Source organism: Rattus norvegicus, chromosome 5 (genome assembly GCF_036323735.1).
Source record: "Rattus norvegicus strain BN/NHsdMcwi chromosome 5, GRCr8, whole genome shotgun sequence".
Classification (NCBI taxonomy): Eukaryota; Metazoa; Chordata; class Mammalia; order Rodentia; family Muridae; genus Rattus; species Rattus norvegicus.
The window spans coordinates 90,252,298-90,324,386 of record NC_086023.1 but is presented as its reverse complement, the minus strand read 5'-3'; the positions used below and the strand labels follow the sequence as shown (position 1 = coordinate 90,324,386).

The following is a 72,089-nucleotide window of genomic DNA, read 5'->3' as shown; positions in this document are numbered from 1 at the left end:
TTCAAATAATGGTAAAGGGACTGGACAGGCTGTGTTTATATATCTACACATTTGTACATACATATAAAAAGTAACGACGAAAAACAAGGGGCCAAGAATTTAATAGGATGTGAATGAAGTACCCAAAAGGTATGGGAGAAAAGAAAGAAAGGGAGAAATAATACAATTGCATTTTAATTAAAAATGTAAAAATAATAATGAAATTTAGTTTGCCACATTTTATTATATATACATATATGTGTGTGCATATATACACATACTTATGGCCATAGCAAACTTCCTGTAAAATATTTAATAAATCAAAATATTAATTGCAACTAATTTTGAATAATGTGGTAAGAAATAACTTTAACTTCCTTTATGTAAAGAACTCCTAAAATTTCATAGCAATCCACTAAAAATATTCTAAACATTTAGGCAAACATCTTATAGTTGGCCAATATGCACATAAATTGATGTTGAATGTCATTAGTAAGATGATACACAGCTTAACAGTTCTAAAAACGTCCTAATGTATCAACAACTAAACAACAACAACAAAATAAATATCTGCAGACCTACAAGGCTGTCTCTACTCTTGAGAGACATTTCTGCAGGTCTCCTAGAGCATTCTTTACTCACAACAGACATCTCTTTGGCCTCCTAGGGTGTTCACAACCTGAACTATTGGCTATGTCAAGTGACAGTTGGGGAATGAATCTTCCTATGGATTGTTGGTGGGATGTAGGTATCAGCTGCTGTGAAGTTAAATCCACCAGGCAATGCTTCTTTTAGGAATTTTACCTAAGAGAAACAAAACCATATATTCTCTGAAAAACTCGTATGAAAATAGTCATAGACTATTTCTTTATGATAGTTTTAAACTGGGGACAAATCAAGTTTTCATCAATAGAAATTATTGATGCACAAATTTGATAAAGCCACAATAGATATTACTCATAACTAAAAGGAATTAACTAACGTAGCAACATGGACGGAGAACAAAAGCCTTTTTTGAGTAGAAGCCTGCTAGGAAGGAAATTATATGTATGGTTCCATATACAAATACTTTTTTGAAACAGCTAAACTACAGTGCTATAAATCAGATGAGCAGTTACTGAGGACAAATTCTGAAGGAAAGATGTATGACGAAGGATGAGAGATGAACAGGACAAGAGGAAGGTTTGCCTGTGGCATGACATTGTTCCACCTCTTTGGGAAAACTCATTTGGTTATACACTTTAATTAGCAATTTTTGCTGCTTTCAAGTTATACCTAATAAAACCTGCAAAAATACTTCTCTCAGTCATTTTGGGAAGCAAAATGAAAACTTGTTAGAGGATTTTGTCTTTAGTTTCAGTGGTAGTGGTTTTGTTGAAATCTGTTATTCACCAAAAGCTAAGAGGAATGCACTAATAAACAGAGTACCTACTTTAAGGATAGTGTGTGCTTCTATCTGTTGAATGAATTGACAGTAAAAGTAAATACTCATCGGTCATAGTCTAATTAATTGCTAAGTGGCAGGATGTAATATACAGGACTCTGTAGATGAGGAGACATCCTTAGGCTTAAAGTGCTTTGCTTAATGCCTCTTGATTGCCAGGTGTGGAAAGAAAGAATAACAAAATCCATCAGCAAAGCTGTCAGACACTTTCAGGTCTTTGGTGCTCTGAAGGAAAGGTCACTCTGCTGCTGAATCCAAAGATTAATGGACATCTTTCTTAGATGGTGGCAGAGGTTCTGTTATCAGCTAAGCAGGTCGCATACTGAGGGAGCAACACGATTTCCACCCTCAGATTCCTTTTTTCACAACAGTGCTTAACAGCTCAGGCTTTGCAGTCTTTCATGAGTGAGAAGAATTCAATAGAATTTGAAGCACAGAAACTTTCATGTGGTATGCATTCCTTATCTCTGCGCTTTCATGTGCAATGGGATACTCTGCTCAGCAAAGCAGGTTGGTAAAGGAAGGGGAAGCTGGGAACAAGGACTGTGCTCTGCATTGCTCCAACACCTCTCAATTCCTTCTTGTGGCAACTTTCCAAAATACAGTGAGTGGATAGTAACATTGCTTCCCAAAGTGAATATGAGATGAGTTAGAAGCCTGATTTAACAGAAATAATGGGAACTGGAAACCATCTAACCATTGCTAATGTGATGATTCAGAGAACATCTCCTGGAAGCCATGAGGTCATATGGTGCACAGCTTGTGACAATTCAAAGTCTAGACCCACAGACGCTGGTCCCAGAAGAGCCTGTGCTTCCTTGGTTTATTGTTTTTTTTTTCATAATTATTTTGGACTGGAAAAACTTTTTTAAAATTTATTTTTGTTGTTTGTTGTCTTGAGACAGGTTCTCACTATGTAATTGTGGCTGGCTTGAAATAACTTTTAGGGACCAGACTGCCCCAAACTCATAGAGATCTTACTCTCTCTCCTTTCCAAGTGCTGGGATTAAAGGTATGAGCCACAACACTGGATCTAGTCTTAGAGTGACAATTTTGGAATTTTGGTTTCTTTAAAAATATAAATATTATAAGGATATGTTTTCATTTTAATCCCAGGTATGAGATATGGGGCTGCTTTAGATTGTCTACAGCAGCTTGCTATGGTTTGCCTTGTGTTCTAGCAGGGACATGATTTTACCAGCTGTAAAATAGTCCCTGTAATTGTATGATGTTTAAAATTCTGTAGATAGTTCCTGTAATTGTGTGGTGTTTAGAATTCTGGGGACTTTTCAAAGAGTGTATAAATGCTGAGGCCCTGAGAGGTGTGGTGCACTGTGGGGTCTTGTGGTTGATTGTTGGTTATTGTTGATTGTTATTGGTTGAAGTTTGTTAAGTAGTCATGCATGAAGAAGAAACAATAAGAAGAAATTAGATATCCTGACAGCAAAGATCAACTCGCCCCCAGGAACTTGACCTCCCTAATCACCAGGAAGTACTCTAACATTAGCACTGCTCACTTTCATACTGGCGAGTTTATTCAGAGATCTCTTTCCTTCCCCTGCATTTTTCTTTCTCTATTACCTAATGTTAAGGGAGTTGGAAGGGAGAAAGAAAGTGGGTGGAGAAGGGTAAAAGAAAGAAGAGCCCACAAAGTAATAAAAAGTCAGCTATACAGCTCGATCTTTGAACTTCTTTTTCAGTAGTGAGGCCTCATGGGAGAATGGATTGTGTGCATAAGCAGAGATATTCATGCAGTAGGCATATCTACTGTTCCTTGTTGCCCATACCTACGGATAACAAACACTACTGACTTATTTGTACAGCATTCCAGTAGATACTTGAAGCAAGCAATTCAGTTGGACTGAACAAGTGTGTGCCAGTCTCAAGATGCCATACTTTCCACTTGGACTAGAAGCAACTTCCACAGTAGAAATTAGGTAATGGTAATTGAAAGAATAATCAGAGATCATACTGTGTTCCCCAGACTCGAGATGCTTTTTGCCATTAGCTGATTACTACTGCTGAAAATAACAGGGAAGAGAAAAGAAAGACAGGGTAACAGTTATTTTAATTTTCCTTTCAGTATCTCTATAAGTTGAGCATAGTAGGTTAGTAGAATCTGTTTACATAAAAAAGAAATAAAATGGTTGAGTTAACTTGTTCATTGGTTCTACTGTCTGATAAGAATGAAAACAAATGCATGCAGAGTTACAAAATGAAAATTTGAAGTGCTTGTATTTTTATCTAAAATGTGATGTATAATGTAGAGTGGTAAAACTCCATGTCAATAATTTGTGAAAGGCGTTTAATAGAAAAATACTGATGATAATGGGGAGAAGCTAATGAAGAATGGAATAAAGTATTGCATTTTAATAGCCTTGCTTAAATACCTGACAAAAAGCAATTTAAGTGAGAAAAATATATGCTGACTCTAGTTGAGGGAACACAGTCCATCTTGGCAGTGAGTTGGGCCCGTTCCTGCGTGCAGATCATGAAGCAGTTAGCCATGGCACCACAAGAGAAAGCAATCTGAGAGTCTAGACCTGGAAGCAGACAGGTATCTAAGTCACTGAGGCTTACTCACAATACATACTTGTTCCAGGCATCCCTCCTGCTTTCTAGGGTGCCAAAGTCTGCAAAATATCATTGCCAGTTGTGAACTAAGCTACTACATCGTGTAGTGAGGGCCTTCAAATACACTGGGGTCTCTAAAAATAAAATGGATTATATTGTTTTGCTTGGTAAATATCGGGCAAGAAGAATAGTTAAATTTTTATTAAATTATTGACAAATCTGGGATGAACAGTCAGATTTTAAATGTATTTTATGTGAGTATTAATGCCTGCAGTAGTCAGAGCAGGTAATCAGATTGTCTAGAACTGAAGTTACAAATGGTTGTGAACCACTATGTGAGTCCTGGGAATTGAACTAAGGTCCTTTGGAAAAGGATGCAGTGTTCTTAACTGCTGATCTATCTGCAGCTACAAGCAGTCACTTTTTAAAATGAGGCTATGTTAATTCATTTAAACAATCATGTAACCAAGAAATAGTTATGCAGCACCTACAAGACCCCCTTCCCTCACTTGTAACTCACATGCAGGAATGTACAGACTCCACCAAAGAAGAGGGCACACTGGAGACACTGATGACTTGGTTCTCGCAGGCAGTAGGAATCAACAGGCTTGACTTGTTGAACTCACGTTGCTGCAGCAGAGTCTGAGAGCCAGCCTAGAGACTGATAAGAGGACATTTTAGGCCTAGGAGTATTTTATTTACATAGCCAAACTATTTGCAATGGTTATGCTTTAAGTTGAATTTAGTATTCAATGTTGGTACTCATTTTATTTGCTATTGCTTCCGATTATGTACACCCTGGCACCATTTCAGCAGTATCCTGCATGATGTTGTTTAGTTTTGTGTTTGGGCTACAATAAATGAACATTCTTTTTTGCTCTCATTTCATCTTTCTGATTTGTTTTTAGTTCTATTATCCCTATATGGAAATAAGGATTCATGTTTTAATCAAATGGTTTTATAGTATTATCCTATTAATCATATTTTTGATATTTGTTCTGAATTGCCACATATTACTGTCATCAATGAGAAAAGATGTATGAGGTAGCCATCTTGGGAGTGGGGGACAAGAAAAATCACTGTCAAGGACATGGCCCTATGAGTAACACCTCCAACGCAGTGAGAGATGAGGACTTACGATTCAAGACCCACTTAACAGCTGGGATGACTTGACATGTGATGTTATGATGACAGACTGATATGCTATGTTGCCTAGGAGCTTTGTCCTGTGAGGACCAACAAACAAATTGAGATTTCTTTAAATCTGTCATCAGACGTTCTGTGGAAACTGCAAGGCTCTCTTAACCCTCTGGGATTGTGATATCACAAAGATTGTTGCTTCATACAGAGCAACAAAAGTTTTATTTGTTTCATTGTCCCCATTGCTTACTATGATACTAATGTAAGAGTTGTGTAAGGCAGACGAACCAATCACAACTGCATGGCTAAGGGAAAATAGTCCTGGAACAATGTCCTTGATGCTTTCTCCAGAAAAAACATACCTTGAATAGTCATATAACAAATGAAAAGATACTCATATAAATTTTTATTTAATGGATATTTGAATAAGTAAGATATGATTTAAAGAATCTGTACCAGGGTATCTAATTGAAGTAAAAATTAAGGATTCTAAAGACACTTAAAAGGCAATGCTTACTCTTTATGACCAATGTGGGCTTTTAATAACGAGAAAATCAAGAAGTCAAAATTAAATATCACATTGAAAAGCATCTTGCTTTAACTAATGCACGGTGATGCATGCAGAACATTCTAAGTGAGTACAGAAAGCAGATATCATCTGGTTGAGATCAGAAATATTTGTAAAGAGAAAGAATGACAAAGATGTTTAGAAACTATCATAAATCAAAACTATTGGTGATAAGTGTATACGTGGAGTAAATGCACTCCATGGAGGATTATCAGAAATATTAAAAACACAAAAAGTTGAATATGAGTCAGCAGGCAAACCCAGGGAACAAAATAGTAAGTAGGGCAGGAAAAGGGAGAAGTGTAATCAAAGCTGAAAAGAGAGGGAACAAGGACATGGAAAGTGAATCTGAAGAATACATTCAGACAGCAGAAAATTCATGACTATCAGTGGGCTATCAGCAGAGGAATAGGGAAAGGGACAAGGAAGTATCCTCTAGGAAGATAGGAGACTGAGGGAATGTTTAGCCTTTTTGCCACAGTCCTCTCCATTTTTTCCCTCACATTCCTATCCATTGATTACATAGCTTGAGTCCAGTCCTCTTTCCCCTCCTGGCCACTGAAATGGGAACCACATCAGTGGGCAGGATGGGAAGGTTGGTGTTAAACCATGTTTACTTATAAGCCTTTCTGTGTTGAAGGCCAAGATATAAACTTTGAGAGACTCTTTTACTGTAAAGATAAGTGTTTTCTTGACATCCTTTCCCATCCTGTTATTCTCTAAAGAGGTTTTCTAAATGATGTTCTCTCATTCTCTTTCTTGGACTTTTAGCAGCAGGAAAGTAAGACTCAAGTGTGGCTTTGAAAGCCCTAGGGAAGAGTCACAAAATAAGACCAAGTGTGAAGGGCTGTTCAGTGACCCCTAGTGTGCAGAAGGCCATGAAGAAATTATGAGATTATAGGATTCAGAGACGGCAGCAGCTGCTTTCAGCTGTTCCTTACTGATGAGACTTGTGAGTGAAATTCAGCTCTAACAGTAAAGAAATGATTGCTGTCTACCCTGAGGTGAGAAGAGAAGTAAAGTGAGTGAGCAAATCATATCATACATTAGAACATTTTTGTCTCCATTTTCACAATAGATCTGTGGTAATTTTCAGAAAACAATAGTAAATCTAGGAAAGTTTGCAAACCATTCCAAGGACTTCAAAGCTTTAAGGTAAAATAAACCAAGATTAAAAACTGTCTTGGAAAGAATTACAGGAATATCCAGTTAAAAGTTGCTTCTTGTGAGATTTCACAGTTTGTGCCTGAAAAGAGAGGGCAATTCACTCTTCTCTAGAAATAAGCCTCATGACTGATTATTCAATATCAAGAGGTCAGCAATGAATGCACATACATGCGGTTGAGTTGTGGCAAAAATGGGAAAAGATAGAGGGAGGAGAGAGAAAATAATGCAAATATAGTACCTGTAAAAAATACAAGAAAAAAAAAAAACAGATGCACCCCATTCATAAATGAATAGATTCAAGCTTTTGTCATTTCTGAATCAAGAACAATCTAAAACATCCCTGAATGAAGGAAGTAGAATCTTTGATTTGTTTTCTTTAATACAAATCTATTTACCTCTCTCCTTTGTGGTTCTCTCTGCCAAGATGACTCTACAGTTTCCCTGTCACTTAGTGCCTGTCTCCTCCAGTCTTGTAATTATGAATCAAAGTTCATCTTCTCTCACTTCCCCTTTTCTCCTCTTTCCTAATTCATTATGCATTGATATTATGTGCACACCGAAGGTACTCACACCTTCAGCTCTACCTTTCCACAACACTTCTGTCAAAATATCATTTATCATTTACTCATGTCATGTAGTTCATATAATCCCATTTTCAAGGCCACTCATTTTCCTTTTCTTCAGAGAATAATGCTTATCCCCCTTTGTTTAAAACTAGAGTGTTGAGAGAGGGTTGCTGTATCTTTCTCATCAATCTAATTCTCTATTCACTCCAAGTACATTTTAGCCTTTTAAGGACAATATTCTGTGTTTCCAAACAATTTTAACCATATTCAAAGACAATCATAAATCTGGTACACCATGAAGCCAAAATTCATGTAATTGTTTTTTTTATCATGTCTTTAACTCTACTTTCCCAGAATACAGAAACAGTTGTCTTTTAGGCTTAATTTCTTGACTTTGCTCTGAACATGCTTATCTATGTGTGTTCTTCTCTATCAGTTTCCAATCTGACTTTCATTCTGTTTATGCTTAATACTATTGTTTTTGTCTATTAATTTACTGTTTCATAAGCATTTTTGAATTTGAATGCTATTCTTACTATCTGAATACAATAACTCTTCATTGGCCCCTTTACCTGCTACCAGCAAGAGTGAGGGTGGATTAGTGTACCTCTGTAACTGCCTACCTTCCATTCTCACTGAACTGAATTATACAATGAAAAACTACATCTGACTAATAGTCCCTCTCACAGCTTCTTTACCTTACTGCTAAACCGCCAAGGAAAATGCACAGATAGACAAAACTTAGTAGTTCTGAAAAAACTGGAAATTTCAAGTCTTGATAATTACAATTATAGGAATTATATTCCACAGAGAATTTTGTGACTTTCTCCAGAGCCTAACTCTCTGAGAGTAGATGGATTCACTAATTAATGACTGGTTATGTCAGAAATACCAAGTTGTTACCAAACAAAACAAGGAAAAGACCCAGGTACTCTATATTTATATAAATTCTTTCTTTGAGGTTACTGGAATCTTATTATCTTTTCTCTTCATTTTCTGTCAAGAGGCTTTCTATTACATAAATTTACAAATCACATCTTTGTTTACAAAAATTGAATCAAAACAAAACAAAGAAACACAATCACCCCAAAACATCCAAACTGACAGAAAGAAGCAAATTAATAGTCATATAGTTACTGATTTGTATCATAAAAGAAGGGGTCAGTGGATGCCATGGAAGGGAGGATATTGGTCACATTCATTTAGTTATATCACAGAAAAGACAGTCTTAGGCTAGAGCTGAACTGTTTAGACTTGACCTGTATCATTTCATACTTTAAATTTGATATCAACCTTTTGTTTTGACTCTGAAAACATTAAAAAGTGTTCACAGTAGAAGTAAGAAATTTATCTCTTAGACGTTCTAAGCCCACCTCTTCATTGGTTTCTCTCTCCTTTGGGGCTACTTTTGGATAAAGATTTGTTTACCTTTTTGAGAAGAAAATCTCATGCGCCTGTGATTTCTATACATGATTATCACACTATCTGATGACACATTATCTTTTTCATATTGTTTTACTTAACACTATATCTAGGAAACTATTTCACATCAACTAAGACAGACATGTGTTCAAAAAGTATAATGAATTTTAATACTATACTTGCAATATAAAACAAAGCAAGAGTAATATATAATGGTAGGTCTGTTTTTAATTTTATAAAATTTATTCTTAGAAAACCTTGAAAGTAAAAATCTTAATCAAAATTAATCAGATACAATAGCCACTTGAAATGAAAGCTGTGTGAATTTTATACTTTCACTATTGAATATAACTTAATACACGTATCTACCACCAAAAATGAAAAAGCCCATGATAGAATTATAACAATATATGTATATTTAAGTAAATTTGTATATTGGTACCATATAACATATAGAAAGGAGAAGAAAAATGGATGAGTATTAGGGATGAAGAAGGACTGGTTGCAGGTGATCGACACAAGTTATAAAAACACATAGAAAGCTGAATGTTCTAGTTGATGTAGTTTATATAGCTACAACCTCCCATCATCAAATGAAGAGAAATATAGACATATCCTACAGATCAAACAGGTTTTAAAAGGAATCACACAAAGCTCATAATTTTCAGGGAGAGAAAGAATCTCACAATTATCCAGGCAGTTGAGAAGAAGTGTTCCTGAGAGCAGAGTGAGATTGCTCGGCTTTCTCCTTTATTCAAAGCCACAGTCAGTGGCACGAGATCAGTAGACTTTGAAAAACATTGTGGGGCCAATCCAAGTTGGAATGATAGCACAGTGAGCACTTATTACCTAGCAGGAGATGCTTTGGGTTCTATCCTTATATGGTAAAATTCTTGCTAGTCCCAGCAGAGTACCACCTTCATCTTAACTTGTCTGCAAATGGACTCCCTCTCCAAACATTATCACACCAGGGAGTCCAGGACTCAGCAACAGAAATTTAAGGAAACACATTTTTCAGTGCATAGTAAATGGCTAGGAGGGAAGACCCATAAAGGTAAACATTATTAGATACCATAGGATCTTGAGACAAAGACAAAGCTTTTATACATGCTGACATATGAGGGGCAGTGACTAGATCATGACATAAATATTAACTCAGAGTGTACAGGTTTGGCTTCCTGGGTATCTATACTCCTCTTACTCTATAAAGTTGTTTCTTCTGTAAACAGAAATAGAAATGGGACTAATTGCTGGTGAGGTAACACAAGCCTTATTTTCTCATGCCTGTGAAATTTTGGCCTTCTCAGGCCTTGTGGTGTTTTCTTACCATTAAAATTTGAAATTCCTAAAAGCATACACATTGATCACCATATTGACAAGCCAATCCCTTTTCCATCCTTTTCTGTACCAAAGACCTAACTCTCATATGCCATTGCCATTTATCCCACCATAATCATGGCACTTTTAAATGTACACAGAACAGAGTTTTTCTGCCACAGTAAACATAGGTTGGCCATCTGACAGGTACAAATTGTAAATGAGTGAGACTCTTGGTAATAGATGTATGTGTCTTTTCTTTTGCAGTTATAATTTCTAAACATAGACAGGCCACATTATTGACACAAAACATGAGTTTATTGAATTGATCACAGAGTAATAGTATTAGATTACTGAGGTCTTGATAGAGTTATTGACTGAGAATTGTGATTCTCAGAACAATTCATCTTCATAAGGGACATATGATAGTATCCAAAGACACTCCTTATTACTGATAGGGAATGGTTTCTATTAGCACCCATTGAGAAGACAGAGATATAGTGCTAAACGCACAGTTTGAAGGGCTACAATTGTGATATATTAAACCTGGGTTGAGTTAGAGCATGCACTGTATTTTTGATGACAGGTCCAGCCTTGCAGAGTCTGGACTCCAACTAGTGCTCCACCAGTATTTGAACATGTTGTTATAGGTAGAATCTTCTGGATGGTAAAACATCCTACATTCATACATTGGCTGTATAAGGCATTAATGACCCAACAACATTACCCAGAGTTCTGTGCTGATGGATCACAATATCACAAGTCCATTGTGATGATGTTGCCTGGGGTCTTATGGGGCTAAAATCAAATTCACCAAGTTTGCGTTAAATCTTGTCAAATATGGACCATTACATACCTTAGGTCTAAAAGGTTTAGGGTAACTTCAATTTGCTTTGTAAATGGCTTACAGGAATCATTGATATCTACTTTTTAAGTGGAGAGAGGATTATGAGTAAACATAAGATTCCGTGCATGCTTGAAAAGTACTCAACTACTGAACTGTATCTTCAAATCCTAATCCCTCCACTTGATTTTGTGTGGGGAAGATTGGGTTTTAAATAATACAGGAAATAGATCAGCCTTCTAGAAATGCATAGGGAAGAAAATGTCTTTGACAAACTGAGGTCAATTATCTACCTACTTCAATCCCATTTGTTATTTAATGTCATCTTTAGTAATTTGTGGAATTAATTTTCTCTACTACAAGACTATTTGCATTTCATGTATGTCTATGTGCTTCTTTCACCTCCTTATGACCCATCCAAAAATTGTCTCCTTGATCACCCAACCAAAATATTTGCCATTGTCTATGTCTTCAAATATATAATTTAACCAGGCAATCCTCCTTTCCCACAAAGTATGTCACTGATTATATTGCTGAATCTGCCAGTGGAATGCTCAGCCCAGCAGACTGGGTTTCACACTCATCCTGAATAGACATATAGTAAAGTAATCCAGTTGTAGCTCTTATTTATCTGTTAAAGTAATCTGTGTCCTGTGCGTCTACTTTAAACTTCAGTTTTAACTGAGTGGAAACAAGCTCCAGAACTGATGCTACCCATAGCTGAAAAGACTGGTCCTACTTGTTCTGATAGTCATATCATCTGATCCTGCTCATATCCAAATCTAGAGAGACAAATTTATTCTTTAAAAAAAACACAAAAAACAAAACGTGTTATTGATTCTTTCTGAGCATCAAATCATGTACCCCAAATCCATTCATCTCCCTGTCTCTTTAGATCTACCCTCTGCCCTCACAGCCTCCCTTCCAAAGAAAATAAACAAAATTAAGAAAATAAATAAATACATAAATACATAAAACAATGCATAGCAACGATCCTGTCAGGGAACCTGTAGTGTGTCTCTATACTTACTTGTACATGTTCATTTCAGCAAATCATTGGTCTGGTTCAAGTTCTCTGGCTTCCACTACACATTCTGTACAGGATACTCACCAGGACTCTTTGGTAATCATGTTGCCCTGTGTCATTGAAATCCTGAAGCTTTGGATCTTCAGAACCAGCCCTTTTACATGTTCTAGCAGTTCATAGATGAGATAGACTTTGAGATGGGCCAACTCAATAGTCTTGATCTGGGCCTGGGTAGTAGCTGAGTTTGTCAGCTTGCCAGCTCTCCTGCACTCTGTCATCAGAATGAGCTCCCCAACCCTGCCCAGCTAGCCCCCACCCCCAATGCTGAAACTGGCAATGGGTAGCGTCTCCTCTCCTGTTCTCATGTCCTCAGGTCTGGTTCACCCATACTCATCCTTACCAGAGCCAGCCCTACTGCCCAGTGTGGACCCACATTCTCAAGTACTGCAGCTAACAATGGGCTAGGCTAACCCTCCCACTCCATGACCTTGGGGCCAGCTCCCTCAAAGGTGGCAAAAAATGAGGCAGGGACGACACCATTCAGAGATTATGACATCTCAAAGCATACTCGTGGTGGGACCAGTTCTCTCATGTTTATGGCCTCTCAGTCTGCTCATTGGCTATTCCCTGCCACTAAGGCCAGCAGGTTGATAGCCTGCCCTCCCTAATATTGTAAATAGAGATAGGTGGAGTCAGCTCTCCAGATTGCCATTACCAAGGAGGGGTGAGGCCAGCTCTGAACAGCATCTTGAACATCAATATTGTCCCATGTGGAAACCCAGACTAGAAACATTGACAAAATCTTTAGTGATGGTATGAGTCATGGACATCAACACAGACAAGATTTGCTTTCTCTGAAGAAATCTTTTGAAGTGTACAGTTTTATCAGTGTGGTTTATTTTCATGTCTTCCATTTACTGTTTTTCTCTTATTTTGTCATAATTTTGTATGTGTGCACCTGCATGTCTGCTTATGGATATGGAGCCTGATTATCAAAAGTGTTATTACTTAGGCATCATTAACCTTCTTTATTTTATTGATCAAATGGTTACTCGTTATTGTGTGTGTGTGTGTGTGTGTGTGTGTGTGTGTGTGTGTGTGTGCGTGCACAGGTGCTCGTGTTCATGTGCATGGTTGTGGGTGGACTATGTAACTGGAGAGTTGCTTGATAACCTCCTCTGCCCAGGCTATGTTATCTGGTGGCATGCAGGAGTCTGCAGGGCAGTACCATGTGGTATGGTTATAAGTAGGGTGATGTGGCTGTACGTAGGGCTTTATATCTATTTTATTCTTAAAAGGGATTGCCATTGGATCTTGAAACTTGATTTGTTAGTCAGAACATTGATTATATTAGGCCAAATATAAGGCAAGTACAAATTACAAAACATGCCAAGACCAATTCTTAACTGTCACATTGGAAAAAAAATCAAGAAGATTGATGTTATTTTGTCAGAGATGCTGTTGGGAAACTGGGGCTGTCAAATCTTCCTACTGAGGATTCAAAAAATGCCACAATCTTCATGGAACAAAAGTTGTTTATATTTAGTGAAATTCTATAGAGCATACACTTCCAATTTTAACACATAGCCTAGTGCTGCACTGAGAAGTTGATACATGCTTGGGGATATTGCTTTGCATTCTCAGCACAAAGCAAATAAGACAAACAAGCAAACCAAAACTCTTAAAGCCTTCTCCTATGTATGTTGTCACCGTTAAATATTCATCCAATCCAATTCAATTTTTGACATATTTACTATTTGCCTGCTTTTTAGTAGATCTTGAGTTGTTCTGTTTGTATAGATACATTGCTAGAATTTTTATAGCATCCATTCAATATTATTGGTATTATTGGCTTATAGATATGACCATGATTTTTAAAATAATGTAAGCAAAATTTAAATGATCATTAGAAAACATTCTCTGCTCACATTCATCTTTTTCTCATTGTACTTTTTTGTTTTTTATAGCTAAATGTTTCAGGGATTAATTCTTTTGATCAATTTTATTATTAGTGCATTAGAAAATCAAGAACAAATCAGTCTCAAAGAAGTTGTGGATAGAAACAAGTAGATTTGGAATCAAATGAATGAAATAGAAATGAAAAAGGAATCAATGAAACAGAGGTGGTTCTTTGAAAATAAACTTTGAAACCTTACTCAAATTAACAAAATAAGAGAAACTCACTTTAATAAAATAAAAGCAGACCAAAATTAATAAAATTAGAAATGAAAATACAAACATTACAACAAATACATGAAATTCAGAGATTGTGAGAATATTTAAATTTTCTCGTTCAACTAAATTAGAAAATTAAAAAAAAAAGGAATTTGTAGATTAACGTGAACTACCAAACTTAACCAAGATGAAATAAGTAAGTTACAGAGATCTATGAAAACTAATTGGATAAAAGAAGCAATTAATACTTCCTCAATAAGCCCAGAGACTGTGTGCCTTCTTGTTTCCACCTGTGCTAGGAGCAGTGCCTTGCCTCTGGATTCATACCCATATAGTCCACAATCCAGTTGCAGCTTAACACCCTAGGTATTCTGCCATATTCAAGATCACAGGTGAGACCCCAAGTCCCCAAATCCTGCTCCAATACCCAGTGAACCGGGACCCCTGCAACACCTGGACATAGATTCCCCACCCAGCAAGAGACCTACCTTCCCGTTTCCAACTGTACCATGGGCAGAGCCTCAGCTCTGGATCCTAACTCACACAGTCAACACTCCAGCTGCAGCTCAACTCCTCAATATTCTAACACATCCAGAGTCACAGGATCACAGGAAGGACAGGCTCCAGTCAGAGACAGATAGACCATATATCACTTGAGATAAACAGATGGCGAGAATAAGAAGATAGGCAACAGAAACCAATTTGACTTGGGAGCATCAGAACCCAGTTCTCCCACCACAGCAAGTCCTGGATACCCCAACACACCAATAAAGCAAGATTAAGATCTAAATTCTCATTTCCTGAAGATGATAGAGGACTTTAAGAAGGACATAAAAAACTCCTTTAAAGAAATACAGGAGAACACATGTAAACAAGTAGAAGCCCTTAAAGAGGAAACACAAAGTCACTTAAAGAAATACAGGAAAACATAACCAAACAGGTAAAGGAATTGAACAAAAATATACACCATCTAAAAAAATGGCAATAAAAACATTAAAGAAAACACTAAGGGAGATAGCCCTGGTGATGAAAAACCTAGGAAAGAGAATAGGCATCACAGATGCAAGCATCTCCAACAGAATACAAGAGATAGAAAAGAGAATCTCAGCAGTAGAAGATAACAGAAGACATCGACACAACAGTCAACGAAAAGACAAAAAGCAAAATCCTCCTATCTCAAAACATTCAAGAAATTCAGGACACATTGAAAAGATCAAACATGAGAATAATAGGTATAGAAGAGAGTGAAGATTTCTAATTTAATTGGCCAACAACAATCCTCAACAAAATTATAGAAGAAAACACTTCCCTAACCTAAAGAAAGAATTGCCCATAACCATTCAAGAAGCCTAAAGAACACCAAACAGATGAGGCCAGAAAAAAATCCTGCCATCACATAATAATAAAAACACCAAATACACAGAGCAAAAATTAAAACATCGAGGCACTAAGAAAAAGATGGTCAAGTAACATATAAAGGCAGACCTATCAGAATTATACCAGACTTCTCAACAGAGATTATAAAAGCAAGAAGATCCTGGACAGATATCAGACAGACCCTAAGACAATACAAATGCCACGTCAGGTTACTATACCCAACAAAACTCGAAATTACCATAGATGGAGAAACCAAGGTTTTCCAAGACAAAACCAAATTTAAACAATACCTTCCTACTAATCTAGTCCTTCAGAGGATAATAAAAGGAAAAGTCCAAGACAAGATGCAAAACTACACCTAGGAAAAAGCAAGAAATCTTTTACAATAAACCTAAAAGAAGAGAAATGCACAAACATAATTCTGCCTCAAACAACAAAAATAACAGGAACCACCAATCATTGTTCCTTAATATCTTTCAACATCAATGGACTCAATTCCCTAATAAAAAGACACAGGATAACAGACTGGATATGTAAACATCCAATATTTTGTTACATTCAGGAAACCCAAATCAGTGGCAGACAGATATGTCAAAGTAAGAGGCTGGGAAAATTTTTTGTTTTAAGCAAATGGGCACAAGAAACAAGCTGGAGTAGCCATTCTAATATCCAACAAAATAGGCTTTGAACCAAAAGTTATCAAAAAAGATGACGAAGGACACTACATACTGATCACAGAAAAATCCACCAAGATGAACTCTCAATTCTTAACATCTATACCTCAAATGCAAGGGCACCCCACGTTTGTAAAACAAACATTACTGAAGCTCAATGCACACATTATAACTCACAGAATAATAGTAGGAGATCTTAACACCCCACTCTTACCAATGGGCAGATCATGGAAAGAGAAACTAAACAGAGAAACGGTGAAACTAAAAGAAGTTATGGACCAAATGGATTTAACAGAACATCTCACACAAAAGCAAAGAATATACCTTCTACTCAGAACCTTATGATACCTTCTCCAAAACTGATAATATAATTTGTCACAAAATAGGCCTTAACAGACACAAGAACATTGAATTAATCCCATGTATTCTATCAGACCACCACAGACTAAGGCTGGCCTTTAATAGCAATGAAAACTACAGAAAGCCCACATGTACATGGAAACTGAACAACTTCTTAAGCAATGATAACTTGATCAGGGTAGGTAGAAAGAAAGAAAGAAATTTAAAACTTCTTAGAATTTAATGAAAGTGAATGAACAACATATCAGAACTTATGGGAGATAATGAAAGCAATGCTAAGAGGAAAACTCTTAGCCTTAAGTGCCTCTGTAAAGAAATTGGAGAAATCATACACTAGCACCTCAATAGCACATCTGAAGGCTCAAGAAAAAATAATCAAATACACTAGAGTAAGTAATTAAGCTCAGGACTGAAATTAACCAAGTAGAAACAAAGAGACCTATACAGAGAAAAAACAAAACCAGGAGCTGGTTCTTTGAGAAGTCAAAAAGATAGATAAACTCTTAGCCAGACTAACCAGAGAGCATGGAGATATTATCCAAATTAATGAAATCAGGAACAAAAAGGGAGTCATAACAAAGGACCAAGGAAATTTAAAAAATATCATTAGATCCTACTACAAAAGACTATAGTCAACAAAACTGGAAAACCTGGATGAAAGGGATGATTTTCTAGACAGATACCAGATAACAAAGTTAAATCAAGATCAAATAAAGCATCTTAACAGACCCATAACTCTTAAGGAAATAGGAGTAGTCATTGGAAGACTCCCAACCAAAACAATGCCCAGGGCCAAATTGTTTTAGTGTAGAATTCTATAAGAACTTCAAAGAAGATCTAATTCCAATACTTATCAAACTCTTCTATAATATAGAAAAAAAGGAACATGCACAATTCTTTCTATGAAGTCACAGTTATAATAATACCTAAACCACAAAAAGACCCAACCAAAAAGAATTATAGACCAATTTCCCTTGCGAATATTGAAGCAAAACCAGGGACAAGACAAGGATGCCCACTCTTTTCCTACCTATTCACATACTACTTAAAGTTCTGGCCAGAGCAATTAGACAACAAAAGGAAATCAAAGTGGCACAAATTAGGAGGGAGGAAGGCAAGATATCAATATTTGCAGATGATATGATAGTATATATAAACAACCCCAAAAATTCTACCAGAGAGCTCTTACAGCTAATAAACAACCTCAGCAAAGTGGCTGGATATAAAATTAACTCAAACAAATAGTAGCCTTCCTCTATTCAAAGGATAAAAGGGCTTAGAAAGAAATTAGGAAAATGACACCCTTCACAATAGTCACAAATAATATAAAATCTCTAGTGGTGACTCTAACCGAGCAAGTGAAAGATCTGTAGGACAGAAGCTTCAATTCTCTGAAGAAAGAAATCAAAGAAGATCTCAGAAGATGGAAAGATCTCCCATGCTTAGGGATTGGCATGATTAATATAGTAAAAGTGGCTATCGTGCTGAAAGCAATCTACAGATTCAATGTATTCCCCATCAAAATTCCAACTCAATTCTTCAGAGAGTTAGAAAGAGCAATTCTTAAATTCATTTGGAAAAATAAAAAAAAAACAGAAAAGCAAAAAAAAAATCTCAACAATAAAATAACTTCTGAGGGAATCTATACTACAGAGCAATAGTGATTAAAAAGTGCATATTGGTACAGAGACAAGCAAGTTGATCAATGAAACAGAATGGAAGACCCAAAGATTCAGAAATGAATCAAATGCCTATGGTCACTTGATCTTTGACAAAGAAGCTAAAACCAACCAGTGGAAAAAAGAAAGCATTTTCAACAAATGGTGCTGCTTCAACTGGTAGTCTTCATGTAGAATACAAATTGATCCATTCTTATCTCCTTGTAGAAAGATCAAGTTCAAGTGGATCAAAGACCTTTACAAAGAACTAGATACTTTGAACCTAATAGAAGCAAAAGTATAGAAGAGGCTTGAAATCTTGGGCACAGGGGAAACCTTCCTGAAAAGAACACCAATGGCTTATGCTCTAAGACCAAAAATCTACAAATGGACCTTAAAAAACTGAAAAGCTTTTATAAGGCAAAGGACACTATCAAGAGGACAAAGTATCATCTAACAAGATCGGGAAAAGATCTTTACTAACCCTACATCTGATAGAGGGCTAATATCCAAAATGTACAAAGAACTCAAGAAGTTAGACTTCAGAGAACCAAATAACCCTATTAAAACATGCGGTACAGAGCTAATCAAAGAATTCTCAACTAAGGAATATCGAATGGCTGAGAAGCACCTAAAGACATGTTCAACATCCTTAGTCATCAGGGAAATGCAAGTCAAGACAACCCTGAGATTACACCTTTCACAAGCCAAAATTGGTAAGATCAAAATATTACATGAGAACAGATGTTGGTAAGGATGTGGAGAGAGGGGAACACTCCTCCATTCTTGGTGTGATTGCATGCTGGTATAACCACTGTGGAAATCAGTCTTGCAGTTCTTCAGAAATTTGGACATAGTACAACCTGAGGACCCAGCTATATCACTCCTAGGCATGACCCAAATGATGCTCCAACATATAACAAGGATACCTGCTCCACTATGTTCATAGCAGCCTTATTTATAATAGCCAGGAGGTGGAAACAACGCAGAAGTCCCTCAACAGAGGAATGGATACAGAAAATGTGGTAAATTTATACAATGGAATACTACTCAGCTATTAAAGGCAATGACTTCATGGAATTCAGAGGCAAATGGATGGAACTGGAAAATATCCCAAGTATAGTAACACAGTCACAAACAAACACACATGTTATATACTCACTGATTTAAGGACATTAGGAAAATGCTCAGAATTCCCAGGTTACAACTCACAGACAATATGAAGGTCAAGAAGAAGAAATGCCAAAGTGTGGATGCTTCAGTCTTCTTAGAAGGTAGAAAAAGTGGGACAGAAAACGGTATGAGAGCAGATGGCAATGATATTTAGAGGACCAAGAAATTGAAGAGAGTTGTGCAGCAATGGGGTAGAGAATTAGGGGTAGCTACCAGAAAGTCCCAGATATAAGACTAGCAAGAGGCTCCCAGGACCAAATAGGGATGACATTAGCTGAAATATTCAACAAGGGGAGAAAGAACATGTAGAGGCCATATCCAGAGGTTATTAACAGCCCCCGGTTAAGGCCAGAATTGCTCTTGTCTAAAGGAATATAGAGACAAAATGTAGAGCACAGGTTGAAGGAAAGGCCATCCAGACATTGTCCCACCTTGGGATCCATTCCATACATAGCCACCAAACCCAGACACTTGCTGATGCAAGAAGTGCTTGCTGAAAGGAATCTGATATAGATGTCTCTTGAGAGGATCTGTCAGAGCCTTACTGATACAGATGTGGATGCTTGCAGTCCATCATCATCCTGAGCACCATAAAACCAATGGAAGAGTGAAGGGAAGGACTGAACGAGGTGAAGTGGTTTCCAACCCCATAGGAAGAACTACAATATCAATAAACCAGACTCCCCCAGAGTACCTAAACCACCAACTAAAGAATACACATGAAGGGACTCATGGTTCCAGATGCATACGTAGCAGAGCATGGCCTTGTCTTACATCATTGGGAAGGGAAGCCTTGGGTCATTTGAAGGCTTGGTGCCAGAGCATAGGGGAATGATAGGGCAGTGAGGTGCAGAGTGTGTGTGTGTGAGTGTGTGCGCGCACACTTTTGAAGGCAGGGGAGGGATAGTGAAGGAGGGGGTTTTCAAAGGAGAAACCAGGAATGGGGATAACATTTGGAATGTAAATAAACAAAATGACCAACAAAATAAATAAAAAGAAAAACTGGTGGATTAAGTGGAGAATTCTACCAGATATTTAAAGAAAACTAACATCAATAGTTCTCAATTTTTTCTGTAAAATATAAAATATAGGAGCTATGCCAAATCCTTTACATGAATTCAACACTATATGACTACCCAAGTCACATAAAAACCCAAGAAAAATAGAATTATAAGCCAATCACTCTGACAAAAAAATTCTCAATAGATGACTTGCAAATCAATCAATATCACATCCAACAGATCATTTATCGTGATCAAGAGATGTCTTGATCTTAGAGATGCGAGATGATTCAACATACCTAAATAAGTAGATGCAATTCAGCACACGATAGGACTCAATGAGAAACATTCAATTGATGTAGAAAATGTTTTTGACAGAATCAAATTACTTTCATGACAAAAATCCTGGAAGGACTGGAGATGAAGATAATCTGTTCAAGTTTTATTGTCCTGTGTCCATGTATTTGTCCTTTATATTTATTTATTTTGTAACTTTCTCAGTGTTCCAATCAAGTCAAGTTTATTCATCCCCACAAGGATGTACAACTATCCGATGAAAGCTTAAAAGCAATTAAGGAATAAATAATTAAAGAAGTCACCAGAAAACAGCCATTAAATGTACATTGATTAATAGTAGAATGCCCACTGAACAAAAAGGTATCTACAGACTCAAGGTAGATCCCATCAAAATTCCAGTGACATTTCTCACAGAAATAGGAAACAAAATAAAACAACAGCAGCAACAGCAATAAAACCTCTTAAAGTTCCTGTGGAAGCACAGAGCCCTGGATAGCCCAAATTCTCCTATTAGAGATGATGTATCATATTTTAAGGTATACGACAGGATTGTAATAGTAAAAAGAGCACAATACTGACACTAAACCAGATAGACTAATAATATAATATGGGTGAGGACCCAGAAATAATTACATAAATACAGGCAGCTACACGATTTTTGACAAGGTTGACAAAGCTTATTTTATAGAAAAACAAAATCTTTAATAAATGGTTTTGAGAATATTGGGTGTTACCATATAGAAGGATGAAACTTATTCCTTCTCTCTTAGTTTGCTTTCAAATCAATTACAAATAGATTGCAAATTCCAGCTTTAAATATAAAGTCTGAATTTTCTAGAAGAAAAGAAATAAGACCCCCCAAAAATCAACAAGTATGACTTCATGGAATTAAAACTTTCTGCATTACAAAGAAAACTGAATTGACTGAAGATTCAGCACACAGAAACAGAAAAGGACTTTGCTAGTTCTCTATCTTAGAGTAATACTATCTAGAATAAACAAGAAATGAAAGAATTAAAAAATAAAAGAACAAAAATATGATTAAAAAGAGATATGGAACTTAACAGAGAATTCTCGGAAGAAACGCAAATGACTGAGAAATAGTGTAGAAAGTGTGCACTGTCAGTAGTGACACAGAAAAGTAAATTAATACTGTTTCGAGATTTATTTCATCTTTTCCCAGTCAGAATTCATAATATTAAAGAAAGATAAAAATAGAAAACTAGTGCTGGTTAAGGTATTGTGAACAGTGACCATTTATTGCTGGTGGGGGTGCAAACAGGTTCAATCATTGTAAACAATAGGGTAGCTCCTCAGAAAACTGAAAATAGATCTGGAATGTGACCCACATACAGCACCCATAGGTGCTGTATAGTATTCTCAAAAGACTATTTTATTTTATAGAGATAACCACTTGTACAAGTTCATGAGTTCTCCATTTAAAATAGTGAAGACATGGGAACAGTCTAGATCTCCACCAACTGATGAATAGAAAACGAAAATGTGGTTCCTATATGTGTCTTAGTTAGGCTATCAAATGCTGTGATAAAATACTATAACCAAAATCAAACTCAGGGAGTAAAAAAGGTCATCTAAGTTTACAAACATTTCATCATAATTCTTCATTGCAAGATGTGTGGGCAGAAGTACAAACAGAGAAGGAATGTGGATGCAGGAGCCGATGGAGAGACAAAAGGAGTGCTGCATATAGGTATGCTATTAATGGTTTGTTCAGCCTGCTTTCTTATATGCAAGACTATTAGCCCAGGGGTGTTACTGCTCACAATGAGCTACATATATCATCAACCAAGAAAGCTGACCACAGGCTTGCCCACTGAGCAATTTAATGGGGCCATTTTCTCAACTAGAATCCCTTTTCTAAAATTATTCTAGCTGTGTCAAGTTGAGAAAATATGAACTAGCACAATATACAGTGTAATTTTATTCAGGTATAAGAAAAATTAAATTATGAAATTGGTAAGTTAATGCATAGAAATGAAAAATACTACACTTGGTATAGTAACCCAAACACAGGGAAATAAAAGTCATATGTTCTCACTCATATGGAAATCTTAAAATAGAAGGGAATCAGTAACTATTTATCATAAGGGGAAAGAAAACTCTTAAGGGAGGATGTGTCATAGAACACAGGTGCTAAGGGGACTGGAAAAGCAATGGGAAGAGTAATTCAAGTAGAAAGAGGCATGGAAGAGGGTACTGGAGTAGAGATCACTAAAAAAAAGTGTTTAGATTTTGTAACACCTCACCTTCACACACACACACACACACACACACACACACACACACACACAAATTGGAATTTTCCAACACGGTAATATAATCCCAAAAGGAAGCATATGTTCCCAAATACCAAATACACACTATAGTAGCAGATATGGGATGATGCCTTCTTTTACATTGTTGGTCAGACATGTCTCAGAGACCATAAAATAACATGGGATATTGTCATTGTTCTTGGTTACCCATGACAACTTGATGTTAAGGCCCTATTTCAGAAAACACCATACATATTGGCCACAGTACATAAAGAAATCATGTTGGTACTGATAAGTATGCTTCCTTCCTAGTGACAAGCTTTTATAACACAAAAAGTGCTATATTAGATGGTGATAAAACATATTAACAATTTTATGCAAGTGTGAACACTGCAGTGTGAATAATAACCAGTAAGACAAGATATGCCTATGGATACAATAGTGACACAAATGTTATAGGGTAACTCTCTTAGTTTGTGTTTCCATTGTTGTGAAGAGACACCAGGACAGCTCTTATAAGGGAAAACATTTAATTGGGGCTGGTTTATAGTTTCAGATATTCAGTCCGTTATCATCTGGGCAGGAATTATGGCAGCATATGGTGCTGGAGATGAAGGTGAGAATCTTGATCTGAAGGCAACCAGGAGAGACTGTCTCTTATACACTGGACAGAGTTGGAGCACAGGGAACCCTTAAAATCCACTGCCCCCCCCCAGTGACACATTTCCTTCAAAAGGGTTATACCTATTCTAACAAGAATACATCTCCCAATAGTGTCACTTCCTGTTTGCCAAGCATTCAAAGATATGAGTCCATGGGAGTTAAACCTATACAAACTACTACAATAATCAACTAATTTCTGTTAAATTTAGGCCCTATTCCACAGGAGAAAACATAATGCTGGTACTGTATATATGGCAAAGAATCCATGGCTGGGGAGCACACAGACCTCAGTAGTGCATCTATTATCATTATCATCATTATTATTATTATTATTTTATCAAACTGTTCTCTAAATTTATATCTTTTTAATTTAAGTTAATGAAGCTTTAAGACTTCATCATAAGAAATTTCTTTGTGAATGGTGGTTAATGCAGAAAGCTAAAATTGGTCCAAGTTTAGGCAATAAGTGATGAGTTCACATACACAAATTGGATATTTGTATCACCCTTTCCTCAAGAACCATATGAAAAAGAGAGATTTTAAGAACCCAAGGTAGGAAAGGACAGAGTGAAGCAATGTCTGCTCATAGTAACTGTAACTACAGTTAGCAGCTATACAAGGCCAATGCAAAATCAAACCAGTCAATATTCTTGCATAGGGTGATAAGAGGTTTGTCTGTAATCACATAAATGTGAGGACCTATGAGACATTTATTTACTTTGTTGGGAGAAGAACCAAACAAACAAAAACCAAAAATAAAAAACAAGCTTTATTTAAAGATGTAGTTTCTAGCAATTCATCCATGATCTTGTGGATAGCACACAACTAGGTGTATATATACCATGGAAATTGGAGTCAGTGGACTATACAAAAATGAATACATGAAGTATGGAGGAAAGGAATAGAGGAATCTGAAAATAATTGAGAGAGGAGTTGGGTAAAAGTTATTAAAATTGTATGATTTTTTAATAGAATTAATATATATTTAAAATAATAGAACATTTTTAAAACTCATGATGGTGTGCTGACATATATAGGCAAGCATAAACAAAATAAGTATGCATAGAAGTATGTATTTCACAATCTGTAATAAAATGTATTCGTTTTTTGTATATGAAACTTTTTTAAGTATTTTACATGATTCTGCGATGAACTCATTAATTCTCTACATGGATTATGCAAAGTAGCATGTTTGTTGTGAAATTTTCATGCATATATGGTATTTTGCATTTTACTTCATCACCCATCTTCTCCATATTTAACTGCTTTGTCATTTGTTCTCTTAATTCCTAAGTTTAGATCTTATATTCTTTTTTCTAAATAGCATGTAAAATATTATGTTTCAACATGGCATCACCATACGCACACAACATGCACTTTGCTCATATTCAAAATCCTACTCCTCTTTTTATTTTTGCTTTAAAAGTATTTTTTATTAAAATTTTTTTTGTTTGCAACTGTTTTATTTTTATTTTTTCCTCCCTCTTTATTAAATTGGTTATTTCTTATTTACATTTCAGTGGTTATTCCCTTTCGCGGTTTCCAGGCCAGCATCCCCCTAACCCCTCCCCCTTCTCCTCCCGTTCTATATGGGTGTTCCCCTCCCCATTCTCCCCCTCCCCATTACCGCCTTCCCTGCAACAAGCACATTCACTGGGGGTTCAGTCTTGGCAGTACCAAGGGCATCTTCTGGCTCTCATAGTCTCTGGTGAGAAGTCTGATGTAATTCTGATAGGTCTGCCTTTATATGTTACTTGGCCTTTTTCCCTTACTGCTTTTAATATTCTTTCTTTGTTTTGTGCATTTGGTGTTTTGACTATTATGTGACGGGAGGATTTTCTTTTCTGGTCCAATCTATTTGGAGTTCTGTAGGCTTCTTGTATGTTTATGGGCATCTCATTCTTTAGGTTAGGGAAATTTTCTTCTATGATTTTGTTGAAGATATTTACTGGTCCCTTGAGTTAAGAGTTTTCACTCTCTAATATACCCATTATCCTTAGGTTTGATCTTCTCATTGTGTCCTGGATTTCCTGTATGTTTTGGACCAGTAGCTTTTTCCGTTTTACATTATCTTTAACTGTTGTGCCAATGAATTCTATGGGATCTTCTGCTCCTGAGATCCTCTCTTCTATCTCCTGTATTCTGTTGGTGATGCTTGTATCTACCACGCCAAATCAGAGCCTGCCCCACATGTGGCCCATACATACACAGCCACCAAAATAGATAAGATGGATGAAGCAAAGAAGTGCAGGCTGACAGGAACCGGATGTAGATCTCTCCTGAGAGACAGAACCAAATACAGCAAATACATAGGTGAATGCCAGCAGCAAACCACTGAACTAAGAACAGGATCCCTGTTGAAGGAATCAGAGAAAGGGCTGAAAGAGCTTGAAGGGGCTTGAGACCCATATGAACAACAATGCCAACCAACCAGGGCTTCCAGGGACTAAGCCATTACCCAAAGACTATACAGGGGCTGACTCTGGACTCCAACTGCATAGGTACCAATGAATAGCCTAGTAAGAGCACCAGTGGAAGGGGAAGCCCTTGGTCCTGCCAAGACTCAACCCCCAGTGAATGGGACTGTTGGTGGGAGGGCGGTAATGGGGAGAGGATAAGGAGGGGAACACCCATATAGACGGGGAGAGGGAGAGGTCAGGGGGATGTTGACCTGGAAACCGGGAAAAGGAATAACAATTGTAATGTAAATAAGAAATAGCCAATTTAATAAAGATGGAGAAAAAATAAAATTAAAAAAGAATATAGGAAGTGTTAAGTGATATACAAAAGTTATGTAATTGACATGTATATGTATTTATAGAATATATTGATAATTCATGAATATATATAGTATTTAATGGTTAAGTTGCCAAGTTTGGTAGTTCCATCTTATTTAGTACTTTATATTATTATTTATATTATATGCTTATATAATAATTCTTTAACACCTATTTTTAATGGAGATACTTCAAATGTCTCTGTAGCAGTTCTTCATTAAATGTATAAAGTTACTTCTTTAAAGTTTAGTTGCCCCTCTGTGCTAGCAAGTTCTGTTCTTTACAACAGCATAGCTAGAGCTGCAACATATCACATGGAACAAAGCAAAGAGGATTCAGACAAAGACCTCATATATCGACGTTGACATACTAGATAGTCAAATAGTGATGTCTAGGGGTAAGGATTGAAGAAGGCAGGGAAATGTTTATCAGAATTGGATCTAAAATGTTTACAAAGGGGAAATACTGTTTTATTTCTTTATTTGGTTAGATATGCATTTACGTAAACTTAGAATTGTGTGTAATATTTGTACTATCCTGTTGATAGTGTCAGTTGATACTATTAGCTTTTATATTGATCTGTATTCATAGAATATGCAATAAAAGAGGTGGGATCAAGTGGAAGCTTGTTGTTTTGCTTAAAGTAATACATTAAAGTTGTCTATTATTTTGATTTAGTCAACTCTAACAAGAAAAGGTCTGTGGTCAAATTGGTCTATAAAAAGGTATTTCTTTCATCACTAAAACAAATGATAACTCTGTCTTCTCAAAGCCACATCTTTCTCTTTGGACTGGCTCAGTGATGGTCACCTGTTTTAAGTCATGTGCAGAGGATGAAGGGTGGCTGGATTAATGCAATCTGGTACCAGATAAAAAAGCAAGATGCTCAGGAATGATGACCATGTACATTTTGAAGGTTCAGTCTCTGTAAGTACAGAGTCTTCTCACTCTTAAAAAAAACAAAACAAGACAAACAAACAAAATAAACAGATGGACAGAACTATCCTGAGGTAGCCCAGACCCAAAAGGACAGACATAACAGGAGCATAGCATAAGGGTCCTCTGAGAGGCTTTATCCAGCTCCTGATTAAAACAGATACAGAGGCCCGCAGCCAAATATTGGTTCAAACTTGGGGAGTGTTCTGCAAGATTAGGGAAAGGATCAAGGGCCATGGAGGGGATAAGAACTCCACAGGAAGACTGACAGTTAACTAACCTGGATCCCTAGAGGCTCTCAGAGAGTGAACCACTAAAAGAATACACTGGCTGGATCTAGACCTCCCTCTCACACACACATGTAGCAGATATTCAGCTCCATTTTCATGTGTATCCCCCAACAAAAGGAGCAGGGGCTTTCCCTAAATATTTTGGCTACCATGGACCCTGTTCTTCTAATTGGGCGTCAGAATCTGGCCTCAGTGAGAGATGAGGTGCCTAGCCCTGCAGAGACTTGATATGACAGATTCAGGGATATCTGCTCAGCAGCGGCTCCACTCTCTCAAAGGAAAAGGGGAAGAGAGGAAGAGGGAGGGAATGTGTGTGGGGCAACAGGGTGGAGGAGGTCATTGATCATGATGTAAAGTGAATAAATAAATCAATGGGGAAAAAGCTGAACACTGTTTCACTTAGTGTCACTTTGTTATCCACATTTGATGGTTTTCTTTCAATATATTATAATTATAAACTATCTATATTATAATTATAAATATATACATATTTTAATATCATATATAGCATATACACAAACATTCTATCTAAATTTCATTATCTATGTTTATGACTACAATTTTAGTATTAAATCAAATGACATATTAAGAATATAATATATCATCTCTGTATCAGAAATTTACACAATATCTTTCTACAAATCCAGCACTACAAAGGAAAATAAATGGTAAAGCCCAACATAAGGAGGCAAGCTATACCCTAGAAGAAGCAAGAAACTAATCAACTTGGCAACAAAACAAAGAGAAGAAAAGCACACAAACATAACCTCATATCCAAATATGATTATAACAGGAAGCAATAATCACTATTCCTTAATTTCTCTCAACATCAATGGCCTCAACTCCCCAATAAAAAGACATAGGTTAACAAACTGGATACGCAACGAGGACCCTGCATTCTGCTGCCTACAGGAAACACACCTCAGAGACAAAGACAGAAACTACCTCAGAGTGAAAGGCTGGAAAACAACTTTCCAAGCAAATGGTTGGAAGAAGCAAGCTGGAGTAGCCATTCTAATATCAAATAAAATCAAATTTCAACTAAAAGTCATCAAAAAAGATAAGGAAGGACACTTCATACTCATCAAAGGAAAAATCCACCAAGATGAACTCTCAATCCTAAATATCTATGCCCCAAATAGAAGGGCACCTACATACATAAAAGAAACCTTACTAAAGCTCAAAACACACATTGCACCTCACACAATAATACTAGGAGATTTCAACACCCCACTCTCAACAATGGACAGATCATGGAAACAGAAATTAAACAGAGACGAAGACAGACTAAGAGAAATCATGAGCCAAATGGACTTAAGAGATATTTATAGAACATCCTATCCTAAAGCAAAAGGATATACCTTCTTCTCAGCTCCTCATGGCACTTTCTCCAAAATTGACCATATAATTGGTCAAAAAAACGGGCCTCAACAGGTACAGAAATATAGAAATAATCCCATGCGTGCTATCAGACCACCACAGCCTAAAACTGGTCTTCAATAACAATAAGGGAAGAATGCCCACATATACGTGGAAATTGAAAAATGCTCTACTCAATGATAACCTGGTCAAGGAAGAAATAAAGAAAGAAATTAAAAACGTTTTAGAATTCAATGAAAATGAAGGTACAACATACCCAAACTTATGGGACACAATGAAAGCTGTGCTAAGAGGAAAACTCATAGCAATGAGTGCCTGCAGAAAAAAACAGGGAAGAGCATATGTCAGCAGCTTGACAGCACACCTAAAAGCTCTAGAACAAAAAGAAGCAAATACACCCAGGATGGGTAGAAGGCAGGAAATAATCAAACTCAGAGCTGAAATCAACCAAGTAGAAACAAAAAGGACCATAGAAAGAATCAACAGAACCAAAAGTTGGTTCTTTGAGAAAATCAACAAGATAGATAAACCCTTAGCCAGACTAACGAGAGGACACAGAGAGTGTGTCCACAATAACAAAATCAGAAATGAAAAGGGAGACATAACTACAGATTCAGAGGAAATTCAAAAAAATCATCAGATCTTACTATAAAAGCCTATATTCAACAAAACTTGAAAATCTGCAGGAGATGGAAAATTTCCTAGACAGACACCAGGTACCGAAGTTAAATCAGGAACAGATAAACCAGTTAAACAACCCCATAACTCCTAAGGAAATAGAAGCAGTCATTAAAGGTCTCCCAACCAAAAAGAGCCCAGGTCCAGAGGGGTTTAGTGCAGAATTCTATCAAACTTTCATAGAGGACCTCATACCAATATTATCCAAACTATTCCACAAAATTGAAACAGATGGAGCACTACCGAATTCCTTCTATGAAGCCACAATTACTCTTATACCTAAACCACACAAAGACCCAACAAAGAAAGAGAACTTCAGACCAATTTCTCTTATGAGTATCGACGCAAAAATACTCAATAAAATTCTGGCAAACCGAATCCAAGAGCACATCAAAACAGTCATCCACCATGATCAAGTAGGCTTCATCCCAGGCATGCAGGGATGGTTTAATATACGGAAAAACATCAACGTGATCCATTATATAAACAAACTGAAAGAACAAAACCACATGATCATTTCATTAGATGCTGAGAAAGAATTTGACAAAATTCAACACCCTTTCATGATAAAAGTCCTGGAAAGAATTGGAATTCAAGGCCCATACCTAAACATAATAAAAGCCATATACAGCAAACCAGTTGCTAACATTAAACTAAATGGAGAGAAACTTGAGCAATCCCACTAAAATCAGGGACTAGATAAGGCTGCCCACTCTCTCCCTACTTATTCAATATAGTTCTTGAAGTTCTAGCAAGAGCAATCAGACAACAAAAGGAGGTCAAGGGGATACAGATCGGAAAAGAAGAAGTCAAAATATCACTATTTGCAGATGACATGATAGTATATTTAAGTGATCCCAAAAGTTCCATCAGAGAACTACTAAAGCTGATAAACAACTTCAGCAAAGTGGCTGGGTATAAAATTAACTCAAATGAATCAGTAGCCTTCCTCTACACAAAAGAGAAACAAGCCGAGAAAGAAATTAGGGAAACGACACCCTTCATAATAGACCCAAATAATATAAAGTAACTCGGTGTGACTTTAACCAACCAAGTAAAAGATTTGTACAATAAGAACTTCAAGACTCTGAAGAAAGAAATTGAAGAAGACCTCAGAAGATGGAAAGATCTCCCATGCTCATGGATTGGCAGGATTAATATAGTAAAAATGGCCATTTTACCAAAAGCGATCTACAGATTCAATGCAATCCCCATCAAAATACCAATCCAATTCTTGAAAGAGTTAGACAGAACAATTTGCAAATTCATCTGGAATATCAAAAAACCCAGGATAGCTAAAACTATCCTCAACAATAAAAGGACTTCAGGGGGAATCACTATCCCTGAACTCAAGCAGTATTACAGAGCAATAGTGATAAAAACTGCATGGTATTGGTACAGAGACAGACAGATAGACCAATGGAACAGAATTGAAGACCCAGAAATGAGCCCACATACCTATGGGCTCTTGATTTTTGACAAAGGAGCCAAAACCATCAAATGGAAAAAAAATAGCATTTTCAGCAAATGGTGCTGGTTCAACTGGAGGTCAACATGTAGAAGAATGCAGATCGATCCATGCTTATCACCCTGTACAAAGCTTAAGTCCAAGTGGATCAAGGACCTCCACATCAAACCAGATACACTCAAACTAATAGAAGAAAAAGTGATGAAGAATCTCGAACACATGGGCACTGGAGAAAATTTCCTGAACAAAACACCAGTGGCTTATGCTCTAAGATCAAGAATCGACAAATGGGATCTGATAAAACTTCAAAGCTTCTGTAAGGCAAAGGACACTGTTGTTAGGACAAAATGGCAACCAACAGATTGGAAAAAGATCTTTACCAATTCTACAACTGAAAAAGGGCTTATCTCCAAAATATACAAAGAACTCAAGAAGTTAGACCGCAGGGAGACAAATAACCCTATTAAAAATGGGGTTCAGAAGTAAACAAGGAATTCACAGCTGAGGAATGCTGAATGGCTGAGAAAAACCTAAAGAAATGTTCAACATCTTTAGTCATAAGGGAAATGCAAATCAAAACAACCCTGAGATTTCACCTCACACCAGTGAGAATGGCTAAGATCAAAAACTCAGGTGACAGCAGATGCTGGCGAGGATGTGGAGAAAGAGGAACACTCCTCCATTGTTGGTGGGATTGCAGACTGGTACAACCATTCTGGAAATCAGTCTGGAGGTTCCTCAGAAAATTGGACATTGTACTGCCTGAGGATCCAGCTATACCTCTCTTGGGCATGTACCCAAAAGATACCCCAACATATAACAAAGACACATGCTCCACTATGTTCATAGCAGCCTTATTTATAATAGCCAGAAGCTGGAAAGAACCCAGATACCCTTCAACAGAGGAATGGATACAGAAAATGTGGTACATCTACACAATGGATTATTACTCAGCTATCCAAAACAATGACTTTATGAAATTCATAGGCAAATGGTTGGAACTGGAAAATATCATCCTGAGTGAGGTAACCCAATCAGAGAAAAACACACATGGTATGCACTCATTGATAAGTGGCTATTAGCCCAAATGCTTGAATTACCCTAGATGCCTAGAACAAATGAAACTCAAGACGGATGATCAAAATGTGAATGCTTCATTCCTTCTTTATAAGGGGAACAAGAATACCCTTGGCAGGGAATAGAGAGGCAAAGATTAAAACAGGGACAGAAGGAACACCCATTCAGAGCCTGCCCCACATGTGGCCCATACATATACAGCCATCCAATTAGACAAGATGGATGAAGCAAAGAAGTGCAGGCCGACAGTAGCCGGATGTAGATCTCTCCTGAGAGACACAGCCAGAATACAGCAAATACAGAGGCGAATGCCAGGGGCAAACCACTGAACTGAGAATAGGACCCCCGTTGAAGGAATCAGAGAAAGAACTGGAAGAGCTTGAAGGGGCTCGAGACCCCATATGAACAACAATGCCAAGCAACCAGAGCTTCCAGGGACTAAGCCACTACCTAAAGACTATACATGGAGTGACCCTGTACTCTGACCTCATAGGTAGCAATGAATATCCTAGTAAGAGCACCAGTGGAAGGGGAAGCCCTGGGTCCTGCTAAGACTGAACCCCCAGTGAACTAGATTGTTGGGGGGAGGGCAGCAATGGGGGGAGGATGGGGAGGGGAACACCCACAAAGACGGGGAGGGGGAGGGATTAGGGTGATGTGTGCCCAGAAACCGGGAAAGGGAATAACAATTGTAATGTAAATAAGAAATAGCGAATTTAATAAAGATGGAGAAAAGATAAAATAAAAAAAAGAATATAGGAAGTGTTAAGTGAAGTGTATATAAGAAATACTCAAGTTAATAAAAAAAGAAAATAAAAATAAAAAAAGAAAAAAAAGAATATAATACATATTGTACATTACTTGTGAGAAAGTAAACCTATCCCATCAGCAGAACAGGAGGCTAAGTACTGTTTTGAAAACACTGAGTAGTTTAAAAAAAAAACTATCTGGCCTTATTTTTGTGGCTTGAAGAAGTCTAAGTTTCTGTAGTGACAAGTATGTGCTAGCTTGAGCATTCTGAAGCTAAGTTATGCTCCGTTACTTTTGTGTTATAACTGATGCGAGTTTATAAGACTATTATTAAGTCCCGAGTGTCTTTTGTTCTCTCACAGTAGTTGCAAAGTTTTCTTAGGAATCATGAAGAGCAAGAGGGGAACATAATGGAATAAAACCAAATAAGGATGGCACCCAAATTTTGCATGCATGAACATCTTCGATTAGAAGAGGCATTATTAATTATAATGTCCAGTTTTTTTATTAATTGATTGACTAACATAGTGCTGAGTATTGAATATAGGCCCTTTCACATGCTCAGCACTGTTCGATCATTGAGATACCCACTAGGCCCTTTCTGTTTCCTAAAGCCTCCTTGCCCTACAAAGGATAGGTAGCTCCAAGCCAATATTATTCTTCATTTGCTATCAGTTAATATAACATTTGTACATATATTTGGGCACCACACATATATCTAATGATTACATAAGTCCATGGTTATTTCTGCATTCTAACAATAGCATTATTTCAAGTAGTTGGATGGTTCCTAGGCCAGGCTGAGCTAACGAGACTAAATGCTTTTTCACTTTTGGTAAAAGAAAAGATACGTAGGTGCCCCAGTGTTGATGGCTTATTTTGTTTGTCCAGAGGGTTGTGATAATTATTATACTTAGGAGTTGATGAGTATGAGTAGGGTTATTGTATCCCTTCTCTGACCAACTATTCAGCGTTCTATGAGCACTTTAACAAGAATGTGATATCATTAAATGTAATAGTTATGCACATTTGCAAGAGGTTTGTTTTGGTTTGGGCATCAAACTTGTAATCTATAGAATAAAACGTTCTTCTCAGAAGACACACATCATCTCAAAAGTCTAGTGTTTAACTGCCTTCATCTTTAATAACAACAAAAAAATGCAGATAGAATCTGGAACTGTAAAAAGGTGTCTGTAGATATTTTACAGTCTTGCTTTTTTCCCTTCCGTTCTCTTTCTATAATCTTCATCCTCTTTTCTCATTATCAGCAACCCTCAAGAATATATTAACCTCAGTCCCACTCAGTCCAACAGACCAATATATTATGAGACCCATAGGGCTGTGGGCACATTGACAGCACAGTCCTTGCCTGTAAGTCATGCCTGGCTGCTCCCACAATCTTTCTGAAGCCTGAGTTATTTGTATTAAGAAAGGCCAGCACCCAGGCCCCTGTGAGTCAATTCTTTGTAACAGTTGCCAATATTTTTATACCTAAGAGCATAGCTCCATTCTTTATTATCACTCAGGAATCAATACTCCCATTGCCTCACAAAATGCTACACAAGCATTATTGGCATTTCACTTGGCAGTGAAGAGGATCAACATCAATCTCCAATGCACATGCTGCTAACCTGCTCCCCGTACCCCACCATCACATGCCCTAGGATGCTGCCCCCTGAGCAGTCATCTGTGCTGTCCAGGCTGCTTAACCTGAATGGGTAGCCAGTGTTACTCTGTCCTGCTCTGTGATAAGGAAACGGAGGCCACACATTTATCCTCTCACAGCGGCTGCCCCTCTATGCTCTCCCTTGTTCAATCTGTTTCTGAAGATTTTTCTAACATTCCCACTGCCCCCTTGTTTTTTTAAAATTGCCCTTTCAGAGCTTGTCATTAATCACCTAATGGCAGTTTCTAGACTCACTACTGGAAATTATTTTGAATTTTAATGCAATTTCTGGGGATTGAGAATGGCTCTTAAAAAAACAAATCTTGTTTTGTTTTTTCAGAACACCAAACTATATTGTTTAGAGCATTAAAGGAAAATAGATAATGTACAAACCAGTGAATAAACACAACAGAGCCAACAGACATCCCACCCAGGCCCACGCAGCGAACAGGAGTAGAAATATTTTCCTCAGGACCTTAAGCGAAGTGAGAGATAGTGACTATAAAAGGCAGAGATGGCCATCAAGCAGCAGTAGATCCTTACAGAAAGATGACAGGCAGGAACTATGGACATTTAACTGACCACACAATGCAGAACCGAAGTCACCCCCTGATGCGTCCTTTTAATACACACTTGGAAAGCTGCTCAGCACAATCCATGAGAATGAAGTCACCTTTTCCGGGCTTGCTTTTGCAACCACACTTGAAAGCATCTCTTACACAACATCGCTGAAAACTTGATATTTAACCAAAAACCTTCTCATAAAGAAACCATAATTATGTATCGAAAGCAAGTACTAGAAGAAGAGACCACGTTCAACTTCCAAATGAGACATGACAATTACTTTCTTCTACATTAAAATAAGGGAAGAGAGTGGGTTTCATTGTACCACCCTTACCGATATATCCATTAACAGATACTAGCAGGAAGTGGGCATGTGCAAGAGTGCCGGGGGCCACAGTAGAAGACTCCTCACAGTTTTTAAGAAGCATTAGTCTTTTTTCTTTAACTTTACCATATACTTGACAGGGCTCAAATGTACAGTACTTCAGATTTTAATACTCTATGACTATAACAAACAGGTGGAATTCTGCCTCTCTGCCCCTCCCCACATCCAATAGGCATACCTATTGGGTAATGTAACCACAAGCTCTGTCTACCTGATCAGAGCCAGTCATACTGGAGGAAACCACAGTTCCAGGGATTAGACTTAGACTACAGGGTAAGATCCCACATCCAGACCTAAGTTTGGGGGAGAAATTTTAGGGAGGGGAGGAAATGAAAACAAAAACAAACCCCAAAACTTCATGCCTCAGTTCCCCCAAGCCAAACCCTCCTAACAGCCAAGTTATGTATTTAATGTTCTCACCCTTGCAGTGCACTCTCGATGTAGTTCACTCCAAGTCTATCAGAAAAGAAGAAGTGTTTGGTGACTCTGGCTTCTGTTGGCTCTTGTGTGATTGGTGTGACTGCATGGTCACCATTCAATAGCAAGTGTTATGACAATGGTTGAGTGTGGGGTTGCTCCCTCAGGAAGCCGTTCTTCCTGTCTGCTGCTAGAATATGTCAATAGTGTCCTTATCCTTTATCTCCAGCTGGGTTGATGTGTCTGCTTTATTGATTGATTGTTCATCAAACCAAAATCAAATCTGCCTCATTGACAAGCCCTGACTTTCACAGTAGGCCTTCATTATCTTGCTCAATGGGGTCTGCCCCTTGATCTTAAACTGTACCACTGAACCACCATGCCCCTCCACTTTCAGGGTGATGTGTTCTTTCTCTGTCTTCACACTCTCCTTGGGCTTCTCTTCCTACATGGTTGTGCCCACAAAAACAGGGGGAACTGGTGGCAATGGAGAGGACAAGTCACGCTCTCTGCCCACCATTCTCCCACAGTAACTCAAAGAAACAAATTTAAACACAGACACACACACACACACACACACACACACACACACACACACACACACACACACACACACCCTGCACAAAAGGCCAGGCAGGACCTGCAGTTTCTTCTGGTAACACTTAATACAAACACTAAATACCACAATAGTTTCAAAAAGCAGTTTCAAAAGTTTTATCACATGGACATTTCTGTTTCAGCATCTAAGTTTTGATTGATGTACTAATCGAATCATTGATAGGAGAATGTGTGTTATGTCAATTTCATGTCTGGTACTGTCAACATATAGCTGATATTGTATCCAAATGAATATCCAGAAAACATGAGGAGCTTTGCAATTTAATATTAAACTGTGTGATACCCCAATTGAAAGTTGGCAATGACACGGATGTGGTAGTGTACCTGTGATCCAGCATTTAGGAGGCTAGCCAGAAGAGCAATGAGCTGATAGCCAGTCTGGGGCATATAGAAAGTTTGAAATTATACTGAGTCACATGTTAATTTACCTTCTCAAAATAAGACCAAACAAACAAACAAAGCCCCAAATCATCAATGGCCATTGTGGGTCATCTCTTTCTACTCACTGTGAAGATGGTATTAGTTACTTTTCCATTGCTGTGTTACTCTGACAAAAGCAACATGAGAATGGAAGGGTTTATTTTGGCTACAGGTTGAGATTAAGCCCATCACTGCAGAGATGGCATGTACGATAGCAGGAACATGAGCTAGCTGGCCATGTTGCATCTAAAGAAGACAGAGAGAGAAGCCAATTCATGCTTAATTAGCTTTCTCCTTTTTATTCAGACCAGGATGCAAGCCTGGGTAAAGAAGTTGCCCACTATTTGGATGGGGCTTCCTTCTTCAATTAAACTAATAAATATAATCACTCACTGGCACACTAATAGTTAGATTTATCTAAATCATCCTACACAGATATACCTGTCAGTGTGTATGTTGAATGATTATAGATTATGTGCAATTGATAATCATTATAAACCATCATAATTACACACACACACACCACACACACACACAGACACACACACACACAGAGAGAGAGAGAGAGAGAGAGAGAGAGAGAGAGAGAGAGAGAGAGAGAGAGGAGATGTGGAGAGTTGGAATCATCATGGATTGTTAGGTGGAAAGGTAAGATGACGCAGCTCTTTTACTCTCTGTTGAAGAGTTTTAGAGTTTAAAAAAAGAATTCAAGACAAGGTTTTAGATGAATACTTGTAACTAAAATTATCATTCACTGTACTTAGAAAGTAGAAACTCCCTAACAAAAGGTGAAGGTGTGAACAAAATATGAAATACACATGCAGTGGCATTGGTGATGATGGTAGTGACAATATTATACACCAATTACTTAGTTAGATTTATAACATTATTACTTTCCTGAACTGTGTAGTTGTTTACATTAAATTTTTATTCCAAATCACAGAATGATAATGCTTGTATCTTAAGAAGACATAGTACAGACATTAGACTTTCCTGTTTCATAAAGTTATTTGAAATTATCAGTTTGTATTTGTGCTCAAATCAACATATGAGCCTAGATTATAAGGTTATCAGCAACCACAGAATTATGGGTTTTCAGTGGCAGCAAATGGCCCTGCTTAGTTTTTTTTTTTTTCCAGGAGAGAAGCAACTAGGTTTGTTCATGTCATTTGCCAACATTTTTCTGAGAAAGTTTACTTCCCCGAGATTCTATTTTTGCCAGGTAATAATGAAAACACCTTTGCAAAACAAAAACAAACAAACAAAAAAACCAAAAAAGCAAAACAAAACAAAAGAAAAAAAAAACACCCTGCTCACATAGTGCATATGCTTGATATCAAAAGACAATCCTTTCTTTTTTTTTTTTTTTTTTTTTTTCCGGAGCTGGGGACTGAACCCAGGGCCTTGTCCTTGCTAGGCAAGCGCTTTGCCACTGAGCTAAATCCCCAACCCCGACAATCCTTTCTTAAATATTATGTGTTGTAATCATTTTGTTCTCATAGACTTCAAGTTCTGTAGACATTACTGGGGAAAATTCGTTTATAACATGGATATATTCTGAAGTAAGAGAGTGCCTGATGTAGGACTTCTGCTTCTATTATGTCTTACACAAGTGATGCGATTGTAGGCAAGTTAACCAAAGTCACTTTTGCCCTCTTTATGTGGCTGTATAATTGTGTTACCTGTTTTATGCAGTTGTAGGTGTCAATTGAAGTGCTGACATAGTCCATTAAGATAAACAAAGATGCCTGTCAAAAGATGATGTGGTCTGTGAGAGTGCTGTCTGATGCCTGGATAGGGTGAACCAGTCTTTTTTCCTTTTGAGTCTTCTCCCACCAGTCCTACATTATGGTGACAATGTTTGATTTCAGTTATATTTCTTAATAGATAATAGGCAGTATTTACTATCCTGCCCCAGCACAGCACAATACAGCACAGTATGGTATACCCAGTGCAGCACAGCACATCTGCCATAGCAACCTGTAATTTCCTAGGCATAGTAAAGAACTCGGCTGTTGACTTTCAAGAAAACATCTTTAAGTTTCCCAGACTTTTATTCATATTCAGTTGTTTGGTGTATCTATTAAACCAAAGTAGACCACAATGAAAACCCTTAAAGCAGTTAAATATGTGACCACCTAGCAAAATAAGGCAATCACTGAATCATGAGCCACTGTGACCAAGCGTGTTCATGTGTAAGCAATGAGTGCTCTATTTCAGCAACCCCTTGACATTTGGATTTGATTCTAGTTGAAGCAAGGAAGTCTCAGAGTTCCCTGAAGACGATAGTCTTATTAGCAGCTATGCTGTACTACAATCCTCCACACAAAATAAAGCTTGCTCCCATAGCAGATGCTCCTTGGAAACATAATTGTGTGAGCACCGCATGTAGCCTCCAAGGTCCAGAAGAAAGATGTGACTTTGATGTGCCGACAGCACAGTGACTGCTTCCATTCAACACTTAACATGCAACTCTGCCCTTGCCTCTGCTACTTACTTCAGATTCATGCTCTGGCTTTGATCTGATCACTGAACTCTAAACTAGCCCTCCTTGTTCAGAGCTCTTAATACGTTTCCCATAGAGCTAAGCTTGGTCCTCTCACTGCACTTAGAGATATAGAATGCTCTACAGTTTATTAAGACAAGTAATGATTTTTGAGTTTGAGTAACTAAAACAGAAAGCATAAATTTTTCTGGGCTGGCACATTGGTTATGTGTTACATTAAATTAATTACACAAGATTGTTCTAAATTGAGAACACCTTTATCCTCAGAGATTTTTTTTCCTACTCCTTTGGCAACAAGCCTGGGTATCTGCAAGTCCTTTCCCACTGTGAAATAGACATACAAGAGCAGGATCCTATGATGTGCCATGGGGCTAGACTCCTGGTATTCTGTATCTCCTGTTCTGGGGACTGCAAGGATGAAGTCCTAAGGATAGGCTATGGCCATGATCCCTCTGAGATGAACAGGGAAGATTCTTTCTGCCTAATTATTTCAGTAGCTGTGGGTGGCCTATGCTTTTGTTCGTCTGGAGCAATAGCTGTCTCTCTCTGCCTCTATTATATATGTAGTCCTCTTATATGTCTATCTGCACATTGGAACTTCCCTTTCTAATAAGATCAACTGCCATATTATAGAATATTATGTTTCATGGTAGCAGTCTCATGCTAACCCAATACTACTTTAAAAACAGTAGTCTTTACACATGCTGCCAGTTAGGACTTAGCATACCATTTCAGCAGAAGATATTTGATTTAACACCAGTTGATATTCTTTTTGTGGATAATAATCCTGCTGGCTGCAAACATAATACTATCCTTAAATTTTAACATAAGTTTCTTTATTCTAAGCATATAAGGAGAGAACTACTGGATTGCCTATTGATTCATTGAGACCTCCACAATCTTTATGCCACAAGTTTAAGTATTATTTAAGTCCTGCAATCCTTTTAGAATACATGAATGGAGTGTGTATGACATGCTCCTCCTAGATATATATGGTAGCTGTTTCCCTTCCAAAGTAGCGAGAATCCACTCCTTCAATAATCTATCCTTGTATATAAAAGTTTGATGTCCAAACAATAGTTTTCTACTTGAAAGTGGGGCTGATGGGCTTTTTCTGGATTTCATAGACTTTTTCCCTTTTCTAAGATTTCTCACAAAATAAGGATGGCTGTGAGATGATTTTGCTTCTCTGTTTCCTACATCCTTGGGTATAGTACTGTGAGTCAAATGGCTAAAACTCACATAAAATTAACTTATAGGTGTGACGTTTTGTATTTCCTAGTGAATAGTGTGTACCTCAAACAGAAATCAAAAAGCAATATCAGGACTGTAAATATAGTATTCTGCCTGTGAAACTTCAGTGTAAATGCCTGCATTTCTCTCTCATTTTTTATTTCATTCAGAATTTATTAACATTAATTCTTTAACTAGTTAGTTATATATTTATATTTCAAATGTTATTCCCTTCCCTGGTTCCCCCTTCCCCCATACCCCCTCCCTCCTTATATTGCACGGAGCCATATTGGATTTGGGCCTAGCCACTTTTTGAACTGCAGGGTTCAAAGTGGCTAGGTGACTCTGGGCTGTTTGGCCACAGAGACTCACCCCGAAGATGACTGCCATAAGCCTTAAGATTGTTGAATGAAAGCCTCTCCCATGAATTTACAGCACAGGAAGATAACATTCAAGGGATGCCTCAGCTCCAGCAGATACCAGTTATCTCCTCAGTCAACACCCAGTGTCTCCACCACCTGACCTCATCGCCTGACTTCTTTGCCTCCAGCTATCACTGCCTATACCGTCCTCTCCCCTCCTTCATGTTTCACAAAGGTCACTCCCCCTACCTGAAAGCCTTAAAAGCTGTAACGTTCATCCCAATAAACGAGACCTTGACAACAGAACTTTTGCTTGGTCTCCTTCTTCTCTTCACCCCCATTTTGGCCCACAGGTAGAAAGCATCTTCGGGACCCTGAATAACTGGGTCCCCGCTGGCGGGGACAAGTGGCGCCCGAACAGGAACTCCGAAGCAAGGCTGACTACAGGACGATGGAGATAAGAGAGCTGCAGCGGGAATCAAGGACTCTTCAGGCCGCATCGCTCGTGCATCGCTGGAGAGGGAGGTAAGGACTGGTCGAATAATTGTCGTCTAATTGCCATAGGGAAAGTATGGATTTAGGAGGCTTGTTTCATAGGAGAGATCAAGCGCTCACTCAGGGAGAGAGGATTAAGAGTTAAGAAAAAGGATTTAATCAAGTTCTTTTGTTTTATTGATGAAAAGTGTCCCTGGTTAATTTTAAGTGAATTTTTTTTTTTTGGTCTTTGTGTGAGAAACTTGTCCTTGGTTTATTATTGAAGGAGCAGAAATTAATTCCTATAGTTGGAATAAGGTTAGAAAGTGTTTAAATGTCTTATTGTAAGAAAAAGGATCCTAGGCGGTTCTGATTTAGGAGGTAGTGTCTGTGTCTTTGTGTCTTTGTGTTTTGTGCCGGCTAAACTCTGGGTCTGTAGTTGCTCTCGAGTTCTGGAGTTCTGGAGTTCTGGTTTTGCAGCTGCTCCCATCTCAGGCTGAGAGGGAGGGATCGTGTCTCAGGAGAGATGCAAATGTGAGTGGTAGATGTGCCAGGGACTCACCAATTGTGCCCTGGGAGACGTCCCAGGAGGTAAGAAGGGACCCCAGGGACGCCTGGGAGATTACCGTCTGGGTGCCGACGAGGATTCGGTGATTCTCATGGATTGGAGAAAAGACCCGCCTTTCCGGCTGTCTGTATTTCCAGAGTGGTCTTTGTCTGTGTGTCTTAGGTCTTTGTTTTGTGTTACTTGTGACTTTGACAATGGGAAGATTCTGGTTGGGAAGGAGGAGTGATGTGGAATCTGCTCCTGTTCATCTGTCTTTGCTGAGCTCATGGAAGCTCCCATCTGAATCAGCTCAGTTTTGTGGCAATCTTGTGGGGGCCGCTTGTTTTTTGTTTTGTGCGCACTTTTGTTTTTTTGTCTGTTAATCTTTTGATTGTCTTTCTATGTGACTAAATGCTTTTGCCCTCTTCAGCAGACCTCTATTTTCTGGACTCTCTTCTTGTTTTCTCCCATTCCACTTGGGATGCTTGTTAGTGGCTGTTACAGGAAATCTATAAAGCTCACTTGAGTGTGCTTGAGGAACAAGAATTTCAGGTTTGCCCTGGGTTCCTTTGGGATAGGTGTGGGGATAGGCTTGATTTCTATTGCAAATGATATAACATTGCATATGTTAGTACTCCTAACACTTCTTGGGATTGTGCCTCTGGGATCACAACCTGTATAAATTTAGAAGTTCAAAAGGCAGTCATGACCTTTGTGTGTAGGTTCAGATAGTGTCCAGATTGGAATCCTGATGCTAAAGACTTAGTAAGACACAAAAGAGAGTTGAGAATTACTTAGGGCTGTCTTAAGGCGGAGTCCAGCTAGGTGCTGCAAGGGCATCTGCTGTTGCCCTGCAACACAAGGCTTATGGAGATAAAGCTTCAGTTGTGTTAATACAGAATTGTAGGCTAGAGTCTTGAAAGTATTAAAAAAAAAAGAAAAGAAAAGAAACCTGGTAAAACATATCTTATTCCAAACAGCAATTAAATTGGTTATTACAAAATACTGATATTTGGCCTATCACATATACAAATTTTTCAGGCAAAGTTGGTAATTTTACTCTTTGCATGCTTTTGTATTTCCTATAAATTTATGCATGCAACCCATAGGAAATGAGCTTACTGTATTTATAGGTGGTTCATCTAATGAAAAGGCTACATGTATGATTGGATCACTTGTTTATTCTTTTCAGTTTCCCCTGCTTCAGCACAGATTATTAAATTATGTGCTGTAGCCACTGTTTTTAAAATAAAAAAAAATCACGTTTTTTATTCATATACTGATAGCCAATGTATGGCTTATGGTTTACAGTTGATTAAAAAGTTTCCCTTTTTAGATACTACTAGCCCTCAAATTTTACAATTACTTAATGCTTTACTAGAGACAAGTTTTCTACTTAAAATCAGTGAGTGATGATTTCAGGGTAAATGTCTGACAACTCACTGTCCTTTCAGTGCTCTGGCTCAGACAACTAAACAAAACCATAGACCCAGCTCTTTAAAAATGATAATGGAGTTGATAACACTCCCTCACAAATAGAGGAAGACTCCATTTGCTTACTTTCAACTCCCATCCTCACCTTGCCAGCTCAGGGATTTCTAGTACAACTGAATCTGGATGCTTATGTTTAGGTAAATAAAGCTGAGGAGGGGCTGAAGTGATGGCTTAGTGGTTAAGAGCACTAAGTACTGTTCCTTAATAGACCATTTAAGAACTCAAACTGGATTGCCTGGACCCTTTAGCAAGGGAGGACAATAATACCAGGCAGATTATAGGCCTTACATAGGAACAATTAGTCAAAAAATCTCATTCTTTATATATACAAAACAATAATGCTGGAGATAATAATTTGGTATAAAAGTCAATTTATAAATACAAGTGCTCAGTGTCCTCAATTTAATCCTCGAAGGACTTATCTTAATAAATAATATCTTAACTATATCTTAATAAATAAAAAGGGGGGAGTTACATCCCTGTATGCTATACAATTATCTAATAATACTCCTTTTATTTTCAATTTTAAAATTTGGATGCCAAGGAACACTCTGAGTTTATGGCACCCTACAACTAGGCATACTTCTGCCTAGGTGAAATAGAAAGATCCACATATTGGCATGATCCTGTTCAGATATTTTATATGGGGAAGAGGGAATCTTTGTGTTTTTCTACAGGATGCTACAGGAGTATGCCAGCTGCCAGAGGTGGTTGCTGAGACTTGCTGATCCTGGGAGCATGAAGATTCAGCTCTCCTGGTTTGGGTCCCTGGAGTCATTCCTGTGTCCTTAGAGGAAGATGGAGGATTCCCCTCATCTTTTGTCATCACAGAGATTTTCAAGTTGCTGCAGCCATTGTGTCTGCAGTGTCTGGAGTTACCCTCCCCCAATCTATTAGGCAAGCACAGTGGGTGAACTTTCTGGAGTAGTTGCTAACAATTGGGAATTCTAAATTTTATTACAGGAGAGGCTTTACTAGGCCCTTGGTGGTATGGTCATAGCAGCTGAGGAGAACCAGATGAGGTGCCCACTACTTATCGGGAGAGGCTCAATTTCCACAATCTCTTATATTAATGCCATCTGGCCCCTGCTTTTTCGCCTCTGGGCTCAAGTGAGAGGAATGAGAAGATGACCTGATATAGCTTCTTCAGTGACAGGCAACTTCCTCTGACTCTTGACCAATCTAAGACAGGAACCTTGGGGGCGACAAGGTGATCCTATGACGGATAAGGCTGGGGTTTGAGAGGTCGATCCTAAGACAGAGGTGGCTACACCCCGTTTAAACGTGCGGGCCGGTCAAATGCTCCTCTTCCCAGTTTCTCCCCCAATAACACACGTATAGCCCAGAACGGTGTGTTACAGCATAAGTTCATTCCTAGTCATTGGGGTGCAGTCCTAACTGCAAGAGTGGCTCACCATGGCCGAGCTGGGCACTCTGTGAGGCATGTCTGATCCCTCTCAGACCACTACTTCCACCTAATGGTCTTTTATAAAAGAAAAATGGGGGAGATGCACGGAGCCATATTGGATTTGGGCCTAGCCGCTTTTTGAACTGCAGGGTTCAAAGTGGCTAGGTGACTCTGGGCTGTTTGGCCACAGAGACTCACCCCGAAGATGACTGCCATAAGCCTTAAGATTGTTGAATGAAAGCCTCTCTCATGAATTTACAGCACAGGAAGATAACATTCAAGGGATGCCTCAGCTCCAGCAGATACCAGTTATCTCCTCAGTCAACACCCAATGTCTCCACCACCTGACCTCATCGCCTGACTTCTTTGCCTCCAGCTATCACTGCCTACACTGCCCTCTCCCCCTCCTTTATGTTTCACAAAGGTCACTCCCCCTACCTGAAAGCCTTAAAAGCTGTAACGTTCATCCCAATAAACGAGACCTTGACAACAGAACTTTTGCTTGGTCTCCTTCTTCTCTTCACCCCCATTTTGGCCCACAGGTAGAAAGCCTCTTCGGGACCCTGAATAACTGGGTCCCTGCTGGAGGGGACATTATATGAGGATGTTCCCCCTCCCACCCACCCACTCCCACTTCAATACCCTGGCATTCCCCTACACTGAGAAAAAGAGCCTTCACAGGACATGCACTCTGTAAAGGCCTCCTCCTGTAGCTAGTTATGACCCTCACTGGAGGGATGAGGACACAAACCAACCTGCAAAAAATTTGACCCAATATTTGCCCTGTCTAAAAGAAATGAAGGGATGGAACAAAGATGGAGCAGAGAGTGACAGTGGCCAACGATATTTATTGTATTTATTTGTACTTTATTATTTGTGTATTCTTTGTACTTTTGTCAAGTTCTAAAACTAATGAATTATTTGATCAGGAATTGAGATCCTTACTTTTAGGGAATTTTGATATTTGTTATCAAGAACTGGAAGAGCTTGAAGGGGCTCGAGACCCCATATGTACAACAATACCAAGCAACCAGAGCTTCCAGGGACTAAGCCACTACCTAAAGACTATACATGGACTAACCTTGGACTCTGACCTCATAGGTCAATGAATATCCTAGTAAGAGCACCAGTGGAAGGGGAAGCCATGGGTCCTGCTAAGACTGAACCCCCAGTGAACAAGACTGTTGGGGGGAGGGCGGCAATGGGGGGAGGGTTGGAAGGGGAACACCCATAAGGAAGGGGAGGGGGGAGGGGGATGCTGTCACCTGAGTTTTTGATCTTAGCCATTCTCACTGGTGTGTGGTGAAATCTCAGGATTGTTTTGATTTGCATTTCCCTTATGACTAAAGATGTTGAACATTTCTTTAGCTGTTTCTCAGCCATTTGTCATTCCTCAGCTGTGAATTCTTTGTTTAGCTTTGAGCCCCATTTTTTAATAGGGTTATTCATCTCCCTGCGGTCTAACTTCTTGAGTTCTTTGTATATTTTGGATATAAGGATATAAGGCCTATATCTGTTGTAGGATTGGTAAAGATCTTTTCCCAATCTGTTGGTTGCCGTTTTGTCCAATGTTTGGCTGTGGTGTGTCTGTTTCAGTCAGTTGCTTGATAGAGTCTCTCAGAGGCGAATTATGCTAGGCTCCTGTGTAGAAGCATAACAGAGTATCATTAATAATGTCAGGGATTGGTGCTTGCTTATGGATGGTCTTCAAGTTGGGCAGGTTATCGTTGGACCTAAATTACAGCACAGTTTACTCTAAATTTATAGAACTACATAGAGTCTGGAAACAAAAGGCAGTTTGATCTCTATATATGCCTTACTAGAGAAAAAAATCTCCATAACACATTACAGACAAATATGTTTGAATAGGCACCAAAAATACAAACAAAACAATACTCTACATTACAATAGGAATACCAACTTTCTTACACATGCTGGCATACACATAACATCAATTCTCTCATCAGAAAGACTAAATCTGGGAGTATAAAAATCTTTATTTCAAGCTCTCTATTTCAGTAGATGACAAACAATAGGAAACTTGTCTTTTAAAACAAACAAAGCACAAACCAGAGCAGTACATGAGCACAGAGTCATAATTTCAAAAGATACTTACAGGCATACTATACACAGGAGAGCAAGAGAGACAACCTCAATTTTCAGTTATTAGGAAAGAATTTGTTTATGAGATGAATAGATGAACATAGGAATTCAGCATATCTAATAGACTAAACTGATAAATTGCCCAATTCTAATAGAGAAGAAAGGAAAGGACATGGTGTCATCCAATCAACCACAAAGTCAATCAACAAAATTTCAATAATTATCATATACCTCTCACCTGTATGCTTGAATGAAAATGGTCTAAGATGAATGTCAAAAAGTCATGAGCTTGTTGATTGCACAAATATATTTATATTCTACAAGGACCACAACTCACTGCCAAAATTAAATACATCAATCTATAGCCCCAGTGTAGGGGATTGTTGGGGACGGGAGGCAGTACAGGGGATTGGATGAGGAAGGGAACACCCTTATCTAGGGGGAGGAGGAAGGGTTAGGAGGCTGATGGACAGGAAACCAGGAAAGGGAATAACATTTGAAATGTAAATAAGAAATACCCAATTTAATAAAAATGGAAGAAAAAATGTAGAAGGTAAAAACAACACAAATATCAAATATTATTATTAGAGTAGAAAACTTTGCTTTCATTATACTTTATATATTTATTTTATTTGTTTATTTATATGTGTGTGTGTGTGTGTGTGTGTGTGTGTGTGTGTATTTTCATGTGTACCATGATGTGTCATGAAAGTTGGAAGACAACTTGCAAAAAAGAAAAAACAAACAAACAAACAAAAAAACCTTGAGTGACTAATGCAAAGACATCACCAAGATCAAAGCACAGATGAGGACACTTTGTTTTCAACGATGAGTACAAATTTACCTTTTTGATTGGATTTGGTATTGTTCATGACACACTATATCATTTGGGGAAAAGTTATATTTTGACTCTAAAATACTTGCAATAGGCTTTTTTGGTTTGAATGCTCAGTGCTTGGCAGAAACCACTTTGAGAGATTCTGGAAAGCTCTGGTGGGTTCTAGCTGGAGGAAGTAGGTCACTGGGAGAAGATTCGTAGGTCACTCTTATATTATGCTTGGCTGCTACCTATTGCTCTCTGCACTGATTTCACCATAATATGAACATCTATGCTCTTCCACATCCTACCTACCATAATGGATGAAATGTCTGAAACTGTGAACCCAAATATACTTTTCTTCTTTTAAGTTAAAAATACATCAAATAAGTAGAGACCCAAAAGAAGCTGGCATATGTATTCTGACTACTAATAAAATAAAATTCAAACCAAACTTTATCAGACAAAATAAAGATGATCACTGTTATTTAAAGGAATATGTGTGTTGTATGTGTATATATGTATTCATGTATGTATGTATATATGTATGTATGTGTGTGTGTGTGTGTGTGTGTGTGTGTGTGCGTGTGTGTGTGCACCTAATCTTAGGACTCATAATTTCATGAAAAAATAAAAGTCAGCTGATTCAGCAGCAAGTGTGAAAGACTTCAGTACCTTTCTGCCTTGTTTTTAATATTGTTTATTCAAATAAAAAAAGAAACTACACAGTAGACCAAATGACTTTACCGACATATAGAGAATGCTTCATTATACTCATGGAACGTTTTCCTCAATAACCTTCTTTAAAATAGACTTGTTTCTAAACACTAATCAAGTTTTACTAATCAATAACAAAATATTCAGAGTGACTTCTCCTATCAGATTATAGTATGAAAATAGAAGTTAAGCAAGAAAAATTACATAAATTGTACAAATATATGGACACTGACCAATATACTTTGAGTGGCCAGAGCATTGTTGAGGAAATTTTAACAGTCCTAGAATCAAATGAAAATAAAAGCCACACATATTTGAGACTTTGAGTTATAGGTAAGGCAGTGCTTAGAGGAATTTCAAAGCTATTGGAAGTGTGTGTATGTGTGTGTGTGTGTATGTGTGTGTGTGTGTGTGTATTTAAAGATGGCACTCTGCATCTCTTTATGTAGTGATGACTGGGCAGGAAATTGCTTCATAGATCAGGTAGGCCTCAAACTTTCAGCAATCATCCTCCCTATGCTTTCTGAGTGCTGAGACCTAAGTGTGCATCACTACGCACAATTCAGGATCATGTTGCTGTGGTTGTAACTACTTCTGGATTAACAAAAATGTTTGTATGAGCATATTTTGGTGTGGACTATGTTTATCATATATTATCAGTATTCTATTCCAAGGATTATTTTAGCACAAAGATTATTTGGGAGGTTTTGCTCAATCCATGTCATGGCTTAACAAGACAGCAATGATTTGGAACTTAGATAGCATCCAAGGAGACAAGATAACATATATCTCATGTGGCCACAACTGCAAACACACATGTGACCTTTTCAGCAATAACTCTTGGTGTTCCTCATTGATTTACAGGTTCATCTATATCATCGTTGAGCTTTTTGGACAGAGAAAACTATTCACTCAGGCCCTCTGCACCATGGGTGTTATATACAGACATTTACATCTTTCTCTGGGTGACACACTAAGGTACGTGTCATTTATTCTTTGAAAGAGGAAGAATTGGGTAAGTAGTGGAAAATATGAGTAGATTAAAGAAATATCCTTAGGGAAGGTATTTAAAAAATAATATTGTGTTTGTAGTCATTAATGAATTTGTTTTCCAAACCCACAAGATGGCTCAAGTTACCACTCTAATGAATGAAACACTGCTTTTCAGAGAATTCACAATGTTGTTTCAACAGCTTTTTAGAGCTGGCATCTCTCACAGAAAAATGACAGTGGAGATGCCGGAGTGAACTTCTTTCAGAAGCCCCATCTGTCTTTCTACTATCATCTGTGTGAAATTCATGAGTCAGTATAATCAGCTCTTGTTTGAAGGGGATGACATTGATAAACAGATCATATTCAAACATGCCTTAAATTTCACACAACACCTCACACATAACAGGCCAAGGCCAAGCCTGGTGAGCCAATATATTATCCTCAGTATGATATAAACAGATAATGCTCAAAGAAGCAGCTGTTATTGGAGCTCCAATAAAATTTCCATGTTTTCTATTAATAATGAGGCTCAAAGGCAATATTTTTCATTCCAAATTCCCTTTATTCATGTGTGTAAGGCCCATGTAATTCATAAGCACAGTTAGAGGTGTTCAGTGTATAATATGGGATATATCATGTTGCAACCCTAATGGACTGTTTAAAATTAAGTGTAACAAACTAATTTTATTAATTCAAAAAATGTTTAAGGTACAGGTAAAGTGCACTCCTGTCAGTTCTATTATTCACATGCATTCCTTTCTTGATTCCTGAAAAGAACTTTAGAAATCTATGGTATTATTGTCTTCATTTTACAAAGGCTACAAGTCCAACAAGAAAACCTTCAATAGTAAGTCTACATAGACACTCCACAGCAAATGTGAGGATTCAAGGCAGGTAACTATATTATAAGCTGTGTGTTTTTAAGATAGATTTTTGAGCTAATCATTAATATAAGCTATTATGAGATATTATCTCAGAAATACTATCATAACTTATCTTATTCTCTTAGATAACATTTAGAATATTATATGCATTTTCTTTTTTTTTTTTGTCTAAAATATTTTTTTTTATTAACTTGAGTATTTCTTATATACATTTTGAGTGTTATTCCCTTTCCCGGTTTCCGGGCAAACATCCCCCTCCCCCCTCCCCTTCCTTATGGGTGTTCCCTTCCCAACCCTCCCCCCATTGCCGCCCTCCCCCCATAGACTAGTTCACTGGGGGTTCAGTCTTAGCAGGACCCAGGGCTTCCCCTTCCACTGGTGCTCTTACTAGGATATTCATTGCTACCTATGGGGTCAGAGTCCAGGGTCAGTCCATGTATAGTCTTTAGGTAGTGGCTTAGTCCCTGGAAGCTCTGGTTGCTTGGCATTGTTGTACTTTTGGGGTCTCGTGCCCCTTCAAGCTCTTCCAGTTCTTTCTCTGATTCCTTCAATAGGGGACCTATTCTCAGTTCAGTGGTTTGCTGCTGGCATTCGCCTCTATATTTGCTGTATTCTGGCTGTGTCTCTCAGGAGCGATCTACATCCGGCTCCTGTCGGTCTGCACTTCTTTGCTTCATCCATCTTGTCTAATTGGGTGGCTGTATATGTATGGGCCACATGTGGGGCAGGCTCTGAATGGGTGTTCCTTCAGTCTCTGTTTTAATCTTTGCCTCTCCCTTCCCTGCCAAGGGTATTCTTTTTCCTCATTTAAAGAAGGAGTGAAGCATTCACATTTTGATCATCCGTCTTGAGTTTCATTTGTTCTAGGGATCTAGGGTAATTCAAGCATTTGGGCTAATAGCCACTTATCAATGAGTGCATACCATGTATGTCTTTCTGTGATTGGGTTAGCTCACTCAGGATGATATTTTCCAGTTCCAACCATTTGCCTACGAATTTCATAAACTCGTTGTTTTTGATAGCTGAGTAATATTCCATTGTGTAGATTACCACATTTTCTGTATCCATTCCTCTGTTGAAGGGCATCTGGGTTCTTTCCAGTTTCTGGCTATTATAAATAAGGCTGCGATGAACATAGTGGAGCACGTGTCTCTTTTATATGTTGAGGCATCTTTTGGGTATATGCATTTTCACAATTGCAAGCTATGCTACAAAAACCATAGTTGAGTGTCTCTCACTGCTAAAAGTCTCTTTTCGCTTAAACTCAAATGTTGCTATCTTCAAAAATATTTATAAACTTCTCACCACTAGCTTATTGACACAAAGCCTTTTAGTTCTTTATTGGTATTTATACTTTAAAGAACAGCCTACTAGTTGGATTTTACCTGTAACAGTTCCTGTAATTGCAAATAGAGAATGGTATTCCCAGTCCTTTCTGAATTTCTGTTAGCCATCCATTGGGACTCTTTTCTTCCAAATATGGTAAGTACCCACATTATTCAGTATTTCAGATCCTGCCTGATGACTGGTCAGTAATACTTTTCTGACCTTATACATAATGAATGTGCACATAGGGCATTTATTGGATTATAAAAAATATGGAATAGAGTAGCCCAGTAACTTGAAGACATTAGAAATTTTTTATATATTATGAAAATTGTGTGATGAATATATTGCATATTAGAAAAGATTTCCTCTGTTATCTCATTAGCCTTGTCTTTTTTTTTTTATTAACTTGAGTATTTTTATATACATTTCGAGTGTTATTCCCTTTCCCGGTTTCCGGGCAAACATCCCCCTCCCCCCTCCCCCTTTTTATGCGTGTTCCCCTCCCCATCCTCCCCCCCTTGTTGCCCTCCCCCCAAAAATCTAGTTCACTGGGGGTTCAGTCTTAGCAGGACCCAGGTCTTCCCCTTCCACTGGTGCTCTTGGCTTTTACTGTTACAAAGTGCTTGTCCTATGAGTAGAGATGGTCTACATCGAAAGACTAAGAGTTATATATCTAAAACTCAACTATTTCATAATGCAACAGCTTCACTATTTAAAGATATTAGTATGCTTCCTTTAGTCATTTTTGATGAATGCCTTTGATATCTTTGCTCTTAATTTAGTGTGTGAAAATAAGCTTGTGTGTGTGATATAAAAATATAAGTGTTTATATTCGTATAAGAGTGTATAAGTGTGTATATGTGTAAGTATAAGTGGAATATATGTTAATATAGATGTTATATTATAGGAAAATTCTTGTACCTAAACTTCAAAAGAAGAAAAGTATTAGTTCTTATTAATAACACAGGATTAAAAAGAAAAATACTGGTCACAGAATTAATTCTTTTTAAATGTACTACTTTCATAACGTGTAATATGGAGAAATCATTATGAAGGGGCAATAGTAATGCTGGGCACGTTGTGTTTGGCCTTATAGAATCTACGTTTTATCTTTCTAAATATTTTTTAAAAATATGTGTATAAGTATTTTGTCCATCTTTAAGTCAGTGTACTACTCTTGTGAACAGAAACTTTGACCTTGGCAATTCTAATAAATAAAGGCATTTAACTGGGGCATGCTCATGACGAATATGCAAAAATTTGCTATGAATTTGCCATTACATTGTCATCTTTGTATATGCCATGCTTACTGTTTTAAGGGTATAGGAAGAAGTATGAAAATAAAATATAAATAGGGTTAATTGTGTAAAGCACTGCATAAAATCAAATGTAGTCACATGATAATTATTGCCAAGGACCAACCTCAGCTTCAACAGGGGTTCTGAGCGAATGCATGTCTGGAAGTGGTGAAAAGAATGACTTGAAGTCAAATCAAAGGGTACAAGCTGATGGCTCGAGATGGCTCACTAGACAGTTCTCTGTTGATAGCTCTTGGCTCTGTAGTCTGTTCAAGATAGTTTTCTGTTTGAGATGACTCTATGCTAGAGACAACTCTCTCATGCTAAACGAAATTCTAAATGTCCTCTGGATAGCTCATGGGTTTTCTGATCAAAGACAGAAAAGCTGCTAGAAATAAATTCATGGATTTTCTGACCAAGTCAGATATCTTGGTAGAAAAATTCTAAAATTAATTCTTGGGTTTTCTGATCACAACTAGAAAGCCAGAAAAATTTCTAAAAGAGTTATGTTAGCTCTTATGGTAGTTCTCTTTCTCTGGAAAGCTGCTAGAAAATATTATAAAAGAACTGTGTTGATTCTCTCTTCTAGCATGGCTACATGAAGGGAGGTGTGACACAGTTCCTGCCACTTGAGCATCATTAAGCTGTTGATCCCTATGATCTTCATGTGTACTGATGGTTGCTGTTGCCCTGAAGCTGATCTACTCTTACTACATTATTTTCAGTCTTTCTTTCTGGGGAATATACTTCTCCCCATTACTAATCATTAATCATGCCATAATAAATGAAACAGATGCAGTTCTCAGGAATGAGGAATAGATTTTTTTTTGATTCTTTTTTTTGGAGCTGGGGACCGAACCCAGGGCCTTGTGCTTCCTAGGTAAGCGCTCTACCACTGAGCTAAATCCCCAGCCCCAGGAATAGATATTTTCATGAGGCGGTAGAGGATGAAGAATAGGCCTTCTGTTTCATTTTCAGGGCCATGGAAAAGGTTCTAGACACCATAATCACAAGGGCCATAATAGCCTACATGGTCCATTTTAGAAATTGTTCATTGTGAGACAGGTCCTTGAAATTCTAATCATAAGGAGACACATGTAAGCTCCAGTCCAATGACTGCTGTGTTAATTAGTTAATTAGCTGAACTTGGGGATATCAAAGAGTGTTAAAGTGGTCTATGGAAGAAATGATATGGGTAGGAAAAAGAGGAATTTATATATGATTTAGGAATAAATAGTGTTAGAAGGAGAGTACATGAGGCTATGGAATTGCTAGGATGAGGAAACAAAGATCAGGGAATTAATAGATAATGTAGAAGCATATAAATAAGTTAGTACTTTGTTCTCTTTGCTATTCAAAGAATTGGAGGTAGTAATGGCTGGAAAGATATTAGAGAGAGCTAACCACTTTACTTAAATACATTTTAAAACTCTGTAAGGAATCATTATAATTTTAGTAGTCTGTTATCTTTCTGTTCTTACATGAAAATAGTTACAAGATTGCTGTCTACTGTACCAGGAAACTGTGAGAGCTGTGCCCATCTACCACTGAAGAACAGGCTGTATAAAGCTATAAGGAAATGGACTTCTGCTTTGTGTTTAGTTTCTGCTCTGTGGAAGCAGAGGTTGCATCTGGGATCCACAGAATATATGTAAATTTAAGAATTTTTGAAGATAAAAATGATCAAAGCCTTGATGCTGTAGATTTAGTAAATAAAAGACTAGGTTCAGGCTGGTTGGGAGAAGATAGAAGAGTGATGAGAAAGAAGAAGAAAGGAGAAGAATGATGAGAATCTCTAGGGAGCAGAGAGATTACCTGAACTGACAGTTTGCATCTACTACTGACTCTGAGTCATTATTGAATCCCCACTGCTCCCATTCTTATTTTTCTCAAGGCCCTTCTCATGCTGAGGCTAGACCTCAGCAGGTATTTATTCCCTGGATATCCCTAGAGAGCCCACTCAGATACCAAAACTCTTCCAGACCAAGACCCAAGCTTTTAGTTACATATCAATTCAATCATTTACTCCAGGTTTCCTTTTCATTATCCCATGAAATCAATTCCCCTTGAATCCAGCCCTTTGATTCTTAGTAGGAGCTAGCAAGCACTATTTTTTTAACATTGCAAAGGAATTCTGAGATTTGCCTGCCTTTGTTTAGCACAAACAGTGGGATTCTCTCCTGTGATTATGATTACTATTTCCACCACACCTGGACCTAAATTCTCTCTGTCTCAGGCTGACCTTGATCTCAGGAATCTTCCTACTTTTGTAAGCACAAAAACCTAACTGGGTGGGATCTTGCCCAGCAATTACCACTCCCTAAATCTTTATCTTGTTTCTTAGTGTCTTTCTGACATGCTGCTTCATAGTACAAGTCCTTTTGTTCTTTTAGATCTGTGAAACTCCTTATAGGGTTCATATTGCATCCTTTTTTTTGCATAGTTGAAATTATATATATATATATATATATATATATATATATATATATATATATATATATGTTTGAACCAAGAGTTGTTTCTAATAGTCTTAAGGGCTGTCCTGAAGGTCTCAGCATTTACCATTTTTTGCTAAGGATATAGAGACACCCTCACCTCCTAGTCTCATGCTGTCTCTGATTATCATGGTGTCAATGACATTAGCAGAGAGGACATTCCCCTGAACTTGAAACATAAAGTTATGTATGAGCTTCATGCTCAAAGTGACCATCAACACTAGTAGAGGCCCACACCCTGGTGGCCCTTCCAGGGGCAAGAACCATGCCATGCTGTCCCTACTGTGGCTATGCCAAACTTGGCAAACTATCCCAAATTTTCCTTAGAATCCCAATTTTTGGATATTACCTAATCAGTCATTACTCACAAAATAACAGGCATAAATGAGTTTAAAATTCAATTGAAATTTTTTTCCAAGCTAGAAAGCCAGGAACATTCATAGGAACTAATTTACCAGCATTACTAAGTCTAACTCTGTGATACTCCCTAATGTATATGATATTTATGTGACATATATAATAGATATACATACATGCATACATACATACATACATACATAGAAACATACACACACATACACACACACACACACACAAGCACATATGGCTCTAGAGAGAGGATGTAAAATACAGATTGCAGAAGGAATAAGAAATTCCACACCCCAAGAAGATGTTATGTGTTCTTTTCTACCTTCTCATAAGCATGAAAGTGACCAAAGAGCTAAGAACGACAAGTAAACTGGTAAGATATCTATTTCTTAGGCTTGAACATGAGAATGTTGAGAAGGAAATGATGAACATACGGCCTTCATGTCTGTCGATGTGGCATAGGACACAGGAGTGGAATGTGACAAAAAGTGTGTAGGGAGCTGAGGAGTCAGCTTTTTCAGTTGCTGTTCCTTGCCAGGGTCTCAAAATAGACAAAACAAGAGTCATGATCATAAAGTGGGAGAGGAGAGACATCATCATTCCATCTTCACCCCCTATGACTAACTGGGAGTGACAGCTTTGGGATGTCTGCATTGCAGAAGACATGTGGATAAAATATGAGTTTGAAGTTCTAAAAGGAAGAGCACCAAAACAAGTGTGAACATTTGTAAGACTGGATGCCAGAAACCAAAAGGAATAGAGATATAGAATATAAATATTTTATATGAAAAACTCACAGCATTTTATGGCAATGTGCTGATCTTTATATAATAAATGAGTTATTCTAAGAGATTCTCTCCTTTTACGATCAAATGCCCTTAGCATTTATTTCTCCAGATTAATCTAAGAGCTTTTTACTTATCCTGGCAGAGAGGAAACTTGGCCTTTCTTCCATGTAGCTAGTCTTAAATTGTTCATGCATTTATTCAGTCTGTATTTATTGAGCATTTAGTGTGCCAGACTGAATGAATAAGCTAGATTCCTGGGATAAGCAAGCTATTCAAATGCTCAGTTCAGATAATTTCATATGGAATAAAAAAAACTTGTTCATATAGTGTTTGAGTCCTGGAAGAGACTGCATGAAATAAATTGTGGGCTTTATGACTTAATAGCATCTGAATGGCTTGAAGGAAATACTAGTGATCATGTGTCCTGAGTTTTCCTGGACTGTCTTGGTTTCTTTCAATTTTATTTTATTCTACAATAAAGTAAATTTATTCAACATGTAGCTAAATGTAATTTACTTTTATGAGTTTGTAATGCTTCTCATTAAAATTTATAAATGATGAACCATACGTTGTCAGACTACATGTCTCAATTTTTTTAAAACTGTGAACACCATACTCTAGACTTTTTAAAGGAGCAAATTTAGATTAGGATGAGAGAATTATTGCTTATTATAAGTATAGCTTTACTGGCAACTGTGTAGCTTGGAATGGGACAATTTTTAAGGTGTAAAAACTGCATTAATGTTCAACTTAAACTGTGGTGACATAATGCCCATGCCTTAGAGGCAATGGACTGATGAACCTGAATCTTCACTAGGGCTATACTTCCTGCAGTCTTATGAAAGAAGCCAGAGGAAGAAAGTTGAGATACTGAAACAAAGAGAGAAGAGAACATAGAAGTGAGGGTCAGACAAAGGGTATATCAGCTAAGCTTTCATCTGTGTTGAATGACTATTCAAGATACGTGATATTAATCAGTCTGTGCTTTGCTTGTAGATGACTCTTAGTTTTGTTGTGTAAACTAAAGCATAATTTTTGCCCATTTTTTCTATTTTCTGTTATAAAAATAAATTCTCAACATCCCGTGGGCATCTTGGGCAGCTCTTCAATAATCCATTTGTGTCTTTGGAGCTGGTTTCATTCACCAAAGAAATCCAGTTTGTAGCTGGCATTATTGTCACTAGGAATGGAATATCTGGTTATCTCTTGTATCAAAATGCTATGCAAAATAACTTTAAAACTTTAAAGAAATATTTTGTCTTAGAGTGTGGTTGTTTTAGAAAACAGAAACTTTGCAGTGTCAGCTTTTGGTCTTAGAAACATGTTTCCACTTTACTAGTGTTAATGAGTAAGACAACATCCTCCCCTCCTGCCACAGTAGCCATGTCCTAACTTCTAAAAGTGGTGAATGTGTCAACCTTCACAGCAAAAGGGACTTTTTGTATGCGATTAATTTAAGACCTAGCAATGGGAGATCATCTTGAATATCACGGCTTAGTTCACAATAATTATGAGGGCCCTTAAAATGGGAAGAAAGAAGAGGCAAGATCAGAGAAATGATGTTACAGTCAAGGCCAATACAGATAAATGTTCTGCTTATGGTACTGAAGACACATGAAGGAACCTTAATCCAAAAGATATGAGTCATCTTTGGAAATTACCAAAAGAAAGGAAACAAGGTATGCATACCCTAAGGGCCCTCATAATGAACACAGCCCTATTAATAACTTGTCATTATCTGAGTAGGCTTGTGCTAGATTCATGTGCTATGGAACCAAACTAATTTTGTGCTATTTATAAAGTCACTAAATAACAGCAATAATAGAAAACTAATATATAAATTATTCTGAGTATTCTTGATGGAATTCTCAACTTACTAGTTTTTAAATGAATCATTTAACAAAAGCCGTCCTAGGCTCTCTGGTCTTGCATTGCAATGTTTTATATACATAAACATTCAATTTTGGCAGAAAGTTTGTCCCAGCTTACAACCTTTGTCAAATTGACCTTTGTAGAATACAATATTTTTCCTGGCAACATCCTAATACTTGAGTAGTCCTGTACTCTTTATACTCATATCTAATTTTAGTCAAATTTGCAAATTGATAGAATACACAAGCTAGATTTTTATTGCAGATGGCAAAATGGTAGTTAAAACTAATGATTTTCTATTAGTATTTCTCTTCATATGGATTTTCAGAGTAGAACATGCCAGGTTTTAGACTTTGAATATTGTCATGGCAACTACTTAATGAACTGTAATTGTTATTAATAAACATAGCTTATTTTGCAGGCAAATGCCAATGTCTGAAGCTAAGTGGACCTTGGCATAATTCAGTTGGCAACTTCACTAATTTCATTGACTTACATGGGTGTTAGACTTTTAAGCACCACTACCACACCCTAAAATAAATCATCATGTATTTTCACTCCTTTTATACCACCTAGGAATGTATTGAGATTCCTTTAACTTTCCTACTACATATAAAGAAACATTTGTAGTTATGAGGTGTGCGTGTGTGTGTGTGTGTGTGTGTGTGTGTGTGCGTGGTGTTTATTAGGAGGTTTGTAAAAGTGTACAGTTTTTCTTAAGTTCGTGTCTCTGAAGAAGTTCAACTGTGAGAAACAGGAACAGTAACACTCTTAGAAGAGATTTATGTACAGAGCTAACAATTGTGCTCTAGTATAAGGGTTGATTTTATTGTTGATTTCCATTATTAGAAGCTCAATTCCACTAAATCTTTAAACTGTAAAACTATCCTTAACTGACTGTGAGAACATTTTTCTTCTTTTAGTCTCATACACATGTTACAATCTTTAGGAACCATACATTTGTACATGCTTGGAAACCATTTTTTTTAATCTTAATACTTTTTACTTATTTCAGAGTACTTCCTGATATAAATGTTTACCATCACACCTATTAGTTTCTTTTATGACATAGTATTTTCTTTAATTCTTTTAGAACTCTATATAGGGATCCATTGTATTTTGATAATATCAATCACAAACTCTTCTCTTAAATTACTTTCAGACTCAAAGAGACTGTCTTACTCTTCCTCACAACTTCAGATTCTCTCTATTTTTTTCTTTTTAATAACCAACTACATCCAGTTTGTGCTTCCCATAAACTATCCACTGGAGCATGACCAGTTTACAAAGAGCCACATTCTTAGAAAACTGACACTCCCTCCTTCACAAACCATCAAGTGTACTTAGCTTGTCAGTTAAGTGTAGGGGCTCATGAACCTCTCTGTCCTCCATGTTGGAATATTTATGGGATTGCTCTTGTGCAGGTCTTGTGTAGACAACTGCAGGTGTTGTGAATCATGAGGGAAGGAGCTCAGACATTTCCAGTCTTTTCTAACCTCTGGATATTACAATCTTTTTGTCCCTCTTCCTAGATGTTCCTTGAGTATTAGGTAGAAGGAACATGATGTGGTTATTTTATTTATGACTGATCATTCTACTGTGCTTTGACTTGCTGTGAATTTCTACATTAGATGCAATCTAATGCAGTTAGTCTATGGGTACAGTGATATACATTTAGAGATCAGTTTGGTACTTTGTCCACTTAACATACTATTAGTAAAATACTAGTAGGCTCATTCCTGGGGCCTCTGAGAGTCCTAGTCATGGATTCATGGCCATATTTATAACACGAGTTATTTGTGGTCTCCTCTGGAACAGACATTAAATATAAACATAAAACAAAGGGTTAGTCTCATAAAATTTGTGTCACTATTGAATCCCATGGGCAAATCTTGCCAGGCCATTCTTTATTGAAGATCTCAGTCTTTACAATTAGATAAGACTTTTTATGAGTACTCGTCCTATCAACCTGCATTGCTTCTTTTTGTACTGTGAGAACTACTTAGCAAGGAAGAAGCTTTTTGGTCAGTTACCAACTTTGATTTCTCCATGTTCTGTGACCAAAGTGTGAGGTGTCATCAGAAATAGTGTTTTCATTATCTAGAATCCAGGGGAACAGGAAGAAAGACATTGAGGGAGGAGGGACTGTAGAAAATACTGATGAAGAAGCACAGGACTGGGTAGAGTGGCTTAAATGGTGAGATGGATGAAGAAGAAGGAAATCAGAAGCGTCACAGAGGAAAAACTAGCACTAACCATGTTTAGAAAAGCCATAGGGCAGCAGCCTACCGTTTATAGGCTGCTCGTGTCTGGGTGTGTGGGTGTGAATGTGCATGTATGTTTGTGTTTAATTGGAGTCACCCATACATGCAGATAGATGTATTCCTCTGAGAAGCAATACATTGTGAAAATAACGCTAGAGGACAGGTATATAACACTTCCACCTATGTGGTTAGCCCTAGTATAATACTTAGTGTTGACATACTGGTCACATTTAACTAATTTGTTTTCCAATTACACTTCTATATATCCATTGTTGTTATCTATTTTTGACTCCCTATTTTTACGGTTAACTAAGATAAATTTCCTTTATATACCCTCATTAATGCAATAATTGAAATATATATATATTTTTCCTGTAACATTACAGATACAGTGATTACTGAAGCAGTACAAAACTACCTTATCCTATTCTTTGAGATCAGATTAAGTACCAAGTTACCTAGGGAAAATATTTGTTGTATAACAGTTGAAAATATTTGTAAATAATTCTTATTTGCTTGAGAGGACAGTAACCTGAGAGATTAACCACTGAAATTGATACTCAATGTTCACTACTGTCATATTTGGATATTATTTTATAATGTGGTATTTTCCTGTGCATTTTAGGGCCCTACTACTGTGTGTATCCATCAAAGAAAGACTAATATATATGAAAATGTTCTTCAGTGTAATGGTACAGTGGTGCATGTAGCTTAACTGAGGGTTATAAGGCTAGCCTCACTCCACATTGTACTATCTGTTAGTCTGTTATTTGTGAGCTCATGTGCTGTCTCATGAGATGCCAAACTGAGGGGAGTTGAATGATCTCAGGTTTTCAACTTCCCAAACAGAAAGATAAAGATGTCAAATTTTCTTTCTTCTTTAATGTGGAGTGTTACTTTTTAATTTGTTTATATTTACTGTAAAACGTCGAGGATTACATTATATTTTCACAGGATGCTTTTATCACCAGCATCATCTCATTGCCCCATCACACATCTTTGCTCCTGGAACCATTGTCTGTAAAATAGCTCCTATCCTCCTGTCATATCTGCTTTCAGAATCTCCATTAAACATAGAGAAAACATGCCATTTGTCTTTCAGAGTCTAGCTTCTTACAGCTGACATGACTCCATGTATTTTTCTGAAAATAACATAAATTCTTTCTCCTTTATAGCTGGATATAACTCTGTTGTGTATATACACTAAATCTTGTTTATCCATTAATCTATAGACTGATTCCACTGTTTGACTATTGTCAACATTGTTGTGCCAAATGTAAGTATACATGGTTCTTTGCTCTTTAATGAGCTATATTCTTCCAGACATATATTCTGTACTAGAATTGTGATTTCCTACAAGAGTTCCACTGTGAAGCTTTTAAGAAACTTCCATTGTGATTTACATCATGGCATAGTGTATATTTTTTCCACCAGAAATATTGGTTTCTTTTTTCCCATCCCTCACCAATATGTGTTCTTGGTAAAGAGCAAATTTTATAAAAATTTACCTTGCCTTGAGTATTTCATTATTGTAACAAAAAGGGATACAATATAATGTACTTAATTAGAACACAAAAATTATATTTATGAATTATTTTAATAGTAATGACAATAGAAGGCATTTGATAAAGCCTGAATTCAATCTCATGGTTTCAATTAGTTACCTTGACAATAAATGAAACTCAATTTTCATCATAAAATTCCAAAATATTATGAAACTATTTTATATGACATCACATTCTCTACATTTAACAGGCTCTTGTAATACCTACCAATTAATGAGGTATACATTCTTTACATTCAATTTTACCAGAATCATACACAAAATAGAAAATAACTCTATTGGAAGTCGGTACAAGACAGGGTAGCTAAGTTGTGCAAGCTAAACTGTAAATTGTATGATGGAAAACACTTTTCTCTTTGTAGGACTTTATTGGCCATTTGTTCTTTAATCAATTAATGTACATTCCCTTTTACAATTTTATTTTGAGGAAATAATAGTCAGGGCCAGAAATCATAAAAGAAGGGTAAGAGAAGTGAAGCAAAGAGCAAGCTAATAGTAAGTGTTCTTTATTGCTGCTGTCGTAGGCAGCAACTCTGAAAGATACTACATTTCCTTCCCAAGACTGTTGGAGAGCCTTGCATTCAGCCGCTGCAGTCCTCACACTCAGATTGTCGTTGGTTTTGCTCCTACTATAAATCCTTGACTTTGAAGCATCACTAAAACCACACTCTTTATTTTCTAGTCCAGGTGACATTGGCTTTTCTGCTATTGCTAACCTATTGCTATTGCCTTACGAATATTTGTGTGTATGGTAAATTTCTTTATATGAAATTAGTGAATTAATTTATGTTGTACTCATTAGATATTGATCAGAAACATAGTTTTGTTGTTGTGAAATTAGTCCTGGAAAACAGATCCTTTGGAAGGAATTCTGTGATTAAATATCTTAATACGTTTTTCTTGAATGCAATAGTTCCTCTTATATCAAAAATGAGTCTCTATAATTAGTCTATTCTATCAAGTGACATCACATTGACTCAAATTATTACCTGACTTATTTGGGGTGATGTGCCAAGAACATTTTGATAATGCAAGTAATTGTATTTGACTACAAAAGAAATGGTCTTGATGTTCCTGTCTGTGCTGCACTGCTTACAGAAAAAAATAATGAGCACAGAACCTTAAAGTTTTAGTTTACAGGATAGCCACAAAACTGGACAGTCTTTGAGTCTTTTTATCTAGAGGGAAATCACAATTGAGGAACAGAACTCTGTATAATTACTGTAAAGTGCGAAAACAGAGACTCATTAATCATTACATAAGTGTTACAAAGTTAAGTTTAAAGTTCAGGATCCTATGAAGTGGGATTGGAGATATTTGACAGATGTGGGTGATTATAAGAACTTTGAGCATAATATATTCTCAAACTGCTGTTATTACAAAAATGAAGCCATATTAATGAAGGTTTGTCTACTTTTACTCAAAAACCCTATAATTTATGCTTCTGAAGAAGTTGCCATGAAAGTAGGTGCTTACTTGTTTCACAATTCATAAAAAAGTGGGCTTCCAGATCCATAATTAGAGTCTGACAAAAACCTGTTCTTTGCTGTATAACTAGTTCTGTAGGCATTGAAATATATGCTACCCATGACCCTAAAGGGAGAAGGGAGATTCATAAGATTCAGGAAGCTCACTAAACTTAGAGGACTCAAGAGACTAAGAGAACTCTCTCTAAAGCTGTATAAGCAGAGACAACTTTGGTGGAATTACTAAAATTTGTGTAGGGAGCTCCAGAGATGCAGTGTTCATAACGTTATCTCCATGTTGATATGGATAGTTTGGAAATGTGGCTGTCCTTGAGTCACTCAACCTGTGTTTGTGGAAGTACTCCCTTAGCTATACCTCACCTAGTAAGTAAGCTAAACGAGTTATTTCATCAAGCTAGACATGGGTAAAATGTCCTTGATCTCTCATCAGTGTGCAAAGTGTGGAAAATAGGCACATGCCATATTTCACCAGGAGAAAATATTATTCAATCTAGTTAGTACCTGAGTAGGAACTAAGAACCAAAAATGAGTATGGGAAGTACGGTTTCATGGTACTTCCTATAGAAAAAATGACATGACAAGAGAGGTCAATGTATTTCAAAGTAGTGTAAGAGATTTTTCAGTACAATGGCATCCTAGCAGTTGAAAGACAAGGAATAAAATCACACCAAGCAAAAATCCTCACACAACATATTTATTGGGGGAGAGAAACAGAATGGTAGCTGCCTCAAAAAGAGAGGCAACAGAGGCCTGGCAGAGAGATGTGCTTTTATAGGGCCTTTGGAACATGTTCAATGAGCCAGTAGAAATGTACAATGTGGCCAGAAATATTGCTTGGCTGCAAATTTTGAAACTTTATTTGGCCTGAAATCTGAGTCACTAAACTTCATGCTGTATGGGCACATTGAAATTCTTGGGCCAAACTTAATCTTCACCTTTGGAAGGAGTTGTGGGCCTCTGGTTCTGGATTCTTAAATCTTGTAATAATGTCTGATTAAAAGTCTATTAGAAATCTTTGAAATTTATTATTAAAGAAGTCTAGACAAGAAGTTTATAAAATATGGTACAATTAGTAGATTAGGAAAAATGGGAGAAAGGGTGGTAAGAAAGGAAGTACTTAATTCCACATTTGACTGTCAATAACATACTGGCCAGAAGCATTGAGATTTTCTGTATTTTTGAAGACCTGTCTGGAGTTGTTGAATTACATCTTTTCCTATACCATTTTGGTTGATACAAAAGCAGCATTCCTCCTTGACAAAGGCAAAGACTACCTTTCTCCACTGCTAGGAGAGTTTCTATAATGGTTAAATGGTTTGCACTTAAATAACCACCTTTTCATGCATAAAGCAGGTCGAGTACCCTATCATATCATAAAACTATTTCTATTCCCATGTCTGAAATAAGACTTTGGACACATCAGAAACCATAGACACAGACACAGACACAGACACAGACACACACACACACACACACACAGACACACACACACACACACAGACACACACACACACACACACACAGAGAGAGAGAGAGAGAGAGAGAGAGAGAGAGAGAGAGAGAGAGAGAGAGAGATTTTCCCAGTAACCAAACCAGGTAGAAGGGCAACATCTTGCTTTTTATCATGGAAGGAAATGAAAGAGTCTGTAGTTGGATGAAAAGAGGAGGTTGATGTTTCACTGTGGGAGGAGTTTTGGATATCTATACTTGGGAATGTGCTTGGAAGACCAGCAGTGGAAAAGTTATGTCAAATTGGGTGACTTTGAGGAGAAGAAAGAAGGGAATGACTGGTGAGCCTGAAGTCCAGGCTAGAAGATTCCTTTTTGGCTAGGAGATCCCTCCCCACCAAGGGTACAAGGCAAGTGGATACCACTAGGAAGAAGTAGGTAAGTTAGTTACCCCTAAAGACACAAATAAGTGATGGAGTTTGGTGAGGTTGGTGAGGCTGTTTCCCTAATCCCCAAAGCTCTGTCAGGAGCAAGTAAATAGTCATGGTGTCCAAAAAGGAAGAAAACAGGTCATTCTGACCATGATGACTACCCAGAACTCTCCCTGTTGAAAATAGTGGTAGTCAGGCAGAGGGAGCCCTGGCCTACTCATGCATACATGGCAAGGTCTAAGCATTCTTCTAGAGAGCCACGTGGATGTTCCATATCACAAGGGACAGGGGGCCAGTAAGAAGGGCATGACCTTGGACATGGTCAAAGTGGTTTTTGAGGGCTGGGGCAGGACTGGGCCCTCGGATCCTCCAACCACATTTGAAGCAGGGACCCTGAGGTCCTCAGGCTTTGGGAGACAAGGGAGCCTGGGCAGTTGCTAGGGACAAGTGAAAAGCCTTATCCAATATCAGATAATTTGGGTTTTGGTATTTATTATCTCTCCCTGAAGTCCACAACTAAGATGTCTGCTTGTGGTCCTTTCTCTAGGCATTTAAATTTGTCTATCATTCTACTGAAAGAAGTAGTTCATAAGCAGTTGTTTTTCATCAGGGGTCTCAGGATCCAGATTGGTATATTGCAAGAGGCTCTTTATACAGTGTTCCAAGATTTGTGACAGGTTTTCAATATTTGTCCTGGATGACCTCCTAAGATATTTTTATAATTGACTAAGGTAAGGGTAGCCCTATAGAGACTGGGATGGAGGCAAGTTATACATTGATTCATAGCTAGAATGTCCTCCAGGTTATTGCTGTTTCTCTATGTATCCTTGACATATGGCAACATAAATTTGGTAAACTTTCTTTCTTTCTTTCTTTCTTTCTTTCTTTCTTTCTTTCTTTCTTTTTTCTTTCTTCCTTCCTTCCTTCTTTCTTTCCTTTCTTTTCTTTCTCCTTCCTTCATGTTATTATGTTTGTTTCACTTTTTATTTATTTTTTTTTGTTTTTGATATTGTTGGAACAAGGTTTCTCTGGATCATTAGCTGTTCTGTAACTTCCTCTGTAGACCAGGCTGGCCTGAACTCACAAAAATTTGCTAACCCTTGTCTCCCTAGTGCTGGTATTAAAGGCATGTTCACCACTGTCTGTTCAATTTGATTAATTTCTTCTGCAAGTAACCAAACTTGTTCTCAGACTCACCTGTACTCCTTAAGGAGAAGGATGTTAGTGAGAATCATGCAAATGTCATGGAAGGTGGGGTTATAATACTGGGTGATAAGTTGAAGCTGATTCAGAAATGATTTGGGTTTCATGGCTAGGGAAAGTTAGTGGTGGGGGAAACATAATGAAGAGAGAAAGGGCTGGGAGCAGCAACAAAAACAACAACAAAGAAGCTTGAACATAGGGAATGGGGAATCTCTTTCCATTTTCCTGATTGTTTGCTGTAGTTGTTAAACTGAGTGCCATGTAGAGAGGCTAAAAGTTTTCTAAGAGGCATCCCAATGGGCAATGTGAGAGAGTATGGATGCCATTGTTCCCATGGATGAGGCAACAAGGTTGTAGCAGCCTGTGGTTAAGGGTATTCCCAAGATTTAGGCAGACAAGACTCTGACAAACAGAAACTAGCTCAGATAAGTGACAGGAATGAGGTCACAAATCCAGTAGGGCTTAGAGAAGCTGTGGGATTACAGGCATTTCTGAAGGGATTACAGTAGCCCAGTCAGGACTGTAGCTCTGAGAGTGTGGGTTATGAGGTCAGTGAAGAGGGTCAACAATAGTTGTAAATATTGTAATTAGGCACACCTCTACCTAGAACAAGGAACAGGACAGGTGAAGAGGGACATTTGTAGCCTTAAAGACTATGCCAAGGGATACTTCAGCCCAAAAGAGTACCAGAGGGATGCCAGATGCTCAACTGTCACTTCCTCAAACTCTAGGAATCATTTATACTGACCACTAAAACCAATGGAAAGGAAACTTACTGAATTACTAATGGTAGATTGGATATTGAATTTGCTGGCTGATCTTGTGTCAACTTGACAAACAAATTAGAGTTAAATGAAAAGAAGGAACCTTAATTGAGAAAATGTTTTCAATAATATCTGGCTGTAAGGCATTTTTTAAAGTATTCATTTTCGGGGTAGGGCCTACCCAATTGTGGTTGGTTCTATCTTTGGGTTGGTGGTCCTGGGTTCGATAAGAAGCAGGCTGAGCAAGTCATGGGAAGCAAACCAGTAAGAAGCACCCCTCCATGGCCTTTGCATCAGCTCAATCCTTTAGAATCCTGCCCTGTCTGAGTTCCTGTTCTGATTTCTTTCAGTGATGAACAGTGCTATGGAACTGTTAGATGAATATACCTTTTCCTCTCAACTTGCCTTTTTGTTCATGGTATTTTGCAGTAATAGAAACCTTAACTAAGAAAATAAGTTATCAGTGAATTGGAAGGTGAATCTGTTACAGGTAGACTTGAAATGAGCAATAGGATACCAATGTGGCTCAGACCCTGAGTGGGAAGACAGGTACCATGAAAGCCTATCTGAGTCATACCACTAGTACAAGGGTTTTTCCTGCACAAGATCACATTGGTAGTCAAGGAGCCAAGGAATAATACAAAGTCAAACCAAGCAATACATCTCACACAAGAGAGACATAGAGTGTTGGCCGCCGTGTACAGAGAGGATTGGATAGATGGGGTAGGCTATTATACAGTCTTTGGAGTATGAGCAGTGACCTAGTGGAAAAGTACAATGTGACCAGAAGTATTGCTTGGGCACCAACTTTGAAACATGTTTGTCCTTGAGGCTGAGTCATTAGGATAGAGTTTTCCAAAGTTTGCAGCTCAAAGGTGATTTTCCCTTGGTCTGTTACCCTATAGGTAGTATACTCTCAAGATCACTCATTCCCTGTGTAGTTTCTCTTCCCTTTGTGATGTAATATAGTGCATCTCTTGCTGTTGTAGACATGGTATGCTCCCAATGATGAGGGGTAAGACATGCAAATAAGACTAAGCTGCCTGAGAATGGAATAATCTTGGGAGAGTTCCAACATACCTATTTCTGGACAGAGAGGGCAGAATGCTTCCTTGGTAAACAAGAGCCACAGAAGGAGCATGAGTATACCCTCCAAATGACTTATGAACTAAAGGACATTTTTCTAGCCACTGGAAGTTGCATTTAGGAGATATGGTCATGATCAGGCTGTGGTGGCACTGGTTTGGGCCTGTGCTTCAAGCAATATGACATATAACTGAGGTTGAGTTATTTACCCTAAAAGAAATTGCTGGCATAAGGGAGGAATTGCAGTTTGTGAAGTACATGTGGATGCTATCATTCACATGAGCTGCTGATTTGCCCGAAGTGGGAGAAAGAGAGGACAGGAAGGAAGTGCTGACTTTGTGTTTTCACAGCTGGTAATGTGAAAGGCAAATGGAATGTAAGTTATGTCTGTGCTGAAGATCCACTCCTGGGATCCCAAACATTGCATCCTACAGGGAGAACCAACGTTGCTGGTAAATAAAGCATGGTAGAAACCAATAGATGTAACCAAATAGAGTTTATCTTTGAAAGAGAAAGGACAATCCATTACTCAGCATGTGTGGAGGCTTTAATCATGTCTCAGCAAAGTAAGTGGTGATGAACAAGGCATATTATGCCCTTGAACCTGTTGAATGTGGAAAGCTTTATGCAAAACAGACTCATAATCTCATATTTGATATTATAAAACAATGGAGGATGGAATTATCCTGAATGCTGTGCAAGTAGAAATCTATAATTCAATTCCTCAACACTGTTGGGATCGTTATGTAGCTGCTTGCTTTGAGTTCAAACACTCTTTTAAGACTCGGGGATGAAGGAAATCCAAAAATCTCAGAGCTCTAGTCACTTATGTCCCTCCTGGAGGTTACATAAGTGTTAAGGATTCTCCAACTGACTGACCTGCCTGCTGCCTGCTAGTCATTCAAAATATTCCTGGGATGAAGCCTCCATTTAGGGATACTGCTGCTTTTGAGTCAAGTATGGTCCTGTAAATAACCCCTCCCACCTACTCCTGTAAGTAACCCCTGTGCCCTATGAATTTATATTTGTTCACATCTCTAAAGGAACTCATACAACATCTTTGTTGACTGAACATGGAGCAACAAATCCAAAAATGACTTGGAGAATAGTGGGCTGCATGGCCACTGCAATGACTGCTAAGGTGTGCAACCAAAGATGTTTCACATGATAGCAGAGTGTCTGCATAGGCAGTCTCAATATGACTTCGTTTCTGATTGTAGTATAAGATTATGGGTGCATCCTTGTAATTATATGTATTCTGGGATGAGTGATAAAGTCAAGGAAGCTGTGTTGTGGTGTAGAATCCTTTGACAATGTAGCATTCTTGCAAAAGATTACATTTATGGCATAATTTATTGATGAATGAGTTCTACCACAAGAATATGGGAATGGCCACCCCAACTTTCAACCATAGATGGATTAAAAAATATATGGTGTCCCAGAAAGTGTGTGTGTGTGTGTGTGTGTGTGTGTGTGTGTGTGTGTGTGTGTGTGTGTATCACTATGAACAATAGACTGTGGCTTCATTTGCAATTACCCAAGTCAGTGAGGAATTACAATAGGAAAAAGACATGGATGCTGACCTCTTAATTAGTCTCTGATTTGGCAAGAAAAGTGGATAAAAGAGAGGCTGAAATAGAAACATTGACTTTGCATTTCTTACACCTGGCAGGATGTAAGTGATGGAGGACAAATTAGATAGGTGCTAAAGAGCTCTTGTGGGATCTGAAATCTTGGAACCCATGTAAAGAATAATAAGATAGTGGGGAGGAAGATAATATAGTGGAAGTTAGAGATGAAGGTTCTCAGGTCTGACATTTAAGTATGACTTGTCATGTAGATGGAGTCCATAATAATGGACAGTGTGAAAGAGTGCATGAGAGAAGATAATACTTAGACTATTTTAAAAAGAGAAGGAGGGAAAATTGCAAATATGAGAAACTGTGATCTTCATAGTTAGCATCTTCATCATTTTAACTGGGAAAGTCTTTCAAACAAGCAATGAAAAAAGCTTCTCAAAGTCAGGCTCATGAGGCTGTGAGACAAGACTTCTGATAGGATCTATCTACAAGCCATGGAAGAAGAGAAAAGAGTTAGCATAACCAATGACACACTTGTCTTGTAAACAAAGGCTACATGATCTGGACTAATACAGATGAAAGCAGGCCTTAATAGATTTTCTAATATAAGCTATTGCAAACCCTTAGTTATCATGAGCTGATATCCCCCATGGCTCCATTATTAGAAGATAATAGAGATATAATTTAATTACTGAGGATGTAGACATTAGAAAGGTGGCATTTCTTATCCACTTCACAAAGATTTGTGAAGCCTTGTTGAAGCTCGTAATAAGGATATGATATTTATAAGGTAGAAGAACTGGAAATCTACATGATGTAGACTAGTATTTTAACCAAGTTTATAAAGTGCAAAAGCTCAGGGAGGGGGGTAATAAAAAGACAAGTCAAACAAAGGGTCTATTTAGACCACTCCAAGGCAAACATGACAAGATATATGTTGAGCTAGAGTACCAGGACACAAATCAAAAGAAAAACCAATACTATCCTAATGAGATTTTGAAGACTTTAAGCCTGAGCAACAGTACACGGCCCTTGCCAGGTTGAGCAGTATAAGTAAGGTGCAATTTAGAACTGAAAACAGGTTTCCCAGGATAGCAACAATGTCCCAAGATGATATAAAATAGGTGTGAATTATGTGGGGGTAGCTGTAGTACTGTTTTCCTAGCTCTGCCCAATACTTCTCTGTCAATGAGACAGTTGGCAGGAGTTGATCTTTGAGGACTATATTGGATCTTGCTAATATGTCTATTCCAGCATCTCCAAAACAACTAGCACCTGGTTAGTATTAATAGTGCTAAGTCTTCAGAGATCTTGGAAAGGATTTCATTACAATATTTTAACCCTTGTGTGTCTTACACATATGTAAAAAATCAAAAGGAACAGTAAAGACAGTAGTTAAAGAGATTAAAAGAAGGATTCTTATATGAGTAGGGAAAGTTATACCA

At 37.7% G+C, this 72,089-nt stretch overlaps 1 pseudogene; it reads right to left on the bottom strand.

Annotated features, from left to right (window-relative positions):
* Positions 1–36,208: 36,208 nt before the first annotated feature.
* On the bottom strand, positions 36,209–36,541 carry LOC103692379 (small ubiquitin-related modifier 3 pseudogene; annotated as a pseudogene).
* Positions 36,542–72,089: the final 35,548 nt, after the last annotated feature.